Below are 72,089 nucleotides of genomic sequence, written 5' to 3' on the forward strand. Positions count from 1 at the left end.
TTGGGACCTGTTTGAAGTTGCAAAAGGATTAATTTTATTAGAAAAAAGAGAATTCTTGATCAATTGCCTCTCAGTTCTTGCCCATGTTCAGCCCCATGTTGTGTAAATCCTACTGTGTTGTTCTACTGCAGAGATTTTTCTCCCGTTGTCTGAATACAGTAATTACTCAGCTTATGATCAAGGATTTCTATAATAAATTTTTAGAATATAATTTAACCATATGATTTTTCAGTTTTGCTTCATTGCCTCGATTGCATATTGCTTTCACTTAGTTCTCTCATTTCAGTTTATTTGAAGATCTGGGCTTTTAGATCAAATTCTGATGCTTCCAAAGTGACTGACTTCTGCAGAGTCAGGATTTTGACAGAAAATAGCTCTTTATATTTATCAGTGAGTCTAAAGCAGAACTTACTACTCAGAACTATGCAAGATCACCTCCAAACTTCCAGTACTCAGTGGCAAGTTTCTAAAATAAACAGGTAAAAACCAGCACACTCAAACCAATAGCCTTGTATATTGTATGCAGTATATTTCTTTAAGACATTATACGCTCCCAGATAAACTAAGAAGCATATGGGCAATAATTTGGCATATGTATAATTTTTAAATTATATTTCACACTTGCATAGTCTTTAAATTCAAGAATAACTTTGGTAAGATAATATGCATGTATTGTGATAAAACAAAACCAAGTAAGTTCACTGTGACATTTTCTTATCTTTTCCTTTGAAATATTTGTTTGCGATTAATAAACAGACTAAACCGTGAGCAGTAAGTCATGCAGACTTATCAGCTAATCAGCTGCTGCATATTGACATAGCTCAGCCAACCCTTGTATTGATGATTAATTTAGTATGTAACAGGTATTAGAATTTACAACATACATTGGCCTCAGATATGTTTCTATTGGAGCCATGGTTTCAATAGTTACAAGATTATATGCTAGTGCTCAACTCAGTGATGAAATTTCATTCATTTAAAGCCTCTAATAAAGTTAACCACTACAGCAAAGCTACCATCCTCTATTAAATTCTGTAAGATGGCTTAAAAAAATAGGTTAATTTTTCCTTTTCTGTTCCTTCCTATGGCAACTCTGGTTTTATTGCTGTTGAAAGGATTTTAATGTTGTGTTCCATTGACACTTAATAAAAACCTGTCTCTGCCTCAAAATAAGTTATCTTCTTACTCAACAAAACATCTAAGAGCAGGAGAAAAAGGAGAGAGAGGAAGGGAAACTTCTTGCTTAGGGTCAAGTAATGAGATCAGTGGTCAAAATTCAACACCAAGGCTTGGCTGAAGTTTTTTCATTATAGGACAATTATTTTTTTTTTATTTTATAAAATGCTGATCATAAATTGATTCAGTGAACTGATAAAAAAAACAGACAGAAAAGAAATAAAGTTGGTCAAGAAAAGGAATTTCAGCTCTGTGGAAAAGACTGTATCTCAACATTCACTTTTTTTGCAAATTGGGTCAGTCCCTCAAAGTATCAAAATATTTGAATGGCATAGGAGATTGAAAATTACTATTCAGAATGTTAAAATGAAACATTTCAATATTCTGTAAACAAAATATTTTGTTTCAGTTGCATTACCCAAACAAATTTTCATTCTCATTGAATCCATACTATTCTCTCTGCCAGCTTTATATTTTTAATCTAACTTCCCCAAAAGCTCTCAACCCATCACGATCTCTCCCAAACCAGATTCTGATAAGAAAAAAAAATCAGCTGAACTTTTTAAAATACCTTTAATCAGAAGCTCAGGGGCGATTACAAGTATTTTGGATAACTGCTAAGTAAGTGGAACTTTTGTTTTTGCCAGCTCCCTTCACAATACTTCCATTTTCTTCAACCTGTAGATTTACTTACCCCCAAACGAAGACATTTGCAATAGCCTTACCCTGTAGCATTACTCACTGAGCTCTTCCTGAAACTGCGTCTCACTATCGCTAATGACCAGTTCAACTTCACCAAGTTTACTTCAGGCAGCAGTTTTGACCTCAGCCACACAAACATGCCATGCTATTAAATCAGTTTGGCAATAAATGAATTAGCTTGGGTGTAAGTCTTTCTGTCTTGGGCAATAAGCTATCTTCCATCAAAACAACAACAAAATCCTAATTAAAAGGGATTTGTTACAACACCCTGGCAAGGGTTTTGTTTTTCCTTCTGTAACTAGTGACTTTAAAAAGCTTTCATTAGGAAGCATGCTGCATGTAAAATTCAAAAAGTCGTGTAAAAGCTTCTGTAACATTTTTACATTACTGTGTTTAAGTGTAATTCTCTTATCTGTGGAACAGTGATTAGGAAGAACTTATTCTCTGAAGCTGTGGTACTGAAGTTGATATGCCAGATAAGACAGATATGACTTCTCAGTTTGGAGAAACGCGTATTTGATTATGCTTCCCTTCATCACAGAGAAAACTGTGAGGGAAAGCAAAAGGAACACCTGGGAAATATCCTTTGAAAATAAACGTGAGATCTCTTCTGCATTGTTTTTTTTTGTCTTCGTACAAGTCAAAATTATCCAGAAGAGAGCAGATAGATTTTTTTGGTATTTGCTTGGCTACAGAAAGGATAAGGAAAGAATCTTTAGCATTAAAATTACTCATTTGCATATTACCTATGTAAAATGCTGAGTTTTCTTCTTTAGAAAAATCATCAATATATGAGAACCCCAGTGGCATAACTGGTGCTTCCCCAATTCCACGTAAAAGGTTCCCCATCAACACAAAGAGCCACAGATAGGAATTTGTTGTTTTCTCACATCCTGCAGGCCATAAACATTTACATTTCTGTGAACATAACTCTGACAATACTTTATTGCAACAGAAAAATAACATAAAATAGGGGAGGGGGTATTAAATCATTATAGCACGGGTTTGTATATATCACAGTTTCTAACAGGGGGTTTACTGCTTTCCAGTAAAAACAGGTGTATAAAATGGGGACGAGCAGAAGAAGGGAACCCAGCATCAGAGCTTTTGCTTACCAAAATTTTTCATTGCGTTGGGTCTTTCTGTTGCATCTGTGACTGGATGGCCCACAGACGATGCTGGGGAGCAAGCTGATACACTTGTAGAGGAGTTGTCCACAGTAACAGTTATCCTTTCATAATTATAACTGGAAAACAACTATGTAAAATACAACTGACACATGAAAGACTCTGCTTTGTGGGAAGTGTGTATGAGCCTTGTGTTTATACATGTTCATTTCTATTATGTGAAGGCAAAGTGGAGGGGCAACCCATTTCCAGTGCTTTCACTTGAAAATTGAGAGGTGCGTTCATACCCTTTTCAAAATGCTCTGACCATTCTAACACCAGTATTTTCTTAAGCTAAAGAGCAAAAAAGCTTAAGAGATCATTCTTTAGACTGAAGGACACAGGCAGAATCCATCCACGTCTGTCTACATACAGCACTGCTGATGTTTTTCCATAGTGGCAGCAGTTTCTTACCTATGCGACAGATGTGTAACAGAGATTTCTGTGTTACTTTAAAATTAGCTATCTAGGGATCTAGTAGTAGCCTTTCTGTTCCTATAAAGAGATTAATGCAGGCTGCAAAACACATGTGCCAGTTTTTCTGTATTTAGGCAGCCAGCTACTACAGCAAATCTGCCAAGTAAATTGAAGCTAGCTTGAGTACATTTATGCTACATTGGGATAAATGGAGAGCAGATATTCCCTCTGACTGCGCAATCAAGTAGTAACCTTTAATATTGTGATGGATGATGGTGAGGTCCCCATGGCCAGTGGATTTTGCTCAGTGTTGTGGAGAACGGGTAATCTTCAGAACTTAGCTGTGAGTTTGGGTTAAATCAGAGATTTCCATAGCTCTGCTTCTGGCTTGTGGTGTCACCTGCAGTGCAGATTCCCTGCTATTTCACAAACAGAGTAGTGACTGTGGCCGCTTTCCATACCATCATCCCCACACATAATTCTTTCCATAACCTCCTGATCACAGCTATTGGTCTTGGAACTAGAGAAGATGCACAAATAAATTTTAATTTTTGAGGGACAGAGGGGGTTTATTTTCAGCTACTATTCAGTAAGCGTGCCAAAGGATTGGAGAGGTATGAACTGCTTCCGACAGCTATGTAAGCACTAAAGTGTAGATGTGAAGCGTTATTTAGATATTTAACTCTCTCTGAGTTCAGTGGAGATAGATACACATCCTGAAAATTTTAAAGAGCTTAGCATGAATGCCACCATGGAGAAAGACACTTCTTCCATCAAGATCTCATTACAGCTCATCTAAGTATAAAAAAAGGAGAATGGCTAAAAAAATATGTGTGTGTGTGTGTATATATATATACACAAACATAGACCCACCATCAGAGAAGGAAGAGTTGGTATGCGAACTATTACAGAAGCTTGATCCCTACAAGTCAATGAACCCTGACGCTATCCACCCAAGGGTGTTAAGAAAGCTTGCTGATGTCATTGTGAGGCCGCTCTCCATAATCTCTGAGAAGTTGCAGAGATCGGACGACGTCTCAGAAGACTGGAAGAAGGCTAATATCACCCTCATTTACAAGAAGGGCTTAAAGGAGGATCCAGGAAATTATAGGCACATCAGTCTTACTTCAGTTCCTGGGAATGTTATGGAACAAATCCTCCTGGGGGCTATCACAAATCAAATGAAGCACAGAACTGGGAAAAGCCAGCACAGATTCACCAAGGGCAAATCATACTTGGTTGATGTGAGGCGAGCAGTGGACATTGTCTACCCGGATTTCTTCAAGGCTTTCAACATGGTTCCCCACAAACTTCTCCTAGAGAAATTGATGGGTTATGGTCAAGAGAAGTGGTCTGTGCGGTGGGTGGGGAACTGGCTGACAGGCTGCACTCAGAGAGTGATGGTAAATAGCCCTTTTTCAAACTGGCAACCTGTCACAAGTGGGGTCCCCCAGGGATCGATACTGAGCCTAACGCTGCTTAATGTCCTCATAAGTGATCTGTATGATGGGATCAGGTGTACCCTGACAAAGTTTGCTATGATATCAAACTGAGTGGGGAAATGGACACTTTGGAAGGGAGAGTTACCCCACAGGAAGACCTGGATAAGCTGGAAGAGTGGGCTAACAAGAACTTTATGAAGTTCAACAAGGATAAGAATAAGGTCTTGCACCTGGGAAAACATAATGCAGGAAATGCAGCACAGGCTGGGATCTATCCAGTTGGGGAGCAGCTCTGTGGAAAGGGACCCAGGGGTCCTGGTGGACAACAAGCTCGATATGAGTGAACAGTGTGCTGCAGCAGTAAAGAGAGCCAACAGGATGCTGGATTGCATCAACAAGGGCATTACCAGTAGAGATAAAGAAGTCATTATCCCACTCTACTTAGTGTTTGTCAGGCCATGCCTGGAATACTGTGGTCAGTTTTGATCCCCGCAATGCAAAGAAGACATGGACAGGCTGGAGAGGGGCCAGAGCAGGGCCACAAAGATGATCAAAGGACTGGAGAGCCTGCCATATGAGGAAAGGCTGAGAGAATTGGGTTTGTCCAGCCTTGAGTAAAGAAGGCTTAGGGGAGACCTTATGTTCCAGTATTTAAAGGGTGGCTACAAAGAAGATGGAGCCTCCCTTTTTAAAAGGAGTCACATGGAAATGACAGGGGGCAATGGGTACAAGTTACTCCTGGGAGATTCTGACTGGACACAAGAAGATAATTTTGCACAATGAGAACAATCAGCCACTGGAATATTCTCACCAGGGAAGTGGGAGATTCCCCAACACTAGACACTTTTGAGATTCAGCTGGACAGGGTGCTGGCCCATCTTGTCTAGACCATGCGTTTACCAAGAAGGTTAGACCAGAGGATACTTGAGGTTCCTTCCAACCTGGTATTCTATGATGTGATTCCATCCCAGGTGAAAAATTCAACCCACTTCATCCCTAATTATGTATAAGCTCTGTAGAAATCTTAGGTTTCTCTTTTACTTACCTGTAGAAAGAAGTAAGCTTTCAGAGAGGAAATAAGAAAGTCAATATTAAAAATCCACCTATTAAAACCTTGCTGTTATCTGGAAGAAACTATTACTGTCAAGTTTTTAACTCAGGTGTATGATTACAAACACTTCATATGGTCAAGTTTAATTAGTATATAATGTGAAAACTCTCCATATTTACCGTCCCATTAGGAACTGAGGCATCACTGACAAAAATGCTCCTAAGGACATGATGAGACATCCAACAGCAATTACTTTCGGTCGATGAACTCTTGGTCCAAGGTAGCTCACCAACACCATTACCATTAAGTTACCTGCATCAACAAGAGAGAGAATCAGTAAGATTACAAAAAGATTTGTTTTTAGGGGAAAAAAATGTATTAAAAGCAGTGTTTATCCACTTTCAAAGACAGCACACCTACCTATCTCAAAGCTGCCATCAATAATGCCAACAATTGATGATGAGATTTCAAATCGCCTTTCAATTTGACTGGACATGCTCTTCATGTAGCTTCCAGAAAATCCTTTGGCAAAAAAGGAAAAAGCTAGAGCTCCAAGAAATACCTGAAGAGAGAAAATAACTGAGTTTGTAAAGAAACAATTTTTTCTTCATGGCTGGATGCCTGAGCAACCTACTCAAGAAACACAAAAATTAAATGTTTTGCTTTCTAATTCTCTGTGAAAAGATTCTTCCTATTGCTTCCATTAAAACAGAAGGTTTTACTTTCTTTTTCAGGATGGCCCCCAAAGCCTCCTCTACTGCAAAAAAAAAGAAAGTTGACATTGACTCTGTGCACCTTCAACCTTTCTACCACATACTGTTTTAGCTGTTTCCTTCCTTAGGGAAAACTTGCAGCATAAAGTTGTTCGTTACTGGTACGATTATTATGGCATGTCTTATTACTCCTACTTCTCCTGTTCTCAAAAACATGGACAAAAAGATATAGCTGCAACTACCACTATGACTATAGCACACCCCTATATGTTTCATTAGTAAAATATGGCATCACTTTTTAACTGCTAAAGACATTTATTGACTTCTATGTGCTTGGAATCACAACCTCAAGCGTTGTTTCCAACACATGTAGTTTCAAAGAGTGTCATACAGAACTGAGTTTTGATAGAACTTCAAATGTTCATTTTCAGTAATCCCAAGAAAATGTGTGGTGAGGGCTCCTTTCCATACCTTTAGCTTTGAACAATTATGACAAACGCTTTTGGCAGGAACTGTGCTGCCATCATTGTCCTGGAAGAGTGACTTGTCTTTAAGTTGGCCAGCAGCAATTGGCTTTTCCATGGTTTTCCTCCTCCAGATCTGCTATGTAGGTCTTCCTGTTTGGAAAATATCACTATGATTAACTATTATTTGCATAAGAATAAAGGTTCTAATGTTTTTCAGACATACTAGATGGTGAGACACTACTTGAGATGTCTTCACATTGACACCTTTTCTCAGGAAAGATGTTAAAGAGTGTTCAAAGTGTTAGGACTGGTGCATCTTCATTGTGAAACCTGCTTTCTAAAACACTTCAGGACCTTCTTGGATAGATGAAAAATTTAGACGCAACTTGCTGACAGCTTTTAGAAATCTTTGGAGAGGACAGTCCCTAGGCAGCTGGAGTCTAGGAGAGAATCATCTTCACGATGTTTGAGCAATTCTTATATTCTTTTCTAGATATCCACTTTTGACCGCTGTTCCAGACTAAATGTACCTTTGGCATGATCCAGTAGGGTCCTGATATTATGTTAAATTTATGAGGATTTTTTCTAACTGTGTAATCTATGAATTTGCAGAAATACTGAACACTACTCGGTACCATTCTGTCAACGTTCCTATGAGTAACATTATTTATTGGATAAATGTTTGTAAAATCATATGACAACTGATGACTGAGGAGAAAACAGGGTTAGAGATATGGTAGGTTGTCGTGGTTTAATCTGGCAGGCAGCTAAACACCACACAGCCATTCAGTCATTCTCCTCCAAGTGGGATGAGGGAGAGAATCGGAAAAAAGGTAAAACTCATGGGTTGAGATAAAGACAGTTTAATAGGACAGAAAAGGAAGGGAAAATAATAATAATGATAAAAGACTACACAAAACAAGTGATGCACAATGCAATTGCTCACCATCTGCTGACCCAGCCAGTCCCTGAGCAGTTGCCACCACCTCCCGGCCAACTCCGCCTAGTTTTATTGTTCAGCATGACATCATATTGTATGGAATATCAATATTTTGTCCACTTTGGGTCAGCTGTCCTGAATGTGTCCTCTCCCAGCCTCTTGTGCACCCCCAGCCTGCTCGCTGGTAGGGCAGTATGAGAAGCTGAAAAGTGCTTGACTTAGCGTAAGCACTGCTTAGCAACAACTAAGATCAGTGTGTTGTCAATTTTATTCTCATCCTAAAGCCAAAACACAGCACTATACCAGCTACTAAGAAGAAAATTAGAAGGTAAAGGTGTATTAAGGAAAAAGAGGGCACTGATTAAAAGAAACTAATCAGGACTATCTTTAAGTTCACAAGTCTCCGCAAGTTCCTGCAAGACAGAAGATAAATATAGCTATTTTAACGAGACTGCAAAAGTTTTCTGTTTAAAAATTGGCTCTGATATAAGGAGTCACCTTAGCTACATTGTTTGATGTAGATTAAGCTGATCAGGGGAAACCAGCTAAGACAAAGAGAAGTGGAATAATAAAAAGTCAAAAAGAGCTATTGCCAAGTTCCTCTGTTGGAAAACTGGTGTATTGAAATCAATTAGTTAGCTCCAACATACATTGGCACATGTATTAGACGAACACAGAGAAATATAGGCCAAGAAATTGACCTGTACCATTCCCTGCCCCGGCTCCGCCAAGACAGTGGGATCTTAGATATCCCATTCTGTTTAATTCCTCTGGGAACTTCTCAAAAGTTGCCCTCCTGCAGGCCCCAGAGGACAGTTGACCCATGACCAGAGGCCATTCAAGTGTCATGAGGGATTTTTGACACCGGGGGCAGTAGGGCTCTGGCAGGGTCCTGGGCTAACCAGCAAAGGTCGCTCTGTTCCTCTGGAGAGTTCTGTTTTCCCAAGCAAGATGCCCAAGAGCAACCTGGACTCCCCGAGAAACGCCCATCCCTGCCCAGAAAGAACAACACTCTCTTAGCAACCCAGTAGCTCCCCAAAAGTTACTCCTAATGATTGCGGATAGGCACTAATGTCTAATAAAGAGATATAAAGCCTCAGAAGCGCTATAACTTAAATTTTGCAGGTTTTATTTCCAAATCCTATTCCAGTAGGATCCACCAAAAATGACTATGAAAAGTAAACACATGTATATTTCAGAGTGATTCCCATATGAAATTCCTAAAGGGACCTCACTTTTCTTAGGCCATCTTTAGCAGCTCACAAATCAAAAAACCTTGAAAAAATAAGTCATAGATAATTAAAGTGTGGTGAACTCAGATTGAGTTATCTAAAGCAAATACATTCTTTATTGATTTGTATTTTGCTGATGATTAACTTTGTGAAACATCTGACTCTGTTAAATAAACAGTATTTAAATCAGTGACAAGGTATTCTTTTCACAATGTTTAATGTTATGCTGCCAGGCTAATAATCTACCTTAAACTTATAGAAAATGTTAAACTTTATAAACACTTCTCTTATGCCTAATGAAAAAATAGCATTTTCCATAATGACTCTATAAAAAACTGAACTTTGGCAAACCAGTGATTCATTGACACCAGCGGTATTTAAAATCAGCTGAAGTAAGAAAAATAATACAAGATTTAATTTATGACAATTTTTAAAAATTAATTAATGGAAATGAATAGTTTTTGTACAGAGGTATAACACATCCCACTGTCCACAGTGCTTATCCTTTAAAAAAAATATCTAATTTGCAGAATTGCACCTTTGCACTTTACATAATCTCTTTCAAGTTTAGTGACACAGAGGTGTACAAAAAACTAGTCCGTCCTGCACTAGCACCTAACAATTTAACAAACAAACAAACAAACAAATGGAAAAAAGCAGGAAGGGAGGGTGGGGAGATAACAGCAAGAAGCAAAGAGAGGGAACTTACTTTGTGTCACTGCGGTGTCAGGCTGTTTCTTTCCCGTGCCCTAGGGCTTTCAGGCTTGAAGCCAGCGCAACGTCACAGCAAAAGCGCTGCCTACTCCAAGAAGTAGAGCACTCCACTGCATTTTTTTAAACCTTGGATTTCCTTCTTATGGCAATTGCAAAACTTTCCCACAACCACCGATACAAAAGCTTTGCAAAAGAAGGCAACTTTCTTGTGTTGTCATTACTTTGGCAGCCTACCTGCCAGCATGCTAGTGGTGCCAGGCTCTCCTGGGAGGAACAACTTGTTTTCTTAACCCTTTTTTTATTTTTTCTAAAGTCTAAACACTAAAGCTGCTTTAAGCACCTCTCCAAAGGGGACTTCCTACCATCCACCCAACAGCCATAGAGTGGCTCGGCTGATGTACAAGAGCACTGAGAGAGCAGGCTCAGTTTTAACAAGGGTCTTACCTGCACCCTCAGTAAATTACACTTCCTGGCGCCTTTGATGAGGGTCAGCAGAAATACTAAGGGGTGACTTAGCTCCTCAAAGGGCATGAATTACGTATTGACATCTGCCAGTTTTTGGCATGGGCCCTCTGCGTCACAACCCCAAAGCAGATGTGCAAGACGGCTACCCTTGTGGAGAGCTAAAAAGAAGCGGATGCCCTTAGGAAATCACAGCCTCCATCAGATCCCTGCCTATTATAAATCAGGATTATTTAACACAATCACAAGCAGTTCCTGCAGGTGCCAACAGGAGATGTGGGATGACACAGCTATCCCTCCAAACTGACTACAGACTGGCCAAACAAACAGAGTGAGCATATTACCCCCAGCTAGCCCAGCTTGTGCATCCCAACCAACCACAAGTAGAAAATCACCACTCACATCTAACAGGGCACATACAGAGTGCAAATCCACCTAATCTGTGTCTTCTCTAGAGAAGAACTCTCCAGTACAAGCTAAGATTCTGACCCAGAAGTCATTCCAGACGTTATCAACAGTCTCAAGACATGTTTTTTTGGTCATCTGGTTGCAGGTAACAGCACGGTGCTCACATTTGCAGAAACTTGAATTACAAAATTAGAGTCACATCTAATTAAAGGACCATTCTAGTGATTTCTGAATATAGAAAAAAAGAGTTTTATGACTCCAATAAATTCAGGAACCCTGGAAGGAAAGAGCATTGTCCCACCATCCCCTTTCTTTCCAGAGAAAGGTAAACTCCTGAAATAGGAAATTTACAAAGCTTGTATGAAAAACCTTGCTTAGCTTTTTTTGTATAAAAATACACCAAGAGATTTGCTAAAGAATAAATTAACTCAATTAAATACAAGGAAATGTATTATTTAGTCATGAAAGCTAAAAGAAATAAAAAAACTTGCTAACTTGGTGTTTAACGGCAGACAATCGTTGTATCTGCCATATTCACACTTGCTATTGGATTTTGCTTCATAGAATTTTACAAATTTTACTGTGATGATTATCTATTTATTGATTTATTAAGGGTCTTTATTTAGTTTCATTTTTTCTATTTTGCCAGCAGGACCCTATGCTGTTACCAGGTACACAGTGAGCAAATCAAAACACAGCTCATTTCTACCATTTAGTAAGAACATATGCAACACAGAAAAATGTGATTTTCCATAATGGTTTTAATTGCAATGTTCCTACACTAGTCTTTAAATGCTAACTTCTTTTTTAATTAATTTGTTTAAACACAAGGGATGAACGTACGTATTGAAATTCTCTTTCTCTTAAAAGCACTCAGAATACAGAAAATGCAATCAAACCTATTCTTCAGATAAAACGATCCATTCTCATATTTTTGTTTAGGTGAAGAAGTGGTATCTTTGCCTAGTTTTTAACACCTTAATTATTTAAAAACCAAATCTTTAAAAAGCTTAGATTACCAGACTGTCTCTAGAATACATCAGAATTTGCTTCATCCAATAATTTCAAATTTACATATATTACAACCTTCATTTGGACCACTTTTAACTATGATGATATTGGAAATTTTGAGGAAAAATATATCTGAATATTAGCAATGGGTCCCCTATTTATCATTGTTGTCAGTCTGCTCTGTTGGAAAGGTAACTGCAAGCCCATTGTCTATCAGGACAGGAGGCCCAGTTCTCAAAATGAGACACCTAGAAAAATCCCACCAGCACTTCGATACATGTATTTTAAAGTTGCATACAAAGAGGTTTGTCTATAGAGGGCATGACACTTTTTGTGATTGTCACACATAGATGGCAAGATCCACTTACGAGGCAGCACTGCATGGATTCAGTGCAGACACTTCCAGATGAGCCACTCAATCAGTTTCTCTTTATAGTCAGAGGAGAAAGAAGAAACATCTCCACAGGTGCGAGTTGTCTGGTCTATTTTACTTACTTTAGGTATAAGATGAAATGAACTCCAGATATGGCTGTGAAAGAAGGCTAGACAGCAAGATCCACTTTTGACAACGGAAAGTCAGGAGAGATGAATCCCACCATAAAAGACTTCAGTGCTCCCATAAAAATAGTCCTCCGTAGCTTTTGCAAACTGAGCTCTGGTGTCAGTGACAGCATTTGCCATACTGCCAGTCTGTGCAACTCACTGGTGATACGGCAGCTGATAACAGATGAGGAAAAGGGCCCTTGTTATGGAAGGGCAGCCCTGGGGAGGCAAGCCACGGCTGCTGGATCCTGGCCAGCCCACTAGCAGATGCTGGCAGAGAGCAGCATCAGCAGCACACATCAGTGCCTCTCCACGAGCCATGGCGTGGGCTGTTGTGTCAGCCACCAGTCTGACAACTGGCTGTACATCGGCCTTGCCCACTGGGAACCTGTTCCGCAAGGCCCGTGGTAGCACAGAAACTCAAAAACAGGAGAGCAGGTCACCAACAAGGAAATGTTTGTTGTTGCTGATCAAGTGTTGCTGCTTCCCGTGTGACCCAGTGCTGTCTGTCTGCAGCCGGCTGGCAGTGGCAAGGGCTCAGAGGTGGATGCAAAAGCCCCTCGTAAACGGCCCTGGGAACGGCTCTAGCAGAGGGAGCTGTCTCCTGAGTCTGGCTGGGTGCTGCGCTGCATAGCACCACCAGCCACGTTCCCAAAGCAGGACACAGTGTCCCTGATGTGATGCGCCTGGCTGGCTGCACATCAACGCCCTCGGTGTGTTATGAACCGCATCAAACGAGTGCAAGATATTCCGTGGCTGGGGACAAGTAAGGACATTCAGAGCAAGCGGGTGCACGTTCCCATGCTCAGCTGGCTCGTTTCTCCAGGAGGTTATTTTGTGTGGCAGTCACTTAAGAAACTGCAGAATTTTTAGGCTTGGCCTCCTGCCATGCAGAGGTAAACCAGATGGCAGCTCCCACTCAGCCCGTTCAGAGCTGCATCTTCTTCACCAGCAGAGGAAGTGTTGTGCAAGGGTAACACGCTTGTCACCACTTTAGTTGCGCTCGGTTGCACTGATTGAGCTGCCAAAGTGAGCCCCAGCCCGAAGCAGCATCATCCCAAGTGCCAAGCCAGCAGTTGAAAGATCACGTTGCGATGCCATGTTGGGGCTGACGTGGCTGCAAGACCAAGGCTTAGGGAGCTCAGTCTGCAGGTCGTATCGTGGGCTTCCTCAGGAGTAAGTCGTAGCAGAAGGAGAAAGAATGTGAATCCTGATAGATTGTTCTTTACTACTGCTGAAACATAGAAGGATGAGATGTGAAAGAGGAGTGGGGGAAAAAAGTTAATCCTCTGCTTCAAACAGAAAAAAGCTTTTAGAAGCATGATTTGTGCATAAGGTGTTCAGTCTTTTTCTTGACACCAGCTTTTTCACCTCCAGAAATGTGCACAGAGGATTTGGGGTTGCTATGCTAAGCTATCATGTGATCTTATTTTAGTAATTCCATCTTCTTTAGATCCCAAAGAGAATTAATAAAAGACAAAGATACAAGTGGTAAAATCATTTCAGAGTGCTCTTCTATGAGAATTTTCTCCTGTAAAAATTAATTTGGCAACTGTTCACAGGCCTCCTGCAAAATTGGTGTAATCTAACTCTGCAGTAAGGGAATTTTCTCCCCAAGGATGGGGCCCCACTGAGTACTCATATGTAAAACCTTAAATAATAATAGTAGAAGAGGAGGAATGTTACTGATCTTTTCAAACTGTAAGACAGATATTACATGTGTGCTCATATGGGAAACAATACTGTTAACCTTGGAGGAATAGACATAAAAAAATATTTCAAGTCATATCATTTCTTGGTAAAGGCTGCGTGTGCCTTTGAATTTAGGTATAATTTGTGCTTGAATTAATTAGTCTTCTGAAAAAGAAAAGGGCATCTCCAAAAAATCAAGTTTTTGTCAGTGTTAATGCATGACTTCCAGCCTGAATCTCCAGTACATGCTGGTTTACTGCTTTAACCTGAGTAAAGGAATTGTAGATGCACTCTACACTTACAAATAAAACATCACAGCATTTGGATAGCCCAAACAAATGTACTGGGGATGCTTTCAAATCTGCAAAGGAGAAGTCTAACTGCCACTGACAACCCCCAAAGGAGGAGTGCCCACCTTCAATGTATGCTATTAGAAATCGCCTTTTACAAGTATCTTGTGTACAAGTTGTATTAAACATGAACCTAATAAACTGACAGGGACATTTATCTTCTAAAAATCACAACCCTTTTTTGCTGCAGAAAGTTGGTATTAAAAGAAAATAAACAAGCAACTCTACAGTGGAATGCAACCCAAAAGAAGTCATCTTCAAATTTGTCAGTACTGATGTATTTCTCAGGCCAAGATCTCTGCTGATCTCTCTAAGCTCCAGCTCAGAGTGGGAGCTACCCACTGCCCGTGCTAAATCTGTGGCAGTGCAAAATGTGCCTGAGCCAGAGGGCAAGGATGAGCGAGGCTCCGCGCACCAGGGAGCAGGATCACAAAGTGAGGTTGTGCCTTCATGAGGAGAGCGCCAGTGGAGAGAAATCCTCTACTTGTAAATAGTTAACTCTGGGATCTTCCAGTAACATGTCCGCACAAGGAGTGCATTTTCAATCTCATCTCCCTGTGGATGATAACCTAAAAGCAGAGGAGAAATTTTCTTCTGGCAAAACTAGAGCAAATCCCCTGGATTCCAGTAAATTTGATCAAAGCCATAGGCAGAACTCTTGTGAGTGTTACGATGGACCTGCACCCCTTTTGCCTGTCAAAGTGGTTGTTGTTTAAGTGCTAGCTAGCTCTTGCATTCAGAAGTACAATAATAATCTATTGTACTGCTAAGTAATTCTCCAATAGTTTTCACTCTGTTCTTGGTGGGAAAAGTAGGAGGAACATCTCAGTATCAATTTGTTTGTACATTAGGATGTTATAAACTTACCTTCACTTTTTTTTTTGATATGAAGAAACATTAAAGTACTTTTATATGTAAGACACATTACTTATGCAATTTAGAGGGGACTTTTACCACTAAACGATGTTTTAAAAGTCATTAAACAAAACTTACAAACTTTGTACTTTCACTTACAAAGTGCTAGATGTGGGAAGCTTCAAGGAAAACATTTCCTAAATTTCTCCCCAGATCAGTATTTCTCCTTGCAGTTCCAAGGAAAGCTGCTTTTCTCACAGCTGCTTTTTGAAGCAATATTTTATGTAGAGCTTTAACGATGCATTTCATTAAAATCATGATGATTTTTCAAGCATTAGTTGCAGTAATTGGTTTTGAGGGCGTTTGGTTTTCACATGAGGAGTATCTAAAGCAAACATTAAGAACTATCACTAAAACTATTGTGCAGCATAATCTTAGGCAAACACCCAATGGGTATTTCTTTCTTCTGATAAGGAATGTAAGGATATCTTCCTCTACAATCTGTAAGAAAAGTCACAGGTAGCATCAGTAATACAGTTGTAAAAATTAAAAAGGCAGTATACTCACTATTTTGGTGTTCCACTCCAGGCAGCAGCATGATGACATATGTTTCTTTTTTTTTCATTGTTGGCTTTGAGGGTTCTGAAAAGCAAAAATAGGAGTCCTTGAAACAAGTTTCTGATATTCAGTTACACGGGGCCAATGACAACACAGTTTACAAAAAATGGTTCTTCACTTTTTTGTTTGTAAATGGCACAAATTATAGAAAAATCTCAAAGGTCAAAAATTAGTACGGTATCAAAATGCAGGAAGACCTTGGTTAAAGCAATACTGGAAGACCTTTTCAAAGCAATAAAGCAATATGCCAGTTAAGAACCAGTTTTCAGAACAAAAGGATGTTCATTAAATGAGCACCACACAATTTTTTTTCATTCTTGGGACAAATCATAAGGTGCTCAGTATATAGGGAAGGTACAAGCTTACTTCAGGGAGCTAGACACAAGTAAATATCTGAAGAACATAAAAACATCAAAGAAAAAAAATTAGTATTAAATTGGATGAGAAACTGTATATTAAAAGAAAAAATTAATACAACAGGGTGTTTGTGGCATACTGGGAAAAGTTTCAAGACAGTAAAATTAACAGAGTATAAAACAAGCTCCAGAGGAGTAATGGAAGTCATGTCATCTCTATTTTAAAATTAGACTTGACAAACTTTAACATATATGTGCCAATAAATAGTCTTTTATTGGCAGTAGAGAATGCAATTTATTTACTGTACTCAATTTATAAACTCAGAAGCGCTAAACCAACACAATTAGTACTAGAATTAGAGGCCTAAATTGTTCACATCTGTTTGTTACTGTCACTGCCCACGTTCTCCAGCATGAGCACTCTATAAACAGGCAGTAGTTTAAATCCCCTTTGATATCCCAGGGGTTCCCATTTGCAGCTTGCGGTGCAATTGTTACACCCAAGGATGCACCAGACACTCTTCCCCCTGTCGCGGTGGCAATGCCAGGGACATCAGCTGCAGCACCCTCTGCTTATTGCCCTCCCTGTCTAGTTACCACAAGCAACACTCTTTTATCAGAAAATTACCTGCCAGCCCGAAGCTCTTGGGAAGTCATTCTCCTCCTCAAGCAAAGCCCAGGTTGCACTGGAGCGATGGAGGATCCTGCTGGTGCACCAAATCCACGGGGATCGAGGCCAACTCATCTCACGGCAGGACACACTGGCATCTAGCAAAGTCTCTAGTGAGGAACAGAGGTACATACTTGATTACAAAACAAAAGGCTAAAAGAAAAAGGTCGCCAAGCACGTTATTATAATTTACATGATAGTCTAGGCTGATGCACCTTTTCTTTCCATAGAGTTGTCTGGATTATGGGATTATTCCAGCACACATTGCACTTGCTGAATGCTATGTGCAGGTAATACTCCTTGGCTCTTGCCTGGCCACCTAAGGTCTGATTCCCACAGCTACTACGATCTTCTGCCTGCCATCCTACAGCACACAAACACTAAGTAAAGATCACTTTGCATCCTGGAGTTACCTGGATCCCTTTCCATGCAAACAGAGGCTAAACAAACCCTCTTGCTACTTCTTCTCCTTCCTGTTTCATTCTTTAAACTAAAGGCACATGTCGACTAATCTTGGTGCTCTGTCTTCCTGTCACTTTATTTAAAGAAGATATTGTTTAGTGAGTTTGTGATAATAAACATGCAGATGAGCATTGACAGCTCAGCTGTCAGTTTGGGGCATTCAGGCCTTTAAATTTCGCAGAGTAAGTCCCTATTAATCATCCCTGCATCTGGAAGACTGACTGAACTGCACTCTGGTATAGGCTCCTCTTTCCTTGATATTACATACACTGAGAAAAGACATATATCAGAAAGCGGGGGGCAGGGCAGGGGGCGGTACCAGTCATACCAGCTACACTGAATGATTGCAACAGCTCATCTTCAGTGTTAAAGCCACCTAAATATATGGCAGAAGGGCTTTCTGTGTGATAGGGATTACTTTGGGATTTATCAGCACATGGTACTGAAGCAAAACAGTTCTCCCACACTTACCACACTCTTCATCTCTCCAGACATTTACTGAAGTCATAATTCTTTTTTAACAATATCACTGGCTGATGCCATGGAGGGGTATAGTAGCAAGTTCACAATGTTCCAAATAAGACTTGGAGAAATCTAAGCTCTTCGCTACATACTACTGCCTCTGCTGATTAGCACAGGAAAAAACTAAACTGGACCTAAAGGTCTCCGATTGGGAGGAAAGTTCATAACTATATCCAACCTCTATTGCTCATGCCTTGTTTGACCTGAAAACATAGCAAGATAAATTAACAGGGAAATTTGAAAACAATGAATAGTTTTGTGTTTGGTGTATTTAAATTTAGAAATAACTTCTCTAGCACTGAGCACAGGATTTCAGAAGCCAGACTCCTACATAAAAAGAATTAAAATGAAAAGAGAAGGCCCCTAGTAGACTCTGTCTGTTAAATTGTTATTCCTGAAAAATAAACGAGAGCATAATCAATACGAGTTGTCTCTCTATGTGTCTCTGTGCATGCATATATATATATATACACCTTTGATAGGAATATGCCTGCAAGCTCCTGGTCATAAGTAAGTCATAAAGCAGCAGCAGCAGTGTTGCAAATGCTGGTATCCTATTATTCAGATTCACCAGGAGGAATGTTCCCAGTTAAAATGCAGTATCAGGTAGAAAACTATGGAGCGGGGGGAAGAAAAATAAAGCAGGGCTCATGCCCTCTTGGAAATTTTTTGAAAATCTGGAAATTTCTGCAGAAACTTAAGCTTGTTTTATATATATATAATTCTTTCTTTATAACATCAAGTTTTCTTGAGGTTGGTTTACTACCTACAGAAGAAAGAAAAATCACGTGTGCCAGACAGCATACAGTTGCCTGCACTCTGGCCTTCCAGAGAGCTGCCTTGAAACAATAGTGACAGCAAAGGTACAGCATGAACCGGGCCGCTTGGTGTTTCATTAACCCCAAATGAGAAGTTTGGTTTTTTCAAAGCCTGTTTTGGAACCATTTAAATGATAACATTATAAAGCTAAGCAGCCTTTACACAAACACTGAGGGTCAAGGCCTTTTAAAAAGCAAAAGTTTTGTAATGAACTTTATCTGTTACACCAACATTTCCCACCTGTGATGGGCTTTCTGCCCTCCAAGTGAGGATGTTCCTCTTACTCTGCCCAGGCTATAACGATCCAGCAAGTTTCCACCTATGGTCACATGCATGTCTACCCTGCACAAATGGTGTTTGTATTCCCTAAGCACCTCTGTTGGAAATTAGCAGGCATATATCACGCTTATGTCATGGAGCTACCGAATGGCCTCTTCTTGAAGGGACATTAGACATTGCAATACCTAAGATTTCACCTTCTAAAGGGATCTACTGCTTTTTGTCCTGTGATTTAAGTCACCTGTGATTTAAGTCACCTGTGATTTGAGAAATCTATGCCTTTGACTCCCTGAACAAAGCAAGAGAGGGGCAATTACCTAGTAATTTTCCATGTTCTCAGAGAAAGTCCTAAACAATGAAAGTTCAAAATCCCAACCAGCATAACTGGGAACACTTAATGCCTTATTAAGAAATGAAAAGACTAACAACAATTCTGTAAAAAAAAGCAGCAGTAGCCAAGAACTTGTTGCTGGATACATCCAGTTTTTATCACAAGACCAGACTTACATAAACTAAAAAGTGATTTGGCTTTTTCGTGTGCCAAATTCCATGCCGGGTATGCTTGGGGTCTTCCTCTCTCCACATCCACAGGTTGAATTAACTCCTGGTACTCTGAGGCTTGCCTGGATGAGAAAAGTCTGTAGGGAGGAGTTACCTGCTAAAACTCAAGTTGAGATAGAAAGGATACAGAAACAGCCTATTGATCACTGTATTTGAAATGACTGAGAAAGAAAGTAAACTTGAATTGCCAATAATACTTGTCCAAAACTGTAATGCTCATGTATTCAGAAGCTATACATGTTAACATAATATGTTGGTATCGCAAACACAAAGCCAGCTTTCATATCATGAGTCAGTAATGCCCTCAGCCTAATTACTGTGTAATGATGCAGCTTTGGTCACCACACCTCCCTTATGCCCAGTAATTAAAATAAACTTGCCAGGTAACATTTTTTCCTCCCAAATGAATAACTTCATCTTAAAAAAAAAAAAAAAAAAATCATAGCTTGAACAATATGCGTAATCAGAATTTTTTAATTGTGCATCAAGAACAGGTTTCTATTCTTAAATGTTAGAAGCAGCAAGGAGACAATGGAATTTATACCAGACACGTAATTTTTTAGGATACATATAAAACTGTTAATAATGACTTGTAAAATACTGAGAGACTTGGCAATAAAATATCTGATGAAATTAAAAGCTGATACAGATAAAATAATGTAAATGGCAAAAAGCCCCATAGCCTTCACATGCTCAGATATATGCTTTTGACAACACGTTGTCCTTTTTCACTAAGATACTGAAGACTTTGATGAAGACTTTTGTAAATGATGGCTCAGCACCTGATCATGGTCAAAAAAACCCCAATGGAATGTCAGGGATCATTATAAAAAATATCGAGTACAAAATGTTAGATAAATATATGTGTGCACAGTTTGTGTACCATTGCCTTTAAAATATCTCCAAGATGGTTGCACTGGTCACATTGCCAGAAAAACATCAAGCGTCTGGCAGCATCCATATCCAGGCACCAACGCTAAGGCTTCCTCTTGGTAGGTTTAAGGATCAAAATTCGACTCATGGGCACCCTTTACTGAGTTGAAACTTCAGTGACTAAGAAATGTGATTGACTGTACTGTGAAAGCCATCTGCTCGGCTCTGAGGCACTCAGAAAATAAACCCACCATCCATTTTTATTAATTTGATATTGGACTTAACCAACTCAAATATTCATATGCTACTGCTTCATAAAAAACTTTACACCTACTGTTACTTCTATTGGCATTATTCCCATTTGTGGCTTGTGCTACCCACAGTGCTGATGCAAGTCTCGGTGCTTGAAACATCAGACCAGGATCAGCCCAAACTTTCAAGCATAGTGAATATCATCTGAGTACCTGCTGTAACCCACAGCAAGTAGCCTCTGTTCAAATGAGTGTCACAACAGCGGCAGTTTGGGGCTCAGTCTTGAAATGTCTGATGTCACCTACTTAAAAAAGCATCAATGAGGCAACTCATTTTTAAGTTAAGCACATGCTTAAATGCTTTACTGAATGAAGGTCAGCATGCTCAAAACTTGGAAGGATTGAGTCTAAAGTTTAGCTTTACATTTGAAGGAATAGCTCCAAGAGTATTTGACTAACCTCCCAACCTAATCCTAGGAATGGCTGTTGTACCAGACATAGCAAATCATAAAGGTCTTATGACGATTACTTTGGAATGACCTGAACTTCCATTTCCTGGTTTTGCTCTGGGGAAGTAATGTTCCCACCACAGGCTTGTGCCAAGAAGCTTCTCTACCATGCCATCACCCAGCCAGCTCTCCAGCCAGCACTGTCTAAGTTAAACAGACTGAGTAGCAGGCTATCAACTTCAAAGTGTCTGGTGAGGGTGGCCTGTTTCACTGCTTGCATCTCAAGCAGATGAACTGTAACAATTAGAAAGAAAGTTAATGTATGAAGTAAAATGCTAAATTTAAAACTTGGAAACTTTCCTATCTGCTTCCTTCCATTTCAAAACACTGTGTGTTAACTAGGCCTGACTCTTTGGCAGTGGTCCATTTAAATGGCAGAGATTTGCCTACCTAACAAAGCCCTTTTGTTTCCTACAGCTGTGAAATTTCAGTGCACTGTAACTGTTCACATTTCCCAGGTTACCTTGGCACCAAATTGTGGGTAAACGCCTGCAAAACACTTTTAATTCTAGCTTTGGAGGAATATAATATCCACAAGGAAGAATGATGGCTTTCAGCGAGTGCCCCATGGTAGCGAGAACAATGCTGAAAATCAGCTGGGCTTCAAACGTTCACGAAGCTTCTGGAAGATCTGCAGTTTAATAAAGAATTGCACACTCTGCTCTGCTCTGTTACGGGCTGTATCACGTTTGTTTTTTCTTCTGTCCCGCTTTCTCACGTTATACCTGTTCTGCTCTATCAACTGATGCAAAGGGAGGGACTGCGATATATCTTTTCAAAATAATTAATTTTAAAAACCTCTTATATTTGAGGAAATTTTAAATTTTAGAGCTGATTTCCTGCTTTGTGGGAAGAAATGGATCTTTTGTCATTGATTCCACAAGGGCAGGAAGCAATTCCAAGCACATACAGATATGGTGTTAATAAGACACCTTGAAGTTAAACAGAATATAACTTAACTAACGTAAGTACTTTGGAGATAAAGCCTTCCCATTTTTCTGTGGCTGCAAAAGGTCCCGGATGGATAAAATGAGAGTAAGTCTGTGTCATACAGGTTAAATGGGTAGGAAACACTTGGAAGTGCTGGAGCACTGGTCTATGGTAAAGTTTCAGAAGTTCCATCCATGCCTTATACAGTAGGGAACAATAATCAGGAGGGGTTTTTTTATTTCCAACAGCTGCAATAAAAAGGCTTGAGAAATTATTGCATGGCCACCTGCAGATAGACCTACATATGAGGCAGCTACAATCTAGAAGCTAAACATGGATGCACTATACTCAACCAAAGATACATCTGGTGTGACATATACCTTTATCAGCAGGGTTTTCTGTACTTTTTTTTCCTGAGACTTTCAGTGTCTTTTACCAAGATATTTAAGAGATCCTAGGGCAACAGCTCACTGTCAGTGAACACTAAATGGATACTACATTCATTGTTGCATCACATCTGAGAGAAATAAGAATTAGACAAAAACCAGGAAGAGCACATGGATGACTACAGATATGTACCAGTCAAAAAATAATTTGACAAGAAATAAGAATAGGATTTAGCAGACAGCAATATGATGGGCAAAATACTCATAAGTGTCATTCTATCACGCTTAATGTACGAGTTATTCCCCTCTAGAGTGAATGCCACTGAAGTAACAAATCCTGATAACTTTTCCTTGTCCGTGCTCTCTGTAAACCCTAAAATATCACCATAACTCTGGATTTTCTAAAAAATTCATTTTTCCTTTTTTTATTTGTTATTATTACCACAGGACCCAGGCCATATCATAAACCAGGTTCCCAATATATTAACCATCTACACTATGCAGAATGACACACAGTCCCTGCCTGAAAGGACTAACAGCGTAATTAAATAAATTTATGAAAAAGCCAGGCCCAAAGAAGATACAAATCCTGCCCACAGTCAATGAGAGAGGCTGTGTCAGAATCCATTGCAGAATTAAAGAATGAAATCTGGCATCACTGGAGTCATTTGCACAACTCCCACTATCTTCAGTGAAATCAGGACAGAAAACATATGTTTCTCCTCATAGCCCTTTGCTCAGGCAACTCAAACCTGGCATTTCATATGTTTTCTTGTTTCTACTCCTTGTTCTTTTGCACCAAATACATTTTTCCTGTAACTTCTGTTTATGAACTGATACTTTTATAATATAATTAGGATATGACTATGTGTAATTCTATTAATCTCTGTCCAAGTGTTCACTAGTTAAAGTATGAAATCTTTCACAAGGATATATCCAAAATTTACACTGCAAGGTTTTTCCACAATGCGTCCTGCTTTGAAATGCTATTTCAATGCTTCTTGAACTTTGTCCTGCATTTCTACTGGTGCATTTAATAAGACTTGGCTTTCAGATTTAAGTTTCTTCTTTAAAATAAGGAGAACTAGTGCACTTGGGACATAGGACACTCCACGTAATATTGCTGGCAGGCCAAGATAGAGCCACCTGAAATAAAAGAAGTGCTTCATTAAATATATCATTCATGAAAAAATAGCAAAACTATTCAGCGTATATTGTTTTGCAACAATTGCCTGCCACTCTAAAGCTTGTGCCCTGATCCTTTTGGATCTCACAGAAGATGAATCAATATGAGAAAAGAGAATATGCCAGTGTCAGCAAAATGGCTATTTACATCACCCAACATCAGGCAACTAATTTAACCATCGAAGTTAGCCACCTGGTACCCTTATGGCTTTCTCCACAAGGGGAAGAGAGAACCCTGAAAAGGGCAACTCAGACCACCTGAGTAAGACTTCTGGGTATTCATGAGCTAGCATTCTTCTTCCCAATCAACCTCAACACACTATTAAGAGGAATCATCCCTAAGACATTAGTTCAACCAAACTTTTCTTCAAAATTCCCACAGTGCTCCTTGAAGCATGAAGAGCAGTATGCTGGGCCAGTTTCCAATTTGGGTAACTATATCCTCTCTATAAACTTATCATATAGTTTAATTCAAGTACTATTTCAACCATTTTCTGTTCAAAGATATTGCATAGTCAGCCATTAAACATCTGACATTTTTCCTACAAAAGCTTACTGCTTTTACTTTTTTTTATCAGAATTCAGTGCTTTAAGGTCTGTTCTCATGAAAGGCCATTAGTGTACGTAATTATGGCACCAGAACATTTCTGTTCACAGGGTGTTTCAAGATCTGTGGCAAAGGTTGCACTTGAGAAATAAAACCAATGCCAAAGAAAGGTGTTGTGTCAAATCTCTAACACAGGAGGAGTTTGTCCACTAGGAAAAGATAAAGAGCATACCATTATATCTCTATGCATGTAACAATACAGTAAGAAGGAGAAATGAAAATAAAGTAGAAAATATACCTATACGTGACAATGTCGTACATCCTACATGCTCCTTCTCCACCACAAGTCACAGTACCCCACTTCAAGCAAGTGGTATCTATCAGAGCTCCAAAATAAATGGGAGATGGAATTCCAGCTAAAAAGGATATTAGCAATGTTTTTGTGAATAGAGTATTTTTTCTGATTAGCAGATACACTCTAGAACCTATGTTGTTTTTCACCTACTCCATCTGTCCTCCTCTCTTGCAGCATGAACCATGTTCTCTGTATTTCTTACATTCTCTCTTCTTCCTTGTCTACTCCCCCTCAACCAAAGATTGTCTTTCCTGTTGCCTGTTTAACAATATGTCTATGCTACAATATGGACTGTGATTCCTATTCAAAACTTGGTATTTTCACTCATCAGTGAGAGTATTGTGTTTGATAAACATATAACAAGAGCGATGGAATGTAAAATGGCTTTCAAATAACAGCAGATGTAGTCAGCCTCTTACGCCATATGAATAAATGCAAATTGAAAGCTGTTGTAATTTGTCATGCTGCCTAGATCTGTAACAAACCCTAAATTCTTTCTGACCAAAGGCACTCCATAGAAGTGCACTCCTGTGCCATGCCTATAGCCCCGATGTGATCCTTGTTTAACTCTAGATCAGACCTAACTGTGCTTCTGAATTGTGTTAGATCTTTTCTTACCAAATACTCTTGAAGCCAGTCCATGGATACCCACTCCAAATGACTTTTCTTCAGGCTTTAGAGACCTGTATGATAATTACATTGTACTCCAGTCAATAAAGGTGACATCAATAAGGAATGTTTACCTCATTGTTGTTTTTTTTTTTTAAATCCAAGTCTTCATCACATTAGGCCCAAACCTTTCTAATTAGAGCACTGGTTGAAAGAGTTCATTATACTCATCTGGTGATGTTTACTGAAGTTCTTTAACTGCCAAATCACAAAAGGAAAAGCTATTGTCCTGGTCTTGTCCACTTGGACTGAGGCCAGCACAAAGTGCAAAATAGTTGTGCCTTAATCAGCATCATGTTGAGATAATCAATAAACACATGGGTATCACACAGCTCTCAATATCTTGGTGCACTGGCTCAGCAGTCCTACATTATTAATTCAGGATACAGCTGATAGCCAGAAGCAAAAACAGGTTATAAAACTGACATGACACTAAACCTTAACACAGCACAGAAATTACATAAGATCTTTCTATTCTTCCTCCCCCAAACACAAACTAACACACTTTTAATTCCTTGGGGTGTTTGACTTCAAAATAAAAAGTCCAGTAGGTTCCTTAAGACAAGGACATTTTACTGTACCTTATTAAGACCATGTACCCAGGCATGGCTGCTAAGGAAAAAATGAAGCTGCAGACTAATGACAATATTAAAAAATAATGAAGCATCCTGTCACAGTTTTCTTCACCATCACACTGGCCCAGAATTGCAGAGATGTTTTGAGATGAAAACCCTGAGGCTGCAACACAGGTGCAGTTTTCAAACACCTGTCAAAAGAGAATTTTAGTCACACAGACTTGTCAAAACTCACACACCGAGTGTGAAACTTGCACAGTTGGCACCTAGCTCGCTCTCTCCTGCAATTGAGTATGTTACATATGTGCAGCATAGCACTGCAGCCTCTCTCCCAGGGTGCCAGGCACAGGTCTAACCATCACCTGTATATGGTGTATGGGGTTAGAGAGTGGGACGGAGCTATGGTCCTCTTATACAGCTGGGACCATGATTCCTCAAGGAGGCCATGATCAAGAGAGCCCTCATATTTCCCAGCACAGCCTGGTTATATGGTCCTGCCAGTGCCGATAGGTCTGACCCTCTTTTTCATAACATAATGTGTGTTCTTTCTTATGCCAAAACAGGGGAAACCAGAGATGTTTGATTGAGGCTGGGTTGCAATATTCTCACTCAAACACTTACTTCTACTGAAATCATTGAGACTACTGCAAGAATAAGGGCTCCCAAATGTCAGCCAAGGTGAGCAAGGGCATCAGTGTATGTCCCTTACTATCATCTAATACTTCTCTAAAATATTTGTAAAGTAAAGAGGCTTTCTAAAATCTATCTGATTTGGGGTTTTATTGAAGTCATTATTTTTGTTTTCAGTCTAATTAAAAAATTTTTAAATGGAAAATGTATTCTTAATTAAGATAATAAAAGTTCAATAATACCTGGTTACTTGTTCAGATCTACAGGGTAAAAAAAGAGTATTAAGTCCATGCTATAGAATTTCATTTTGGCTGAAATATTCTTGTTCACTCAGGTTTCCAACTGGCAATACCTTGAGAATAATTTCTCACTCCATTTTGAGCATTTGAGATTCCTTCAAGTATTAGAAGAAAAGGAGGATTCTTCATGATATTCTTTAATTTAAACTTAAGCTAATTTTCATATTCAGTTTGGAATTTCTGTTGCCACTCAATGAATTTGTCCAACTCTATTTATCACCTTATATATCCAATTAATTGTACATGTATGGTTATTTCCCACCCTATATTGATATTGATATTTCTCATCTACTATATTTCATAGTTCCAGCGCAATAAAATGTATGCTTTACCATGTTTTTTCCAGTTTCTCTTGAGGCTTTACACCCAGCAAGACAAGGTGACACATATGTGATTCCATTGTTCCCACAAACAGGGTCCCATATTTTAAGTGGGCAATCGCAATCCCTGTTGCAGCCAGCAAGTAGAGTATTTTCTGCGTATGAAACTTGCTCTATTCTGAAATACAATTAGAAGATGAATAAAAATTTCAGTAGCGAAATACCTACAGTAACCTTTTGTAATGATTAGGATTCTATTCTAGCTCAAGTGTTGATCCAGGACATGACCTTACATGCTCCTACCCTGGAGTCATGCCTTTCTATCTTTCTATAATATGTTATATTAAATGATATGATATAATATAATATTATATTACAGTACATTACATTATATTGATATTATCAATTCATAAATAGGTATACATACCCTACAGCATTTTTCTCATCTCATCTATTCTCATTTCATGTTCTTGATTTTCTGTAAGCATTACATATACCTACATGTGCATTTTACAGACACACAACCCCCCTCCAATGATTAATGGCAGGCTTCAAATCAAGAAACTGCAGATAAAATATCCTCTGATAACCAGATAGCAATCAAATTCCAATAAATGAGCGTAAGAAAGGGTTTTGTCCCTCTGTAATTCTAAAATTGCATTCATGTATGCCTAATTTGATCAACATTTCTTATTTTTACCTGCAGTTACATGACTTAAATGTATAATTATATTAGTAAAAGAATTAATATGGATGTGCAATTGCGTGAGTCTTGACGTGGATATCTTTTTTAACACACTTTATTGTTTAAAACAGCATAATGAAGATAGACCTATTGTCTCATGCAAACAAAAAGCCTTGAGAATTTAGATCACGAAACTAAAACGTTTCAAAGCTGTGGAGTCCCTGGCTGATTCTTGACAAGAAAAATCATTCCAGTGTCTTAAGATTTATGTCCTCTTGTGTCTTAAAGAACATACCCTTCATAGGAAACTGTTAGGCCAGCAACTGGTGAGGTATCACAGACAGTCCAATAGGCAGCAAAGTAGAGAAGGTATTCCAGTAAAGATACCCAAAATGCTATGTTCGCAGCCTGATAAATATTTATCTTGAATTTCTTCATGAATAAGCCTCCAAAAAAATACCCAACGCATATAACTGGTAAGTTGTAAACACCTATTTAAACAAGTGAAACTTCCATGTTAAAATAAAGAAAGAGACCATCAAAGCTACTCATAAGGGAAGACTACTTGGCAAAAACTTATATAGTACCTGTGGCTGAATAATCTAACTACATTCAGAAATGGGTCCCTACTAATTCCCCTGTACACCCAAACCATCTGCCAAACTCAACAGCAGTTGGGAACAGCTTAGAGAGCGAGCTAGAAGGTAGGACTGAAATGATTCATTGGAAAATTGCATTCTACAATTGCAATCTGGTTCCAACACACACATGCACCGAAAAAAAAAAAAAAAAAGCAGGGTTTCAATACAGTCTCCCTAGCTGAGAGAAAAATTCAAGAAGAAGATAAGCTAGTGGAACACATCTTGGTGCACACTGAGCATCACAGAAAAGAGGAACTGACTTTCAGTTTTGATAAGAGATTACTGAACGTGTTCTCACGCTTCTTTGCTGTTTGGTACTTTAATGAAGCAAAGACTGACTGAAAGACATTTAGGAAGTAGCTGTCGGAAAAACAACCTAGCAGTGCAATGTCAACGACGCAACGCTGGTAAGATGTATGGTAGCTACATGCCTTTGGATGCACAGCTTCAAAACACTGGTAACAAAGGGCAACAGTAATACTCCTAAGTTCTGGGACGTTCTGTGTGGCAGATTTTAAAGAAAATGGTGCAGCTACTGTGAAAGTTGAGCACTGAGTTAAGGAACAGAAGTATGGCTAGGTGTATTTTAAGATTTTTCTTCCATAATGATGAGATAAATTCTAGTCTAATTAAGTCATTGCAGTTAAACAAGGGAACCAAAAAATTAAGACATTATAAATTGGAACCATATAAAGGCTCCTATAGTTTCATGATATTTGATTTGTGCTACAACTACTTGCCATAACCATTTCCCAATGCATGAAACCTTGTCCTCACTCACAAAAAAAGACAAGCTATAAAGAAGGGACAAAAAAAAATACAGCTATTTGGTCAGTGGTTTCCTTCCATGGAGCTCTGCATGTGAAAGAGGATCTGAGGCTTTCAGAAGGCCCAAAGCTAATACCTGAGGAGTGGAGATGATGGAAAGTGTCAGAGATCACTGACAATTTTAGCTGTGCACACGTTCAACCCATCTTTCTTAAGAGTTCTAGCAATGTCACTTTCATGAACATGAAATCTACCCTCTATAGTATACTTTTTAATCAATATAATATAGTCAAGATAATTTCGGCCATGCTCTCTTGATGAAAATCATATTGTCTTTGAGATCAGTGGTACATGTTTTACATCAGCTGAACTCTCTGGGCCAATTCAAAATATGGGAAGTAGATTATTAAATTCTGCACAGAAAATCAGGAGATACTTAGCAGAAAATGCATGATTATTCAGAAAAGCTTTCTAGTGTGGAATTCCTCATTTGTAGAAGCATTTGACCTTAGTATATATATGTATACATGTACACATGAATATATATAAATAATAATATATATAATAATATATATGTATAAGTAGAGTTTACATAGAGACATTACTACCTGAAAGAATACAGCAAAGCAAAATGCAAACATACCAATTAAAAAGATGGCATCCGATGCAGATTTTCCAAACTGTTGTTCCAAATATTTGGGCATGAAGGATATCATGCCATTGAAGGCACTGAACTGTAACACGGTTATGCATATAAATAACATATAAACTGGGTTGTGAAACAGAGCCTTGAGGAATGGGATGAAATCTGGAATGAAATAATGTAACAACTTAGTGTGATGCTTTATGAAGTGAATCACCCATTGCTCAGTGTAGCTGAGGGGAGAAGAGGGAAACAGAAATGGTCCTTAACTTGATCGGGTTAATCCTTGTGCTTTGCCAGACACCACAGTCCAAAGATTACTTGCTTAGCCCAGGCTACCCCAACATGTCTTCTACACACAGATAACTGCACACACACACACGCACACTAATGCATGCTGCTGCTTAAAAAAATCACAGGATTAATCTTATCATAAAAGTTCCCTGAAACTTTTTAGTTGTAGAGTGACCGAACTTTTCACCTACAGATTTGCAGCAGCAGCTACTCCCCAACTATCCCTTTTCTCTCATCCCACGCCCTCAGAGCATTCACCGAAACCCCTTTCCTGCACCTGGGCATGCAAAGGGAGTACAAGGGGGAAGGGGTGCAAACACACTATATAGCTGTGACAACCTGCCCCTAGAGACCTGATCACTGATTTTGGATATTGCTACTGTCAGTGATGGGGCAGAAGAGGCCTCAATAGGGAGGTGACCACAGTTATTCCCATCATACTGTCAAAGGCTGTATCTGCCACTCTTCAGCTAAGTAAGCACCTGAGAAACTAATTTACCCAGGTCTTTTCTCTGCATAATGCCTATTAAATCAGGATCTGAACCATAAAAAAACCCCACAATTTCTCTTTGTCTAATGTTCTCTATTAATTACTGTGCCGAGCTATTGTCAAGAAATTCTGCAGAAAAACATAAACTGTAAAATAATGACCATGCTTCACTGAAAGTGGGCACCACTTAGGAAGTGTATATAACTTTAAGAGGTAGGCAAGTATCTTACTGAAAGAGGATCTGTATGCAAGTCTTGCAAAAATTAATCAAATATCTGAATAGGCTGTATTATTTGTATATGTCATGCAGTTTACAATCAGAGCTTTCTGAGGAAGATTCATTTTAACTACAAATACTTCCATTTTCAACTTGAGATCCTCGGGGATATTAAAAAGCTGTCTTAACATGTCCTGGTAAACTGGCTGTAAGTGGCCCTGCTTGAGTAGGGGTTGAACCAAGTGACCTCCAGAGGTCCCTTCCAAACTCAACCATTCCATGAAATGAAAAAAATCAGGATATTCCAGGACAGTGGACATTCGCACCAACACAGGGAGGGAATGATTATGAAAACATAGCTCTGAAGGAACTCTGGAGTACTGGGACCACAGTCTGAGCTAGGAACCTTTCCTCACCAGAGCAGTACTTTATTCATTAATACATTTAAGGCTATATGACAGCAGAGAAAGATGCTGTGTTTATCAAAATGAAGTTACAATATCAGCCAAGATCTGAGTACTCACTCTGTATGGTGAATTCGCTGGACTCAGCTTGAAACACCATGGAGAGGTAGCTGGCACTTGGCATTTACTTTCTGAAAATGAGGATCCCTGTCCTGAGCTTGGTATACAGAATCCTGAGACTACTCTGAAGATCATAACCTTTGATGTATTTTATTCACTCACATTTCCAACTAGCACAAAAAAAATGGAAGGAAAAAATCGCTTCCTACAGATATATAGATCTGAAATACCACAGGTGTGAATGTTGCCAACGGTAACATGAATAAATGTAGGTCAAATAGATCCTTGTTCAATAGCCATTACATGTTTATAAGACACTTAAGCACCTGTCAATTCCCCTTTATGGCTTTAAGTTGGACTCAAGGAATGCACAAGACTTGTGCTGGCTTTCTGCTCTTCTGCACAGTGATTGTAGGGTACAAGCAACTAATATCTGCAACTTGTCCACAGCTCACAGAGGGGTAATATTCTTAACCAGATTTCAGTGCATTAATCCTCTACCAGGAAGAAAAGATCGAGATCTACACACACTTGAAATGAAGAAGGGGAAAAGGAGTGAATACAGATCCTGGATATATGAAATTAGCTTTTTCCCTCTGCAAGAACCCATTCTAAATCTCTGCGCAAATCCTTTGTACTACAGAGACATGAAAAATGGAGTATGTAATTCATACCTTGGACCCATCTTTACTTAAAAAATACACAGACATATTTTCCATCTTTAGGACTAAACAAAGAAGGAAATAAAATACAATATAACTTGCCTTTAGCAATTTCATACATGGTCTGTTTGGCTGCAATTTTATCATTTTCTTGCAATAGTACTACACTTTTTTTACTAGTCTCCTCAGGTTCATTGGTTTCTCCTTCCTTCAGAAGTGATTTGGGTAAAAACCAAAAAGGTATTCCTGCGAGAAGATTCAGTAATGCACAAATCAAAATGCCAAGCCACCATGCTCCAACCCAGCGGGCATCAGTAGTTGTTATAGTTATGTCCTCTATAAAAAACAAACGAACGAACAAACAAACAAACAACAAACTCACACATCTGATATTAGATCAGAAATACTATTTGCTGTCATTGTGTGTTTTCCTAGTCCTCTCTGACATGGGATGTATTAAAAGAATGTTAAAGGTTTTTAAAATGAGGCTGGTGAAAGACAGTAGTCTCCAGTATTCTTTTCTAATGTTGCTAATTTTCTGGCAAATTTCAGTGTCTCGTATTAAATTAATTCTAGTCCTTTTCTATGTTAAGCCAGATGACACACTTGTTCATCAAATAATTTATATGCAGATTCATTTGTGTATGTATGAATTCAGACCTTGTATTGAATTGAATGTTATACACAGATTTTCCATTCTAAAAGAAACACCAGCAAACTCAGATAAAATTAAGGCACCTCATATTAGGAAATAAACATCTTTTAATGCTGATAAATACACCATCGTGCCTACTGATTTATACGTAAGATTTAATATATTAATCCATTACCTGCATCTACTGATCCCACATCAACAAACAGTTCTGCACAGAATGATGCCAACAAGAAACCAAGGAAGGGGCCAATAACAGTTGCTGTTTGTAGACATCCTACAGTACGAAAAGGAGAAAACATACTAAATTAGAACCCGAACATAGCTATTTACTTGGAATTGTTATATATGTTTAGGACAGCTATACTGAATAGACATTTGCGCCTAAAAATGGCCTCATTTCAACAAGTTCATCTCTAGTTAAATCACAAGCTCGACAGTATTATTATTTTGATAAGACAGTAATGTCTGTCTTCTCTCTTCCTTTATTGGACTGAAGGGAGTCATAATAACCCACTCGTTTGCTTTTGTTTATGTGTGTGTTTGTTTGGGGGAGGGGAGTTATCACAATAGGGTAGATTTACCCAGGTAGAAAGGTGAATTCTCTGCTTTGGCAAAATCCTCCAAATATGAAATGCCTAAAGGCATGATGGGAGTTTCACCCATTCCTCGTACTATGTTTCCAACCATCACAAATATCCACAGCAAGGACCCAGGCTCTTTTACACATTCTGTGAATAAAATAAGAAGCAAGAATTATTTTTTTATTTCTAACTATTAATTAAATTCTAGACACAAAGACAAAGAATTGACTAGCAGCTTAAACTTTGGTGGGTAGGTCTGTCCTGTAACACAGGGAAATAAGTAGTTGTGATACTTGAAAGGCTCCAGAACTGGAAGAAGTTGTTGTACTTGCTGGAGTAGAGTTTAGATCCCTTCTCTCTCCATGCCATAACTTGTCCAACCAACTGGCAGTCCGACCACTGCATAACCTAGGCCCTTCCCTTTACTTGCGTCCCTCACCAAAACTGTCATTTTCATGTCGGTGAAGAGAAGACAGCACCTGAACACCAGTGATGAAGGGGTGAAAAATCCTGCCTGCCTAACCTGATCACCTTCTACAACAAAGTAATACTTTCTGTCAACATGGGGAGGGCAATGGGTGTTTTTTACCTGGACTTCAGCAAAGCATTTGCCACTGTTTCCCATAGCATCCTCCTAGGCAAACAGGCAAGATACAGACTGGATGGACAGCATGCAAGATGGGTGGGAAATTGGCTCATAGGCCATGCTCAGAGGGTGGTGATCAAAGACTTTTACTCAGGCTGGCAGCCTGTAACAAGTGGGGTCCCCCAGGGACCGATACTGCTCCTCACGCTGTTCAACATCTTCATAAATGATCTGGATGATGGGATTGAAAGCAGTCTCACCAAGTTTGCTGATGACACCAAACTAGTTGGTAAGGTGGACACATCAGGAGGGAGAGCTATCTTACAGAGAGACCTGGATGGCCTGAAACAGTGGGCTAGCAAGAACAGTATGACTATCTCTCTGAAATTCAGGAGTCCTTTGCAATGATTCAGGTAATTGCTGCATAAGGCCCATACACTGTCATTTGATTATAAGAACATTTTCTGAAATAAACCAGAAGAGTTCCTGATTTCACAGTGAGGTGCCACCATCTGCTTACAAGAAAGCCATGCCAGTGCAGAAGATGTGGTGTTCTACCTTTGCACGGAGTGAGATTTCTCAGCTTTCCAGCTTCTTTGCCTTGATCCAGACTGCTAGCTTCTGGTTTACTAATGTTCATAAGCCCCCAGAAAAGCAAATGGAGAGTAAATTTGTCTGTGTCTAAATCATTGGCTGTTCGCTGGTAACTTAAACCAGCACTCCGTACAACAGTCCTCACCACCTGGAAACCCCAGCTTAGACCCTTACCTCAAAGCTGTGTTCTAGCACTACAGATTTTTACTTTGCATATCAATGACCTCCCTATCCAGAAATTTCATCTGTCCTAGTGATATCTGTTCGGGTATTGAATTTCAGATTTGAGACATATTAAGGACAATGCAAATTCTGATTTGGCAAATCATATCCAAATCCTACCATAATTGGTGCATGTCACCAAATGTTACAGAAAGTTTTTCTACCCCCATCGTATCACTGCAACTCAGAACATCAGTGTTTCCCTGAGCAGGCACCCACTGGAACATAGCCTGCAACCTGCCCATCTGGGCACTGCTCTGAGGAAGTCTCTGACTCACTGTGACCTTTATACAACTGTTGATCAAAATCAAGATCCATAACAATATGGCCAGCCTGCTGAATCTATCTGGGGATCAAGCTCTCATTTATTCACATCTGTCCTCCTACATAACTCAGCAGAAGAATGCTCTGCAGCAGCAGAATCCTTTTTGTCCCACACCAGGACAGTTATATCAGGAACTATTATGACCTTTAGTACTTTCTTTCATTCCCTGACCTTGGATTTCTTCATCTCATACAGTCTGCTTCAGATTCCACTGTTCTCTGTGGCCCATTGTGTCATGCTGAGACTTCTCAGTGCCAATTTGTTAACAAATAAAAACCGGCTTTGTTAGCAGCAACTGATGACTTTCTAAATGAAAGCATTACTGTTCAGAGATCAAGCGTGGGTCTCCTGTATCAATGTCAGATTGCTGTCAGCAAACACGGGTGAAGCAATCCACACGCAGATGTGGTCAAATTCAAACCTGTTTTTGCATCACACAGGAGATGGACTCATATGTATGAACGTCACAGTTTTGCTTGTCCATAAACTAGCAGGGAAACAATCACCTTACCCAAGTATAGTCAGAGGCTAGAGGACCTACGGGTTCTAGTGTCTACGTTGAATGGCTGTATAATTTAGAAGAAAATGCTTTACCTATCTATACCTTAATTTGTGCATTTATAAAATGAAGGAAAACAGTATCTCAAATCTTCAAATTAAAGATTAATACCAAGTGCTATTAAGTACACATTTTTCTCAACTTTTCATTGTGAAGATGGAAAAATTAATGCTTTAAGTGACACACAGCCTTGGAAAGCTTGGAAGCCACATCTGTTACTAAATGGAGACACAGAAAACTACAGTACAAATGTCACTGTGTACATACAATATTACAGCAGCGGGATTCAGCTTTCGCACACATCAATGGAACACCATCACAAAATATAACAATTAATTGTGGAATTCATCTCACCTAACTTTTGCCGTTCACCAATCATCTAAGTTTTCAATAGTCAGTAGGCGCATCCAGGAGGTAATCTGACCCACCCTAAAGTAAAGAGCATGACTGTCCTTAGAGCAGACAGGCTCCTTTGACCCTCTCCTTTGACCAACTATCAAGGGAGCCTAAAGAGATGGCTCAGACTAAATGCTTCCCTTCGAGGTAGCCAAACACTCAGGAGATTAATCCCATCCTCAGTGTAAGGATTTTGTCAGTGATCATTTAATAGTTGCCTCTGAGCCTTTTGGCTTTATAGTAGTTACTTTATATGCATGTTGCTAGTGCATATACATGTTTCAGTCTCCCAGATAAGTTTCAGCCTAGGTTAAACTCTTTTCTCTAAAAGGAAGCAGGATCTACTTTTTTGTTCTATCTCTATTTCTCATTCCTTTATTTCTTGTGTGGTAAAATGAAAAAGCATCCTGATGCCTTTTACTCTTTGTCCAAATACTTTTCCCACCTCCTCACAGTATCATAGTATTTCAGGTCAAAAAGAGGAAAGTTTGTGAGAACAGCCTGGTGTTATATTTCCCCAAAGTGGACTGACAGGGATGTTAACTAAGCTGTTTGGATACTGTAAAACTGCATGAATAAAGCTACAGCTCTGGAATCACAGACCAAAGAAACAAGAAGGCTAGGAAATTTCCTGCCCTCTAGTTTTTATGCCTGGAAAAAATACTGATGAAAAGCAGGAGCCTGAAATAATTGCTAATAAAAAAAATCCTATTTACTTAAACACTATAAAAACTGAAGAAAAAGTATTAGTAGACATAGGAAGAGTCATACCTGTTGATGGCTCCTCTGTAGGTAAAGAGAACAAGCTTTGATTAACAAGGCACAGAGGTGTGACTGAAAAATTCTCCTGTGGTGAAATGCTGCTTTCAATATGATACCTGATTGAATCAAAGGAAGGTATGTAGAGGTTAAGAAGAAATACATCAGAACTGCCTCATAAAGCTGTACTTCAGTAATGAAGCTACCTATAAGAAGATTGTATAGCTATAGGAAGAAGGAAATCCACATCAAAAGTTAACTGAGCCTCAGTAACAAATCAGGCTAGGAACAAAAGAACTGTAGCAGGGAACCAACCCAGTGTTTTATCCAGGCTGTTATTTAGCCTCTAACATAATCTTGTAAAAGGTGCTTCAGAAGTCAATGAAATGCCCTAATGAAATCCCTCATATCATCTTCTCTCCTACTCTTTTTACATTCTAATCCAATTTACGCCCTAAGCAGATGGTGCCACCAAGGCTGTCAGAGCCATACTACATTGGACATAACAAGATTTAGAGGATCTTCTTTTCTCAAAAGATATCTCACTGTTTAAAATATAGACAAGCCTAAATTTTTATTTTTATTTTTTTTTAAGACAAGCAAAAATAGTGAAAAAGTGGTTAAAGGATCATTAAGGTCTGTAAAGGGCATGCCAACACAGTGATCAGGTATGATCTGCCATCCAGGCTCCAGAGCAAAGACATCTTTAAAAATTATCTTGTGTTGCCCATCCAAGCAGATAAGAGCTTGAAGTGTAATGTGACAGTATCACAGGCCACTGTTTCTTCGGAAAGTCCACACAAGAGATAGCACAAGGAGGAAGACAAGGCAAGGTGGTCAGCAGAGGGGTCACTCTCTTCAGGAAGTGATGATTGACCTTTGAAGCCATCTCAGAAACAAAACGAAACAAGCTGTTCTACAATTATCATACCGTACCCATGCTCGGCAATGCATCTCTCAATAAACAATACTATTTCAGTGGGAGAAGTCACGGATTAAGGCAGGTAAGGATCGCAGAAGCTGCTATGAGCTAAGCAAAATACTCACCTTCCAAATAGGAAATGAGGAAGTGATATCAAAAGACATCCAAATGACAGAACTGTGCAGCCCAAAGCAATTATTCTGGGTCTGTGAAGCTTTGCCCCAAAGTAGCTCACAAATGCTATCAGCAGCAAGTTGCCTGCAAAAAGAACCTGTTTCATATTTACAAAGAAAGGCATCCTTCAAAAGAGATAAATTGCAACACAAATTTGAATACATCTTGTTAACCCAATATCTGGTACTTCTCTTGTCTTGTAAAAACTGTAACTAGACAGGGAACTGCCTAAATGATGCAGTAATTCCCTCCTACACCATGTGGAAAGAACATGACAGTAGAAGGCAGAATGGAAAAGAGATCATGGTGAAAAAGATTTTTGACTGCATCTATGTAGAGAAGAAGTTTCCCGCTACTTTACGTAGAGACCAGGCCCACAGGCTGCAGAGTAATAGCTGTTTTAGGAAGTCATTATCCTAGGCTACTCTATTTTACAATGTGTGGGAAAATACAGAAGTATATACGCATGTATTTTTGTACTGAAAATAATAAACACAAGATGACATTCAGAGAAAAAAGGAATAATAAATTAATATTTATTTCAGTAATAGTTTGAGAGGAATAAAAAAAATACAGATTTTTGCACCTAGTACCATTTAAAAATACAAATGTGCTAAAAATCATTCTCTTCTCTAGTCTCACTTCAGAATGAGTTGATTTTCTCTACTCTTCATTTATTGCTATGCAACTAGGAAAAGAATCAAGCATCATGTTATGAATCAGGCCCCATAAATAACAATTTAGTAATCATACACCTACTGATTTTGTGATCTTTTTGTCAAAAGAACAAAGCCACGTCTCTGAATGACGAGCATCATGCTCTGAAAGAAGATAACATCTTTTTTATATATCATTGCTAGACAGACTGTATTGAACCAGTGGCTCGAACAACACTTAAAGATGTACATTTACACAGTCCTAATAAATCACTTATAAGACACACTAAGTGTGTCTACCACATACACTGACTCTTGATCATTTCAAATATTAATATGATTATTCACAGCTATTTTACATTTTTGGACATAAGAATGGCATGACTTGTGACAGAAAAGTGCATATGAGAAGATAATTTATTTAAAATAATATGCCTTTTACATACCACTTCACTAATCTTGGCCATTTCATGTTTCTTAAAGTCTCCTCCTTGTCAAAAAGAAGAACATATTCTGGGTATTCCTTCTCTACAATAACTCTGAGCTGCCCCATCAGACTACTTTGCAGACAGCAGGATGGTGTTGCCAGCAATTTCTTCTTCTTGCACATGAAGATATAGGACACCAAGAAAAGGGGGAGAAGGAGCCTTGTCTCCTCTCCCCATCAGTGTATATGAGCCTGTGCAGACCATTTCCTCAGCTGAGGCAGCAATAATAAAGATCCACATTGAGACTTGAAGAGTATAAAACACATCCTTTGAGGATCTCTATTTAGATGGGTTTGAAGCTATCAAGCCTTTTTTTTGGCTTTTTTGACAATAGCAAGACATAAGCTTGTCACTGGGCAATAAAACTCACTGATAGGCAAGGTAAGGTTCATTAAAAGTAGAACTGGAAACTGTCTTTACAGTCATACAGGTACGAAATCTTGAAATACTATTGAGTTTGAGTAAGGAGACAATCCACTCCAAACAACTTTGAGGTCACTGATTAAAAGAACTGTAAAATGCTAAATATGACCTTAAATCCAAACAAAGTTTATAAAATCTTTCTGTTTGGTTCAGAAAGATTCAATACAAAGCTCATAAACTAGCTCTATTTTGTTAGTTGCTCTATCATATCTTATGATAGTGCAGAAATTAGCTGAAGCAGCTTTCAATCCTAAACTTCCTCATTTAAGCTGTCCTGTTAGTTTCCAAGACGGTAAATGTGTAAGTACCAGCTGAAATGGTAGGATAGAGTTGGTCACTACTGTCACATACAGTAATCGACAGATTGCTGTGGACATGAGAGTCACTAATATATGCTCAGCCAACATATTATATTTTCAAAGAATAAGATATATTAAAATAAGTGATTACCAATTTCAAAGCTTCCATTAATGATCCCCACTAAAGAAGCTGGAATATTAAACTGTTTCTCTATCTGTGTGTACATGCTGTTCATGTAAGCACCAGACATCGTTTTACCAACAAATGCAAGGGACAGTGCCAGCAGAAATACCTAGGAAGGAAAGAGAAAGATGTATAAAGAATTCAAGAAGACATATATTTGGGAATATTCCATGGTTATTTTCTCCATCAAAAATGTGCTTACAGATAAAACAAGTGAACAGTCCTGACTCACTGATACGTGTGTAAATACAAGTTCAAATCCCATCATCTATTCTTGTCCACAGTTATGGTTTCACTAAACCAAAAAAAAAAAAAAACCAAAAAAACCCACAAACAAACAAAAAAAACCCGAAGAAAGATCTGGTTCTTCACCTACTCCCATTCACCAAGACTGTCTTCAGAAACCTTAAGCTCCATTTCCCCAGCCAAGACAGGCACAACACAGTGTCTCCCACCGTGTGTCTGCTGCAAGGTTGCCATCTGCAGGACTCCATAACGTCTGCAGCCAGACCAGGGTGCAAAGACCTTCACGCCCTTTTCTCATCTGAATGATCAATTACTTGCAGAATTATTATCGTTTCCTTTGATCGAATTACCTGATCGAGTATCTGCTCTCCCACCTCAGCAGAGGACACGAGCCCAGAACAAGTAATATCAAATAGAAGTAGTAAAGGGTGTGACCTTTTTACAAGAATCTAGTAGCAATTGACAGTAAAAAAATAAATACAAATATATGCAGTAGTATTCAAATAATTTTAACTTTAGCATTCTTAATAAACAGTATTTATGAAATAAAATCAATAGTATTTTAAAATGCATCTCCTGCAAATGCTAAAAAGCATACGTAATGTATTTGGGCTTTGAATTACTATCATAAACAAGCTGTTTTACAACCTTTTATAGAGCTTCTCGACAACTTGAATAGTTTAGGGTAGATCAACAGCCAATTTTTACTGCCATGTCACAATTGGTAAGGCTCATTTCACAGATTTAAGAAGAAATGGTAAACATGTCAGACTAGGGGGATCACACAAATTCAGAGTTGGAGCTTCAAAGGAGCAACCAACCATATCTCCAACACATCACAGAGTGTAAAGTTCAGGGACATAGAAAGCAACACGATTGCTCACAAACTTGCTTGACCTTGGTTAAGCCATTAAGGATAAGGAAAGAAACAGCTTATTCATTCATTTAGTCTAGGTTGTAACTTCTACCAAATTCCTACCAGTGCAAGCAATTACAGTTGTGTGTTCATACAAAATTGCTAAAATATTTCTGTACCTTCAGCTTGGAAATGCAGCAGAATTTGTCTCCTGTGTGTGGCTTCTCAGTTTCTTTCATGTTGCCTTTTTTTAATTGATCCCAATGTCTGTTTCTGAGTCTGTCCAGTGATCCCATCACAGTGTTGAAAAAGACAAAAGAAAAAAGGAAACATTTTTGTCCCGTGTTTGTAAAAATCAGATTCCTTCTAAGTTATTTGATATTTGAGTGTCTTCGTTAAATAATTGCAAACTGGATTTCAACAAAACTAGATTCCAACAAAAGCTACAAGCCTTTCTAATCAAGAAAATTTGATATGTGAATGTCAAAAATGTAACAACTAACTATTTCTCATCCAATACTGAAAGCAGCATACAACCAGGAAGCAAAGAACAGAGCAAAGAGACTTTCTGAGGACAAGCTAGTTTGTCTGTAATACAGCTTTTCAGTCCTCTTCACAAGCATTTGGTACTGCCCGTTATGGGAGACAGGACTATGAAGACTTTTACGTTTGACTGATTTATACCTGTCTCCATGGTCTTTATTAACTGTGCCTGTCCTTGCTAGTCATAAAAAGGACATTTAGTTCTGCTCTGCATGTTCTCTTGAGCCCTCCCCTCTTCCACTGGCATCAATGTAAATTTGTTCATTTTAACAGAAACTGTACTGGACACTAATCTCTTGGCATTAAAATTAGGAGAAAAAATAAAACCAAAACCACCAGACCAACTTAAGTTCTAAATGGAAACAAACTAGTCTCCACTCTGCTTCTTCTCACAAGATATGCCAAAACACCCCTCTTTATTTGTCTGCCTACTCTTAGTCATCTCCATCTCAATTTGATGGTTAGAGCTTCTGGTAGCGCTAAACCACCTCCTTTCTTAGACATCTTACACATTTCCCAAAAATGTCTTGAAAGAAGGAGGAAGATATAAGCCTTGGAATATACTTGCCTGTAAAAGCCCCTACATGTCTGAAGGTTAGCACAATGAGTTAAACAGGGAGAAAAACAGTTTAAAGAAGATTTATCTCTAAAGACTGCCACAAAGGCTTGATTAAATCACGTTTTTCAACAGAGTTCCCTGCTGCCTGACAAAGTAAGCTGAAGAAAACAAGTGCAAGTCAGAGCCGTACCTTACAATCAGGATAGATATAGGTTAATTTCTTCTTTTTTGTCTGGGATACACTTTCCAAGGTCGATCTTGTGGCACCTGCTCTTCTCTGTTTCCCACTTCATGAAGCCATGGCTAGGAAACAAGCTGTACTTGACAAGCCCACCAATAGAACTGAGTTGCCTTTCACATTCTTCAACCCAACACCCTCCCAATCAATCTCTTCAAACACTAATTTCTACAACAATGTTAATCCTCTCAAATGTATTTCTTAACTAACTTGATTCCTGGCAAATTCATGGGCATTAACTCTTCTACAGTTACCTCCTCATTTTCAGTCTCTAAAAGTGTATCACATTATTATAGCATTCCTGGAAATACTTAATTTACAATTAAGTGTAGGTGGTCAGCAACTCATAAAATTAACTATAATATATAAATAGTTTGCATTTCTGCTTTGCTTAAAGATACTTACACAAACTGTTCAATCACCATTACCAAACTGCGCTTATACAGCTTTGCATTGCCTTTGCAATTTGGCATAAAAGTTTATATCCCAAGGAATCTTTTATGCCTTATCTTAATACTGCTTTATTCAGACCATACTCCAGCTGTGATGCCAAAAGGTGAGCAACAGAACAAACATTACAGTCCCCTATGTCTGTCCTTTTCTGCTTCTAGGAGTCGTCCTCTTCTGCTCCTAGGAGTTGGCAGTAGGATTGTGTCCCTTACTGTACCAGTCCCTTCATTTCACTAACTGTATTGGGTCTGGCTGAGGTGTACCTAATTTTCCCCATAGCAGCCCTCATTGTGCTGTGCTTTGCATTGGTAGCTAGAAAGGTCCTGATAACACACCAGTGTTTTGGCTACTGCCGAGCAGTGCTTGCACAGCATCAAGGCTGTCGCTCCAACATTCCCCCCTCACCAGCAGGCTGGAGATGGGCAAGATCTTGGGAGGGGACATAGACAGGACAGTTGGCCCAAACTGACCAAAGGGATATTCCATACCATATGATGTCTGCTCAGCAATAAAAGCTAAAAGAAGGGAAAAGGAAGGGAACATTTGTTATCACGATGTTTGTCTTCCAGAGCAACCACTACGTGTACTGAAACCCTGCTTCCCAGGAAGCGGCTGGATATTGCCTGCTAATGGGAAGTAAAGAATAAATCTTTTGTTTTCTTTTGCTTCTGCCCATGGCTTTTGCCTTATTAAACTGCCTTTACCTTGACCCACAAGGTTTTTTCAATCTTATTTTCTCTCCCCCTGTCCTGCTGAGAAGGGGAGTGATAGAGCAGCTTGGTGGACACCTAGCATCCAGCTAAGGTCAACCCACCACACTAACATACACAGGGAACATCATCTGCCTAATTACAGGTTTTCTCTTCTGGTGCTAAAAGAAACCAGCCAGCCATCTCTGCTCAAGTTTCTCTTGGGGCACCAGAAACATCAGACTGCCCCTCATACAATTACAGATGACAAAATGGCTATGTTTGCCTTTACTTATTATCACTTTCCCTCAAGGCATAAATTATGGTAGAAAAAAATGCATTTCAATCCATTTTTAATAGGGAAGATTATTAAGATTATTAATTGAATAACAAAATAGACAGAATTATTATTTCCAGCTATGTTCCTGAGGTTGCTTTCACAGGCTTTAAAATATTTCTGTAGTCACATTGGGTCAAATGGAACTGAAGCCAAAGATCAACAGCCTAGATTATCAGAGAGATGTAGGTGCATAACTCAGATCAGGTGCATTTACACCACAATTTAAATCCAGGTTAGAACTCAGTCTACCATTTCTGTGCCTAGATAAACCAATACTGTTCCTACTCCCTTCTCCCATCTTCCTTCTCTCCCTTGTGCATTCCTGTTGCTTACCTCACTTCCACTCTTGGGCTCTCCAGACTCTTCTTGCAGACCTCTTTAGCAGGCAGAAATTTAATGCAGCAAAAAGATTGCATTGCAGGTAGCGAGCTGATTTGTCCTGCAGAGTGCCAGACCCACATAAACAAAAGAGTAGGAAAGTGGAGCCAAGATCATGAAAAGAGAGGAGAAAGTGGGGGTGAAACCAGAGTAGGAAAGAATGGAGAGTGAAACCTGTCCATCCAAGCACCAGCAAGGTCTTATGTCACCTCAAATATTGGTGGAACTACAGTCTCAAGCCTAGCCTAAGCTGCCCAGGCCAGCCCTGAACACAGCTGGCCTCCTAGGACCAGTACAGCTGTAAGCAAATTACCTCCTTCAGTGAACATCAGTCAGCATCTCTTTAGCCAACAGCAAGAGGAGAGGCAGCTTATGCTACCACAACACTTGTGTTGTGACTAAGTTTTCTAACAAACCACTTGAGGAATTTGCACAGGCTGGGTGAAACTATATATTTATGCAAAAAGTTTGCCCTCTGGTACTGATTGTCATGTAAACACCTACACTTGAATCCTACTCTTAAGCCTCCAGTTTCCACTGAAATTTCAGGGAAGAGCTCAATAAAATCCCTCCTTACAGGATCTTACTCCTTCTACTTCAGCACTGAGCTTGGAACCTATTTACGGCAGGCTAGGAAGTTAATTAGCTGTAACATCACAACTGCCTTTCCCAGCCATCTCCACTACTGGACTAAATTTCCACAGGCAACCAGAAAGGCAGACAAGTAATCAGAAGACTCGTCTCTAGAAAACACCCACTTTACATAGTGCACAAAGAACTGAAGGGCACACTGTGGACAGGTTTCGTACAGCCTACAGCTACAAAGCAGGTGCATGAAGTACAGCATCTGATGTAACTTGGGCTGAACAATGTTGGCTTAAAAACAAAGCAGATACATTCTATGTGGATCAAAGCAGGCTTATTCAGTGTAGCTGACAACAGCAGGCAGGCTAGCACTGAGAGACGTGAGTTTGGACACATTTGTCCTACACAAACCCATAAATACATTTTACAGTTTTAAACCATATTTCACCTTTGCTAACCAATAAAAAGGAGAACAAAAGCACACAAATATCTGGATTTAAATGTCTACGAAGCAATATTCCATAAGTTGTCTTGCCTATTTTCAATGCATCTTCCATTTGGCTCAGCTTAGTCATATGGATAAACTGATAAGTCTCTGCTTTGTTTACTAACAGGATTAAAAATCTCATGAGGAAACCAATCAGAGGGCAATTGTAGTGTCAGAATTTTTAACTAGTTTATTTTTCCAGTTGCAAAAAGCATTTTGAAATCTTGTTTTACTAGGCACAGTTCAAACTGTTACTCAAATGCACTTGCATTAACGTTAGACTGAGACAAAAGAAAATATTCTCAGAGCAAACCAATTAGGTACTTACAATTTTGAAAATGTTTTCAGAAGAAATGACTGATACTGTATGCCTAAACTTTGTCTTTTATTCTAAATTGTTAAAAATTAACCCAAGCATGCTTACTGCAGAATCTGTGGTTTTGCCAAATGGTTTCAGCTGTGCATTTTAGAGTACTCACTCAGATGTGAAAGACATGGGCTGAGTACTTCACTAGAAAAAAATGTAAGCCTATCTCTTTCTCTTCCCCCCCCAAAAAGGCCCAAGAGCTACAGCTGTGTCAGATCACTGGCCATGAGGTGCCGACACTCCTGCCTACTGAAAACATGCAGAAAGCATTCACAAGCAAGAAAAGAACTTTAAGAGTGCACATAACTCTGTAGATTTACAGGCTAGGTGTCTTAGCAAAGGGTGACACAAGGTCAAACTGGAAGAGGGAAATGAGTTTGTGTTTCTCATGTCTTGAGAGAGTGTTTAAGCCCCAAGTTAGTGGATGGAAAGCAGCACAGGCATAATCATTGGCCTCTTCTTGCCGTCTTGGAATGATTTGGAATAAAGTGTAGCCCTTCCCAGTTGGTATAAAAGCACTTGGATGCTCAACTGTAGGGCAGAACTAAGTCTGAACCAAAAGTAGAGAAAATGACCTCAGCCTCTCCAGCTACTGGTCTTCAGTGTGTCTTAGTGTAACAGCCTTTCTGGATCTATTTTTGAAGTATCCCGGTTTAACCACTTACTATATAACTGGGGAGTTGTTAATTTGAGAAGGGGGCAAAGATCCTAATTAGGCACTGCAACATTCGCTAGGAGCACCCTTTCCTTTGAGACTTTTGTTGAATGATGACAGTGCACCATGCAAATGGAACTGAAGCCAAAGATCAACAGCCTAGATTATCAGAGAGATGTAGGTGCATAACTCAGCTCAGGTGCATTTACACCACAATTTAAATCCAGGTTAGAACTCAGTCTACCATTTCTGTGCCTAGATAAACCAATACTGTTCCTACTCCCTTCTCCCATCTTCCTTCTCTCCCTTGTGCATTCCTGTTGCTTACCTCACTTCCACTCTTGGGCTCTCCAGACTCTTCTTGCTAAAGAGGGCAGGCAGAAATTTAATGCAGCAAAAAGATTGCATTGCAGGTAGTGAGCTGATTTGTCCTGCAGAGTGCCAGACCCACATAAACAAAAGAGTAGGAAAGTGGAGCCAAGATCATGAAAAGAGAGGAGAAAGTGGGGGTGAAACCAGAGTAGGAAAGAATGGAGAGTGAAACCTGTCCATCCAAGCACCAGCAAGGTCTTATGTCACCTCAAATATTGGTGGAACTACAGTCTCAAGCCTAGCCTAAGCTGCCCAGGCCAGCCCTGAACACAGCTGGCCTCCTAGGACCAGTACAGCTGTAAGCAAATTACCTCCTTCAGTGAACATCAGTCAGCATCTCTTTAGCCAACAGCAAGAGGAGAGGCAGCTTATGCTACCACAACACTTGTGTTGTGACTAAGTTTTCTAACAAACCACTTGAGGAATTTACACAGGCTGGGTGAAACTATATATTTATGCAAAAAGTTTGCCCTCTGGTACTGATTGTCATGTAAACACCTACACTTGAATCCTACTCTTAAGCCTCCAGTTTCCACTGAAATTTCAGGGAAGAGCTCAATAAAATCCCTCCTTACAGGATCTTACTCCTTCTACTTCAGCACTGAGCTTGGAACCTATTTACGGCAGGCTAGGAAGTTAATTAGCTGTAACATCACAACTGCCTTTCCCAGCCATCTCCACTACTGGACTAAATTTCCACAGGCAACCAGAAAGGCAGACAAGTAATCAGAAGACTCGTCTCTAGAAAACACCCACTTTACATAGTGCACAAAGAACTGAAGGGCACACTGTGGACAGGTTTCGTACAGCCTACAGCTACAAAGCAGGTGCATGAAGTACAGCATCTGATGTAACTTGGGCTGAACAATGTTGGCTTAAAAACAAAGCAGATACATTCTATGTGGATCAAAGCAGGCTTATTCAGTGTAGCTGACAACAGCAGGCAGGCTAGCACTGAGAGACGTGAGTTTGGACACATTTGTCCTACACAAACCCATAAATACATTTTACAGTTTTAAACCATATTTCACCTTTGCTAACCAATAAAAAGGAGAACAAAAGCACACAAATATCTGGATTTAAATGTCTACGAAGCAATATTCCATAAGTTGTCTTGCCTATTTTCAATGCATCTTCCATTTGGCTCAGCTTAGTCATATGGATAAACTGATAAGTCTCTGCTTTGTTTACTAACAGGATTAAAAATCTCATGAGGAAACCAATCAGAGGGCAATTGTAGTGTCAGAATTTTTAACTAGTTTATTTTTCCAGTTGCAAAAAGCATTTTGAAATCTTGTTTTACTAGGCACAGTTCAAACTGTTACTCAAATGCACTTGCATTAACGTTAGACTGAGACAAAAGAAAATATTCTCAGAGCAAACCAATTAGGTACTTACAATTTTGAAAATGTTTTCAGAAGAAATGACTGATACTGTATGCCTAAACTTTGTCTTTTATTCTAAATTGTTAAAAATTAACCCAAGCATGCTTACTGCAGAATCTGTGGTTTTGCCAAATGGTTTCAGCTGTGCATTTTAGAGTACTCACTCAGATGTGAAAGACATGGGCTGAGTACTTCACTAGAAAAAAATGTAAGCCTATCTCTTTCTCTTCCCCCCCCAAAAAGGCCCAAGAGCTACAGCTGTGTCAGATCACTGGCCATGAGGTGCCGACACTCCTGCCTACTGAAAACATGCAGAAAGCATTCACAAGCAAGAAAAGAACTTTAAGAGTGCACATAACTCTGTAGATTTACAGGCTAGGTGTCTTAGCAAAGGGTGACACAAGGTCAAACTGGAAGAGGGAAATGAGTTTGTGTTTCTCATGTCTTGAGAGAGTGTTTAAGCCCCAAGTTAGTGGATGGAAAGCAGCACAGGCATAATCATTGGCCTCTTCTTGCCGTCTTGGAATGATTTGGAATAAAGTGTAGCCCTTCCCAGTTGGTATAAAAGCACTTGGATGCTCAACTGTAGGGCAGAACTAAGTCTGAACCAAAAGTAGAGAAAATGACCTCAGCCTCTCCAGCTACTGGTCTTCAGTGTGTCTTAGTGTAACAGCCTTTCTGGATCTATTTTTGAAGTATCCCGGTTTAACCACTTACTATATAACTGGGGAGTTGTTAATTTGAGAAGGGGGCAAAGATCCTAATTAGGCACTGCAACATTCGCTAGGAGCACCCTTTCCTTTGAGACTTTTGTTGAATGATGACAGTGCACCATGCAAAAGTGACAGATAAAAAAAGCCACCCATTTTCACATAACTGCTGTGGCTGTCCTACAACTGATTGCTGCTAGTTACTGATTACTGGACGTTACAAAATCAGAGAGTAGTTTGACCAAGCACAAATAGTTCTAGCTAATGTGACAAGAAGAGATTATGTGACTTTAGTCACATCAGGTAGACATCAGATCTAAGAATCAGTTGATACACCTTCAAGTACTGTTGAAGCAGGTTTCATCTGTGACCTTAAGTCTCTTGATGACACTTGTATTTGTCTCCCTCACAGAAATAACTACTAATGCACATGAAAAGCCTAACGGCAAGGTTTAAAAGAGTTGTGAAGGTGGGACTGTGATTAATGAAAGCCTGGCTTTGAGCACAGCCTCCAGGGCAGTGTTTCTCAACTTTCTGAGGAAGCACCCAGCCTTACTGAAAAGTCTCCCTGGACTACCACATACCCTATATGGTTACACTGCTGGGAGGGCTAAATAACATACAGGCAAGACACTTGGCTTTTGTGTTACACCAGTACATTTTTGTCTCAAAAATTTACAAATCTGTTGCTGTAATGAAAAACATTCTGTAGGGCCTCTGCGGATGCCTTACAGACCCCTGGTGGCTGAGGAACATGGCCTGGTCAGTGCTGCAGCAGAGCATGAGGTAAGACATTTTTCCCTGTTATTTCTTAGAATAAAAGTACCTAATTGTAAATTTCTGAGAGCGTATTTTCTCAATTTTCAGACACTAGAAAATTTCTCAAGTTAAAATCTATTAACGTGCTTCCAATACGTGAAAAGCTTCATTCTCCCTTAGAAAATATGCATTTCCTAAGAGCTACAAGCACTACTTTCTGGTCTTGCTTCACTAGGGTCTCCAAAGAACACCTAATGGCTGTCTGTACTGAGATTTTGCTCATCCAGTTTAACTAGAAATAGAAATTCTGTTTCCACCTTTAATTTACTTTACCTAAAATCTGAGGTAAAGTCTTATTTCCCACTAAGGTATTTCGGAAGTTTTCTTGCATTTTATATTTTCTGCACTTACCCATTGCCACTTATGGAAAATTAAAAAATGCTCTGACAAAATAAGAAGAACTATAAAGACAGTGGTCCAAGTTCCGCCACATACTGCTTTGTGTTCACAGAAGACAGTACAATGAAAAAGCAATAGTGAACAGAGGTAGAAAATGGCTGAGTACAAAGCTGCCTTAACTCCATGTGGCCATCCTTGCTTCCTTTAAAAAAACAGCTAAAGGTGATGAGGGAAGAGGATACTGCCCACCAAAACAGCAGTTGCTCAACAGTGTATGTCAATAGCAATGCAGTATTCATTCAGATTGAAAGTGACTTCTCTCCTGTACTCATACAATGTGCAACAGCTCTCTGTGTATGATTAAGCTTCGTTCTATGTAGGAGAGAAGTCTTGGTGTCATTAGACCATTACCCTTGCTTTTGCATTAAAAATATCTCATCATCAGTATTCTTATTGTAATAGTTAGGTATGGAAATCTGACTACAAGCACCAAAAGTCAAGAGACTTGCCTAGGAGAATGCATAGGGAACTTGGTCCATGATATTTATCTTGAATGATTAGAAACTAGGACTGTAGATCTCAGTTGAGTTGTTTTTTACCCCGTGTTTAGCTATTACAATGATTTACCAGTCCTTTCTTCTTTCTCTCTCACCCTAACCATTTTTTTTTAATATTTCATCCCATAACTATTTGTAGAATATATTCTACATATATATTATATTTTAATCCATGGAGGCAGGAGACAAAATGATTTTGTCTACAGAGATCCCTATTTTCAAATGTCCTTATCCATCATAATTATCTAAAAGTGAGTTTCTGAGATGCATGCAAGTATTTTCAGTATCTACAGGAAATAAACAAATCAGTGAAATAAAAGCCATTGCCTGGTGTTTTAATCAATTATTAAATAAGTAACCATTAACTAAACTTTCATGAAATAGAAAGTCATAGTAACATGACATACCGGACTGTAATGCTACAATCTCAGTAGGCTTATTTTGTTCAGCAATAATTTCTGCTCAGAGTGAGTAAGGTTAAAGATTCAGACCCAGCAAAGGAATTACAAGAAATGGAAAGCAAAAATTCCAGTCAAATAAACACCTCCTTATGGCAGGCACTTAACAATTTGCTTTAAATACTTATTTCCATACCAGAAAAAAATAACCCCGGTGGAAGTTTTAGTGATTTATAATTTGTGCCTACTATCTTATGATTTTCTAGCTCCACTTTAGAGAACTTCACTTTTAAAATTTCCCCTAGAATTTGTCATCAATAATGTGCATTTTAGAAACTGAAAACAAATAAGCGCCCTCTCTCCTCTTGAAAAGAAAAAATAATAAAGGGAAAGAAAAAGAAGGAAAAAAAAGCATTATCCTTTTAAAAGCTGAAGTACCTCTTCAGGATGATGGCTTTAATTACTGCATGCATCGGCTTATCTCAGCTGACTTCTGAGGTTTAAATGCCTTTTTCCAAATATTCACATTGCCCATTATGAAAGATTTACTCCTATACATAGCACTCAATTTTGGTCAATTCATATTAGTATACTTGCAAAGTGCCTTGAAGTAGGAACCTATATGTTGAACATTCAGAGATATCAAAAGAATTTCACTTACTGATGTGCATAATTATGAATTGAGTTTGTCAACTCAAGGAAAACAGAGAGATAGATGTTTTAAGGGCGTGTTCCTTTGGACACAGGCATGCACACACAGACAAACACACACTAATAAGAGTTTTCCCAAGGATTGCCTATGTTCAAACCTTCCCTCTGGTGTTCTTTTTATCTGTAGCACTATGAGAAAGGAAGTACTATTGGAATTATATCAATCTTCATGGAGAAAGTGTCTTAGAGACTTTTGATTACAAATGAACAAGGGCTAGTGTCCATACATTTGGCTCCACAGTCCTGGAGGAAGGAAAAAAAGCATTTTACAGGGTCAATGAAAGAAACCGTTCCTATGAAAATAGTGTTTTCCCAGAAAAAAGGGAGACTGAAAATAGATTTATTTTAAATTTTAGCTGCCTGAGACTGCTGGAGAGCTTTTATATTTTTTCAGGCTTTTTGGAAGCTGAAGGCTGTTGGGGGAACATTTTTTGGGGTAAGCATGTGTTCTTAATCTTAAAATATGTAACTGTAGCCTATTTGTGTGGTCTGTATGCATAAAAAAGTGCCTGAAGGAATACACCCATGAGGCCCATACCTGGGCACTTCAGTGACTTCTGTGAATTTTCAGTGTTTGGATGTATTTAGGTGACACTGGGAAGCACCTACTGTGCAGATCTTGACCTTTATAACCTGCTTTTGTTTCAGCACACGGCCTTCAGCAGTGGTACTGGGGTACTGAATGAATGCAAGGAATCACTCCGAGCCATTTGCCAGTGATCAGCAACTTGTATAAATAAAACACCTCTCCAAAAAAATAGGAGTTGAGATACAAAATTATGATATGTTCACAAATTTACAGTTTGATACTCAGGAAATTTATGTAAAATTCAGTATGTATGGAAATTGGTATTTTTTCTCTACTGTGATTAATTCGTGGATAATACAGCACTACAGAGAGTCCATAATGTCTTAGCATATTGAATTCCCATCCTCTTCATAGGATTTCTCCTAAAGGCCATATTTGCACCAAGTTCACCATTTCCTGTTTCGCTTAAGAAACTGAGACTACAAATATTTTTTTCTGTCTGGATAGATTTGTTTTGAGGGGGCGCTCTAATCACTCTAATGCTTCAATACAAGGAAAATACCTTGAGAGAGTCAGGTATTTGTATAGAATCAGGTATACCCTATTCTTAGCAAGTAGTTTTGTTGAAGATCCTCATCTAGAGTCTCACAATAGGCATTAGAGAGAGAGTCAGATATTTCCAGAGAGTAATTTATCCCATCTTAAGACAGCTGTCTAAAATAAGTGGGAGGAAACGGTCTCTGGAGGTGCTTCTTTCTTCCCTTTGATTTGAAAGTCTAGAGAGCTAGCATAGTCTCAGTAACTAACTTTTAGACAGATGAAAAACAGGTCAGATAACACCTGTCCTGGTTATCTCTCCCTGTCATTCTAGATCTACTCATCTTAGCCAAGGAACAAAAAGACCCGCCATCCAGCAGCTCCCAGCCTAAGGTCAGGACCCCTTTACAATTGCTTATGTAAGCTCACAGGAAATTCAAATGGATAAACAGTGTTCTTATGGAAATCAGCAGAAGTTCTCAGTAAAAAATGCAGAGTTGATGTACAATTATGGGTCCTAGTCTAAATGTTATATGTAATGATGAGTTACCTATCAAAAATACACAAGTCACTTCTGGCCTTACTCTAAATACAATACGTGATTTTGGAAACACCGAGGACTAAGTAGCTGTTTCCCAGCACTAAGGCTGTAAACAACCACAAATGTAACTAATTCAGGAAAAGCTGGAAACGTGAGCTGGAAACTACAGCAATCATGGGTTGCACATCCCATAGGATTTCTGCACAGAACTGAGTACTAGAGCAATCATGGGTTGCACATCCCATAGGACATAGCATGGCAACCCAGATAAGGATGTTGTGACACAGATTATGTTCACTGTCATTTCCCCCATCAGTTCAGAGCCGGACCACAATTCAAGCCTCGTTTAAAACCTTTTTTACCAGTTGTATCTCCTGAGATCTGCTTCTCTACTGCAGGAAACACAAAGGAGCTGAAAATTTTACCCCTCACTAGTACTGATCAGAACAGTGACCTTGAAGAGCTGTGACAGTTGAATAGCCATGCAACTCCCAGTCAAATGGAGGCTAACGGAGATAATTTGGAATAACAACAACAAAAATTTTTCTTCTCAAGGTTATGCCCTGGTCTGGGTATACACTCCAAAAACTTCCCTGCAAAGTTAAACCTTTGAACAGACCAGCAAAACTGAGTCTGGAAACCTCATGAGACAGGCTCTTTCGCAACATTCTCTCTCTCTCCTTTCAGCTGCTCCTAGAGGTCACAAAACCTGCACAAAGCAAAAAACCCTTCTCAAGATATTTTGGTAGCCTGCTTGCTCAGAAGACAGAGAGGAAGGAGGCAAAATAAAGAAAAATGTAATAATTTATCTGATCCTCCTTTAATCAAAAATGTATTTATTCTGGCAGTGGTTATGCTAGACTGAAGTAAATGGTGGGGAGTCACCAGGTTTCATTGTACTGGCCAGTGAAAAGACTAATAGGTAAGAGCTTGATCTACTCAAGCCAGGTAGGGAAGCATCCATCTGCATTTAACACAGAAAGTGGGGTGGTGTTTATCCCTGTATATGCAGAAACACAGAGAGGCACAAGACCTTCTGCTCATTTTGAGCCTGAATTCAGATTTAGTTTGGCTATCCAGTAACATTTCCTTTACTCTCACCTCAACAGAGCACATCTCAGCACAGACTAGATGAAGATTCAGATCTGTCTTCCATCCTCAACTCTGCCATTGACTCTGTGCATCCCCCTTAACTCAGCATCATCTCAAGTTTTTCCCCTGTAACACAAGAACAATAAATACTATTTTATAGCAAGCATTCAGATCCGTACATTGGAGGTAATATTGTCTGTGTGCAAAACATTAATTGTCATCTGTTTTCATTACTATTTATTTATTTAAAATAGCAAGACTATAACAGTTTCTCTTTTAAGAAAGCACTTCAGCACTTGTATGGATTTGGGGGTTCTGCTTTTGTTTTAGCAAAACAGGTTCATGTCTTCTAGCCTTGCGGCAAACAATAAATTCTCTATCCTTCATAAAACTTGCCACAAGGCTGGAAGACATTCTGTTACACAAACTTCTATTTTTAAATGTTAGAAAACATAAATGTTCCAACTGTCAAAACAGCTTTTCAGAATAAATTATCTATGTTAAAAAAAAGTTCAAAACCTAATTATATACTTTTGGGCAGTACCTCCTTTTAAAATTACAAAGGGATTTGTTGTGTGCTCAGGTCGTCAGCTTTCCACTAACAAGGCATATTGTCTCATGAACATACTTTAAGAAAAGTTAAAGGAACAAATGTACTGTAGGTTGACTGGCAGTTCAAAGGCTTCAGAGTCTCTCTGGAGTCTTTTCCTCTAAAAAAATGACATTAACTATGATTCATCAATCAGTGGTTTATGTAACCTGATAGCATTTCACTTTTGTTATCCATCAAGTCCCCAGGTTTTTTGGTGTGTGATAATACGCTTTGTGTGCAGAGATATCATCATGCTAGATACTGGTTACTAGAAAAGTGTTACTCCTGGCCTTTCTAGGTATGCTTTACATAGGGACCTTTTCTAAGACAGCTCAATCCTAAAAGGTGTGAAACATCCAAGCGGAAGCTTCAGGAACACGAGCGAAATTTTTGGAATCAGGCACACAGCCATGCATCTACCTGTGAGCATGGCTTTCTAACTACAAACACCTCATTTTTAAAAGATGGGAAATTTTTATAGGATCCCCCAAAACAGGTATTCTTACTCAGAAAGGTTTAAGTTGCATGAAACACATATCCCCTTTTGACAATGGAAATTAAAGAACTGACTTAAAATAACAGTGTACATTCAAGACATTTTAATAAAAAATATCTTACCTCTATGATGACAATGTTTATGGTGCTTTTAACAGTTGTTTATTCCACTGCTACAGACTATTATAAGTATTATAAAAGGCAACAGGATGACATGTGACCTAGAGCAGTGGGCTGTAATGATCCATAACACCATGGAGAAGACTATGACTGTTTATGACAACTGCTTATAAAATAATTTAAGACTCTGTTAACCCTTCATTGACTTAAATGATATGAAATGTTATGTTGATGTGAAATTACATATGACATTGCCAATATTCTTCATTTTTTAACACAATACCATTAATTATTAAGAGTTTGGTGATGTGCTTGTTCTCTAAACTGAAACTTGCCATTTACAGCCTGTGAGAATGCATCAGGAAGGGGTACAGGGCCTATTTGAAGAGTAACGAAATCAAGCCTACAATTACTAGAATCATAGTCACTAGCCAGAGGTCTACCCCTCCAGCTGGAAATGTACAGGAATCCTGTAAATCAAGGGAAAAAAAAAAAAAAAAAAAAGACGACCACCAATCTAGACAGTAGTTTACCCACCGTAAATAAACACTTAGTACATACACAACACCCACAGATTTTAAAGACACTTGTCCTGCAGTATATGCTTCTCTGCTGCTCTGCAGAAGGTTCTTTTCTGAATAAAATGCTATGATAAGATGACTTTTCAGCTTTGTCCCATTGAAACTGTAGCATTCATTGGCAGAATATGTGTTAATATGAAATTATTTTAATATGTTAATGACTGAAAGTTTCCAGAGCCTCATATTTTTTTGTCTTGCAATAATGCAATGCCTTCAATTTTCCACTGGATAATTGGTTCAATAACAATTTACTGCAAAAAACACCACCTTTTGAAGCAGCCATGTCACTTGTAGCTCCTAAAGTATTTGAGAGAGCTCACATTTAAATATGGACTTTTCCATACCATTCATGTTTTCTGTTATCAAGGATGTTCTCAGCCAAAAGAGGAGTGGTTGCTAAACAGAGAGTAATAGCAATATTTGGTCTAAAAGACACCACTGTAACAGAGAAAAAATCCACTAAATTTTTCCAGATACATATGCTGAAGTCCTAATGAATTTATAATTATTTCTGACAGTAGAGAGACAATTTCATGTACTGATTCACGTTTCCTGTGCTTATCAAAATCTTTTCTCATGTCCAGGTAGAATGAAAAGGTACAGCCTTGCACTCACACATACAATAATCCAAGCATACAGGAAATGCAGGCCTATCACACTTCTCTTTAAATAAGGGCTATCTTATTTTGCAGTCATATGTGCCAATATACCATAAATAAGTTCATTTATGTTTCATGGTATTGTCAACGTAAACCCTCCTACGTAAGCTAGTACACTGCATTTGCCCTTAGTGAAAAATTATTACTAACATGACTGATTCTCAGTTCAGCACAACTCTCCTTTTTAAAAAGCAGAGAAAATGCCACTATTAATAGCAGAGCTGTCAAGACAGCATCATCTAAAAGACTCAGAGTGTTTCAAGACAAAGCCAGATTGACATTTTCTTGCTGCAGTTTGCAGAGGGGAAAAAAAAAAAAAAAAAAAAAGACTGATTATTGAAAGTGAGACAGTTTAAAAGAAAACTTAGTTAAAACTTATGCACTGGATCAGGTAGGAAGGGCTGACATGATTCTGTGTAGATTTATTTTGAAAACCAGCAGTTTCTCTTACTGGTGAATGGTTCCATTTGCTCTGTACTTACTAGCAATTCACCTCCACTGAAATAAGTCTGGGGAGCATGGAGGATGGTTCCTGGTCTCACTGTATCTTCTACAGATAACTGTGCTCTTTATAAAATGCCGGAGTGGGGAAGAGCGGGTGGAAAGTTCTCACAGTTACACTTAGTAAATTATAAAACAGCACTTCTACACATATCTAATCCCTTAATCTCTTTTTTCCATTCAGGGAGACCTCATTCTGCACATTCAGCAGCAGGTCTCTCCAGGGAGACCTTATAGCAATCTTTCAGTACTTAAAGCGGCCAATAGAAAAGGTGGAGGTGGACTCTGTCAGGAAGTGTAGAGATAGGACAAGGGGTAATCATTTTAAACTAGAAGAGGTAGAGTTAGATCATATATTTGGAAGGAATTCTTTACTCTGAGGGTGGTGAGACACTGGAACAGGTTGCCCAGGTAAGTTGTGGATACCCCATCCCTGGAAGTGTTCAAGGCGGGGGTTGGAACTAGATGATCTTCAAGGTCCCTTCCTATTCTAACCATTCTATGATTCCATGGTAATATAGTCTCTCTGGACTCTTCTGTAAGGAGAGACCTATGCAGTGAGCCAGGATGCAAATTTACAGTGCACTGACTCTGTAAAGAGGTACTCCAAGTAAGCACCATAGCCTTCCCTTTTAGCAAAATTATTTGTTCTGCTTTGAAGTACATATATGAGTCCACATGTTATAGGACTCCATATATTAGTGTAGTAGTGGTATGTATACATTACAACAATATATTTGAAAGCTGACTACCTTTTTATAGATTAATTCTTATAGACAGTGACTTTAGATAATTATCGTAGCAGGAAGCAATGGATGACTTAGGTTACCAGAAAGAAAGAGTAGTAGTACTATTTCATATTACTTTCTTATCACTAGCACTGTCTAGAGCCCTTGTAAGTGATATTGATAACCAAAGGAGAGTACTGCATTTGGTTGCAGAAGCAGATGGACTTCTGGAAGCAGGTTGCAGAACAGACAGAGGAAAAGGAAATCAAGAATTTAAATCTTCTGTTGTATTCAAAGGTAAACTGTTGGATCCTGCAAGCCAGTAGAAGCCATGCAATTAAAACTCTATAAACTGTAAGTAGGAATGGCATTAGGAACTATAATTCATCAATCATTATGCTGTCAGTCCTGACTTGTCTGATCCAAACATGGCGTTTATTCCTCTTGCTTGGGAGATTCCCAGCTATAGGAACTGATTCAGCACAAACTCTACTGAGCTCATTCTCAGAGCAATCATTAGCAATAGGCCTTTGAGGCTATGTCATTGTTCTGTCAATGGTGTGACCTGAGTAGCATAATACATGAGAAAAGCTAGATTTAAGATATAGCTAACTATTCAAATTACTTCTTTCCATTTGCTCATCAATTGCATGGATGACCAGCCTTCATTTCTGAATTACCTGTTTTGTCCACTGGGGAAGAAATTATTAACTTTGCTCCTATTATCTCTTCAGCTGCTTCTTCCACATTTCTTCGACAAGTTTAACATCAGTTTGGGAATCAGCAAGATCCCAACAAGATCAACAAGTAGAGTTCTTTGACTTTTTATCAGTGCTGAAATGGCCCACACCAAATAGGAGTAACAAAGAAAGTTGTTCTAGCAAAAGTATATTTTATAAAATAGTATTTGAACAACGCCGATACACATATCTTAAGTGCTAACAGTACAACTCCACACACTGGAAAGTACAAACGTTGTAATATTCATCAAGATAGTGCCAAGCAAGAAATACTGGGAAGAGAGTATCATAGCCAAAATTTTCAGGCTTTGGCATCCAAATGTAAAAATTCAGGGAACAATCCAGGCTCCTAATCATAGGTGTCCAGTGTAATTTTAGACTCCCTCTGATCTTCCACCTAGTCTGCGGTTGCTACGACAGTGTCCAGGTTCATGTATGTGAGTCCTGGATATCCTAGGATGAACTGAGCCAGGTTCATGAATGTCAGTCCTCAATATCCTAGGACATCTAAAATGATAGCAGAAAACTATGTTTAGGCACCTGATTTACTCCTCTAATTTCAGATCTGGCCATTTGCACACAAGGCATTTAGTCTTTTTCAGAGGTGCTGACACTATCAATGAAATCTTTTTTTTATACTTTTGTTTCAAAGCTTGATTCAGACTCATTTAAAAGAAATCAAAAGCTAATAAAATTGTTATAAAAATGAAACAATTTTGTCAGATCATATGAAACATTGTGCTCAACTCATATAACAGCTACAAGCACTGACACATGCACCATTCTGTTTCATTACTGGTAATATTTACACTGATGCATATTAACGCTGCTGTTATGATTTCTGTTTTATTCAAAAAATTGAAATAAGCTGATTTCAGGTTAATGCCTAAAGCCTTTCCTTTTCTGTTTTGATACAACAGGCAAACTAAACCCTGAGTTATTCACACACTTCTAGTTCCTGGTAACTCAGCAACGATGTAATTTACTGGAGACATCTGCCTTACAGAGCAGAACAGTATCTGGTAAAGTGCATGCAACAGGTAAAATGTCTTTTTGTCACTCTCACAAATGGGAAAGAGACATCCATTACCAAAAGTCTTAATGTGTGTTATTAATGTTATTAAGCAAATGTGGAACTCAGAAATTGAAAAGCAGCCATTAAAAGTGGGAAACAGCTGTCCAGCAGGTGTCAAGAATAGCCTAAGAAAAAGGTAAATATGAGAAAAAGAGGGAGGCAAACTTAAATGTTAGGAACTGAGCACATAAGAAATTTAAAGCACCCTGAAATAATTCATTTTGCATTCATTGAGACAACTACAGTGTAAACATCTATATCTGACCAAGTCATCCAAGGCTGTTTTTATAGTCAAAAAGGAGAAACAGGCAGAAACCATCTGAGCTATTTTAGACTTACATATGAGAAATTGGCACTAGAATGGTCTCTCTATTCATCTCACATTTAGTCAGATAAATCCCCCTCCCCAGTGTATAAAAGCCACAGACACTTGAGATGAGGCTTGTTCCCTGTTCCTCAGCTACCATGTATTACAGTGCAGAGCATGTTCATCACCTTGCAACTCAAGACTTTTATGTAGGTAGTTTCCAGAAGGAACCGGGACATTGTCATAGCATACCTTCTGGATTCTTTGTAAACCTCAGCTCAGGTGTCCCCTAACCCTTATATAGGCACAATACTTCAGACAAATCTTTTCATGCAGGCTTAAACACCAGTATATGTAAATACTCAGGATAGAATTTGTTATAGGTTTCTTTACTGAGAATACTTGATTTTTTTCCTTAGGCTGATAAAATTTGTTATTCACAGTAATAAAATATTTTTTCTAAGATCAAGGTTAAGGAACTTTGTCAGTGATAAAAATAACCAATCACTAAATATAACAACCCACTTCACTGAATGGTACTAACTACACAGTACTTAGTGCCAGGTTCTTGAAATCTGAGTTATGAATAGTTCTGCTGCCAAAGAGATTCCACAGTTTCATATTCCACTCTTGTTTGTGTGGGAAAACACTACTCCTGGTTAAGACAACTTGTAACTGAAGCCACAATACCTTAATTTTTTTAACATTACGTCTGACTAATAGCTGGATTGACTTATGGTGACTCTGCCAAAATGCCCAGGAGGTAGGCAATGGTCCTGGGACACCTCTGAGCCCAGTTTCATTTCTACTGTGCATTCAAGAATCAGCCTTTCTCTTCTTCCCTCAAAGAAGAGAAAGAGTGGTTTCCCAAGGCCACTTGCAGAACAGCTGGAATTAGGACTTGGGACCAATATTTCTTAGAGAAGCCTGTTTCACTTTTGTTATGTCAACCCATACCTTGATTCAAGCTTGACACAACAACCATTCACTTAGATGCCTTAAAACATAGCAGATTCTGAATATTCAGTCCAATTTTTAAAATCTTAGATGCAAACTGCATCTGATCTATCCATTGCTTTTCAGGAGCTGAAACAACTTGAGCTTGCCATTTCACAAGAGCTGAGCATACACACCAGTGCTGAATATCAGTGGGATCCGGACCTCTTCCCAGCCCAGAAGTGCACCAAGGTATTCTCAAGCTCAATATTCAAGCAGTGAATATTGCCTGGTGTAAATCAGCAGCCAGATTATTTTCATAATTGTTTTTTTAGCAGAATTCTATCTCTGTAAAATGGGTCTAGACATGCCTTCATTTCAGAGGAGTGAAATTGCTACAGTGAAAATAACACCAGAATGTTATTTCATTGTAGTCAAACACTACAGTGAAAATAAAAACAGAAGACTCTTTGGAGAGATAAATTTGTTTCAGATGTTGCACAGAACATACTGTCATGGTGGAGACAAAAAACACTATACTTACTTCTGTCACACTGGGACTGTCCATCCAGGGAAAGATGACAGGAACCTGGGGACAAAAAAGTATGTGACCTTATCATTAAAAACAGAGAGCAAAATATCCAGAAGCAGCATCCCTTTTTTTTTAAAAAAAAAAAAACACAAAAGACAAACCCAAAAACAAACAAACAAAAAAACCCAAAACAAAGAAAGCCCAAACACTTTGTTACTTGCTAGAATCTCATTTGCAGACTAGCTCTTGTATCAGGCTAAGAGGCTACTATCCCAGCTAAATATTCCTTCTGTATTCAACTCAAATAGCACAGATGCCTGAAGAAAGCCAACACTGGAACTTTAGCCATTTCAATGAAAATCTGGTGTTACAGACTAAACTGACAAAGACAGAGGCTTCCATTTAAGGCAATGTACTCTGCATTGAAGCAGTTATGAATTAATTCAGGTTCTGTGGGATATGGAAGATGCATATGATAACTTCTTATCACAGAAAACTTTGCCTGAGCTTTTGTACCAGCATCTTAACCTCCATAAATAATTGGAAGTCCTGTTTTCCAAAGGCATTTGGGCACCTAAAGGCAACTAATGAGACAAGAAAAAAAAAAAAACTTAATTTGCCTAATTCCCACTGACATCAGGAAAAAATGGTTCTAAACTATTCCTTGGAAATCTGCAATCAGGTAATTCATTAACACGGAATTTAGTGTATTAAGAGCTGTATATTTTCTCCCAAACACACTAAAGCACACTAGTGCACACAGGAGAAATACATTTGTACAGGCAGCCTTTATTCTGGCATTTCCTAGCTTTTTAATCCTAGTCTTTGCCTTCTTAGGGATATTAATTGACACAATTTTCATGCATGACATAGGCAATCTACCAGTGTTAGTAAAACATAAGATTTTACATTAATAATGAGAGTTTTCATTCATATTCATACTTTACTGAAAAATGTACGATTTCTACCCTGTTGCCCTGAATGATCACCATATCTGTCAATTAAAATAAATTGCACACTTTTCTTATTCCTCATACAGCTTTTATCCCTTCAAACACTTTTTCTGTTTTGAGCATTATATGCTTCTACAACAAACTTCCACAACTTTAACTATTCTATCTTTTCTAAGATCTCTGTTTTCTTATATTTCAATTACTGGTGATCTGGTGTTTCATTTACTCTGGCTTTCTTTATAACTTTTGTTACCTTATTTAGCCCTTGAAAACACCCACGGGGAATATTACCTCAGCATCTTATCAGAACTGTAAAACTGAGGCTACAGTTCTGATGTGCAATACGCTGTTAGAGTATCTTCACAAGGGCATCCTGCATATACCAGGTTAATATTTACTGATGTGCTAATGTAATAATGACCTATCTGCCTCTGCTCCTCTCTGGGGTGCTTTCTATCTATAGGGATGGGAATTAATGACAGTGTCTCTGTGCTGCCTGATGTCAGAGCTGAGAAAGGTGTGAAGGGTATATAAGAGCCGTACTACTTGTCAGCAAGGAAGGGGGAAAAGGGATACTCCAGAGCTAGTCGCAAGCGTGGAATTGTTGCGTGCATCCTTCTTGCTAACACAGGCGTGCTTCTTCAGTTAGCTCCCTGACCACTAAAAGGTAAACAATTTCCCTTTTTTTCTTACTTAAGATACAGTGCAACAGATGTGCTTTCGGGAAAGCACAATGTTTCTCATTATTAATCAACAGCATTTTTCAGGAAAAGGCTAAGATAACTTCAAGGTAAATTGCATCGGGGACCGGAATTTGAAACTGGGACATGTCAGGAAATGTAAACTGGAGATAAGGGAAAGGACTTAAACTACTAGATGGAAAATGAACTTTTACTGTTGAGAGCTATCTGTCTGAATCTGCGCTGTGCCATTAAACTCAGGGTGATAAATTTTTTACTCTAGCGTGTGAAAAAGAATAGCTGCTGTTGATTTAGGACAGAATGGGCATCAGTAATAGGATATGCTGAAAAGTATTTGAGTTTGTTTTCAGTTTTGAATCATTATCCTTTTCAGAAAGTTTGGAAGCAATGATGTGCAACCTAAAGCTGTCAGTTTTCTTCATTGCACTTTCTGTCACTCTGAGCTGCTTGGAAGCTACACCTATCGAGAAGTAAGTAATAAATAATCATATTTATTTCTTTTTAGGGGAAAAGATGTTCAGTTTATTGCATGAATCACTTTTGCTTTCATATCTCAAATAATATGAGCAAAAATAGAGCTATTCAATTTCACAGGGTATTTTATTGTTGTTTAAAGATTGCTATCTGTGGCTGATGATCTAGCTGATGGTACTTCCAAGAGACAAGGATGGATATTGCCAGTAATGTCACAGAATACACTTTCAGGACTTAGTGGGGAAATGCCAGAACAACCATCAGCAAAGACAAAAAGGTATTGGTTTTCCTTGTTTCTTCTAGTCATATCAGTTAGGATTAAATTATGAAGTAAACTTCCTGTCAGTGATAGTCTGTTACTTGAGGCTCTTTGTGTCTGTTCTTTATTGTCAAAAAGAGTCTAAAATACCCTCCTTCTTGTAATTAGAGCAATTCTGTAAGCATAAAGATCAAAGCATTCAGGGTAGAAAGTGAAATCCAGAGACAAAACTTGCAGATCAGTTAACCACTTTACAATTATAATGCTTTCATAAATGAAAAAGGCTACAAATACACATTACCTTGAGAAGAAAGGTGTATTTTGAAAGGTATTTCTTATGTAAGTTTGTCACATTTCCAAGCCTAATGGAAAAAAAAAAAAAAAGAAAATATACCCTTCTTAATACTACTAATGCTCTGCTAGAATGGAATTATTTTATAACATAACTATTTCCTGTAAGTAAATAATATTTCAGTACAGATTCAGAGTTAAATATCAATTTAATCATGGGCAGAAGGAAAAGCAGCAATTGACTCTGATTGATAGAATTTAACTAGTCTGAAATGCATTCATGCTTATAAATCCATAAATCAAATTTCAGGTAACTTTTTTATGAATAGAATAGTATTTAAAAAATAATAAAGTAGCATTTCAAAAAGTATTTGCAATTTGTACTAAAAGATAAACAGCACTGGATTATTCTAATTGTTCTTCAGGCTTCTGAGTGAATTTATTTCAATGACAAATCTGTTCTGGATAAATTCAGTAAATACATGTGACTGTATAGTTGCCCGTTCCTTTCTCTCTGAATTTAAAAAAAAAAAGTCATTATTATATGACAATTTGGTTATCTTCCAAAATATTTTGATAACGGAGGCTAAGCGCCCACATTTTTACAGCTATTACTTTAAAAAAAATAGAATAATAATTGTAATATTCAAACACGAGGTATGACTTTTATGAGTGTGGTATGCCTCATCTGCTTTTCTGGGGCCTTGGTTTACAATGAGACTGGGAGAACTGTCTCATTGAAGCACATATTCAATTAAAGGTTATGGATCAGAGAGCTAACAGGTATAATGGGTTCAGTCAGGCTGGACATCAGCTAGAAATCTAGTAGCTCCCTGTAAGGACTGGAATTTTAAACTTGGAATGTCAGGGCCTGATTTTGTACTTTTAACAAAAAAGAGAATTCTGCCTTCACAAACAAATCAGGATTTCCATGAGAACCAGTTGCTTTTTGAACCTCATATGTTAAGGGCTTAATTAAACTTTTTTTAAATCAATAGAAATACCCATGGAAACTTAAGAGAAGCTATATCAAGACCTATCCAACCATTTCCTTTAAATATAATTACATATTTAAAATATTAATTGCTTAGAAAATGCTGCCTATTTGCTGATGAAGAACCACTATGATACAGACATTTCTCTCACAACTGCTACTCCATTTTTTATTCTTAGATTAATACAAATAACTCTAAAACAATAGATGAAATTTTAGAGAACAGATTTAGTCAATCAATAGGAAAATGTACTCCTGGGTAATTGCTCAGAGTTTGAAAGCGGGAAAATGTCACTCTTCACAGTAAATTTTTGGTGCAAACTGTTGTCTACCTCATGCCACATCAACATTAAGAAACACAAGAAAATGAACAATAACTCAATAAGCAATCTCAGCAAGCAAGCATTTCTGTCTGATGGAACAACATAGTGGTCTAAGAAATAAGTTCAAAAAAGCTCTCTCAAGCTAAGCATTGCATTGTGATTAAAAAAAGAATAAATAAATCTCAAGCCACATAAGTTCTACATGGACTTCTGTAAAAAATATTCTTTTTAGATATGGATTCTTCCATGGACACTCTTTAAAGTCTCATCCAGCAAATTATTATCTCCTAGCACAACAGCACTTTCAAGTTGCTGGGTTTCAACAAAGATGTGGCTGCTTTTCGGCAGTGAAGAAATCTCTGTTTAGACAGCAAAATCTTATAGTGGTACTGAAGTCAGCGGAAGTTGGCAATGGCTGCCACCTCTCATGACATGTGGAGCAGTTGGGAGAAAGAGTCTCTGGGCTCAATCCACTTGATGTGGACTGGAAGATTATGGTTCACTGCAGTGAGAGCAGGATATGATTCTGTGGGAACAAGAGAACTAAATAAATGTTAGTGATTGTCATTGTGTTAGTAATCCTCATGATATCAGCAAGAGCTCTAAATAGATTTAGAAGTTCAGCTGAAAGCTAAACATTTAGTCATTGTTTTCACTTACTGTCTTAACTATACTATCATTACAGGTTTTCTAGATGTCACAAACTGCTATGCGGAATATCAATAAAAATGACATATGACTGTTAAGGTCTTTGCATTTAAATAACCCCCATCATTAAAACTGATAATAGCATACAGCCAAGACTTTTTTTCAGGCGCAAAGTAGGTGGTAGGAAGATTGTCATGTTCCTGTATTTGTGCACATGTTAAAAGAACTCCCACATTAGCACAGCTCAAATGCCTATCAGAAGTGGCACACTTGATTGCTCATCATTTGACTTAATCTTGGCTCTTTTTGTTTTACCTTAGTAGTCACCACCTGGAGAAACGGAAATGCAACACTGCTACATGTGTGACACAACGCTTGGCTGACTTTTTAGTTCGTTCCAGCAACAACATTGGAGCAATTTATTCACCTACGAATGTGGGGTCCAACACATATGGAAAAAGGGACACAGCTGGGCTTTTAAGCTGAGAACCCCAAAACAATGCACAGCTTTAGGGTGTTAAAATGACTACTGATACAGTTTTCATTAGAAGCTCAGTTTTTAATGTGTAATTAACCTCTTGGTCATTTATTACTTGTACAGTCTCAACAGTGCCTTGTTTTCTGTGTGTGTGTGTGTGTGTGGTTACGTGATTTATGTTCATCATTTCACTATGCATGTACAATGACATGCATAGGCTATTGTTTCAACTCCATTAAGAACTCCAGAAATCTGCTTGTCAAGTTCCTTTGTAAAAAAATAAATATATATCACAATAATAAATGGAAAAGTAATTGCAACAGGTTTTTTACTATTATTGTTATTAAAAGGATTAAAAAGATAACCATGATGTGTATGTCTTTATAGTCACAGTTTGGTAAGAGAAAGAAATAATCTTAATTAAGACCAACAAAACTCAGAATGCTAACAGAAGGTAGGTCCTAATGACAGTGAAACAGAAGAATCTTTGGGTTTTGAAACGTCTACAGTGTCTTTTTTTGCACAGCTGAGGGAACAACTAGATGAGACAAGATGGCTGCACTGTGCATATGATTATAGCAGTTAACTGACTGGTCTCTTTCCACCTTAACATGCATTAAGCAAGTAAAAGTGTTCTTGTGGCACAGATTTCCATATGTACCAAGCATAGGATTTTAAGAATTTAGGGTCCTGACTTTAAGATAGTATCAGTAAAATGTAAGCACAGTGAGCATAAGTGCTTTTAAATATGAATAAAAGAAAACTCAGTTAACAAGCTAGCAGAAACACCTGTCCTTGAGCATTCCTTTCCTTGAACTAGAGTAACAAAGGGAAGAGGCAAAACCAATGAGCAGTTCAAACATCAAAACATATCATAGCAACAGGGTAAATTTGCCCACTGCCATATTTACATTGCAACCAAAATCTGAGAAAACTAGTTTAGAGTTGGGTGAACCTTAATGGAATTTTGACAGTGTTGTTTTCTCCTACCTCAGCCTAGTAGCAGTGCAGGCTTAATACACGTTTGTTCCTTTAAATTGTTAAGCAAACCTTCAGAGAGATGACATCCTATATCACAGCAGTGGTTGTTTTGTCCATCGTTTTCTCAGTGAAGGCTTCACTATCATCTGAAAAACATTATTGTCCAATTATGAAAAACATTCAGGAGAAGCTTAGTGCTGGAGAAGTAAATGAAATCTTAACAATTGCTTTTTGTTGATTTGTTTCTGTTGTAAACCATGCCTCGAAATATAAACATTCTTGCTAAGTTTAATGTTAAATTGCATATTCCCTTCATTTCACAAATAGTACATGGGAATAAATCTACTGCACAGAATTTCTGCTGTAAAAGTGTTACTTATTACTCTGTTGAGAAAAGTTTCAACCTTCATTAATGTTCTAATGGATATTTATTCTGAATTTTATTGAGAAAACCATACAGATGGTGTTAAACTTGTCTAATATTTCTGCCAGCCTGAAATGCTTTCCATTCAAGTTACTTTTGAGATGTATTATACATCCATTGTGTGCTTAATTTGTTTTTCAGCTAGAATATTTACTTTTCAGAAAAGAAACAAGAAAGTGACAGGATAGCTCTGAAGTGTCACTGTGATGTTTTTTGTACAGAGGAGTAACCAAGTGGAGTTGTCCCTGTGGGTGGATGCTGATTTCCAGGCTGATCTCAACCTGAAATTTGTATGATGGTTTATGCATCAGGTTTTGCTCTTTAAGCTATCATTTGACAAATCAAAATGAAGCACAGACTGTCTATGCACAGGTTCAGTGGAACTGTATACATTATCTTCTGCCTTATGTACTCATCAACCTGATGGATTTGATACTAACATCTATTTAACATGCTTGCCCTATTTGGCAAATAGTGAAAAATGTTACTCATCTCCCAAATCAGTGAAACAACAGAGAGGGATAAGAGATATATCAATGGCTCAGAGGGGGACCATCTCACCTATCTTCAGCTGCTTTTTGTCTAACCAATTGGCAGCGCTCTCCTGACATTTGGTGGAGAAAGACAGCTACTTCCAATTCATCCCAGCTTAGACATCTAATTTAGGACGGGATGAATCACACTCTTGAAGTGCCTTTATTTCTTCATTGACGATAGAGTGTGTCTAGACAATTAGCTGAAAATGGGCACTTAACTTTAAGATTAGTTATTTAAGGTGACATGAATTGCACCTGCAGTTGGTATGAACTGTTCAACCTAAAAAAAAAAAAAAGTTTGGTACAAAAAAACCCAAGACAACACCTCAGGCTCAAAATCATCACAGTGATCAACTTCCACATTCTGAACTACATTAGTTAATTCATCAGCTGGAGCATCTTGAGAAAATGCCTACACTGAGACTTGTTTCCTCTTATATACCCTTGAGAACACGATTCTGCTACCCTTCCTCCTGCTGTGTAGTCACCACTGACTGCACTTAGACCTCTTAGAGAAGAAGGACCTAGTCATGGTAAGCCTGGGTACAAACACAATCCTGAGAGAATGAGCCAGGAAAAGAGTGGATTTAAAAATAAAAATAAAAATAAAAATAAAAATAAAAATAAAAATAAAAATAAAAATAAAAGGAAAAACCAAGCATTTAAACATGAATTCATTAGAACCCCAAACAGCATAACTTCAGACATTTGAGAATATGAAGACTTCTAAAAATTAAGTGCTTTTATACATTTTTAAAAATCCCAATATGTATTTATCTGCATCTTTAGGGACGTAAATATTTTTTGATAGTCATAGAAGGGTTTAGGTTGGAAGGGATCTTAAAGATCATCTAGTTCCAACCTCCCTGCCATGGGCAGGGACATCTTCCACTAGACCAGGTTGCTCAAAGCCCCATCCAGCCTGGCCTTAAATCACGTCTTACATAGCTTTAGTTCTTTTTCAATTCATCTGGATGCCCACCACTTTTCAGAGAATATGCAAGAAAACAAAAGAAAACAAAAAATACAAAAGAGGAAAATAAAGAAAGTAGACAATGTGATAAATACAGCTATATTCCCTTGAAAAATAAAAATATTAAATCTCTGCTTTTTATTATTTTCTATTAAGTTGTCTTTAAAAGGAACAGAATAGGGACATAATATTGAATTTCACTAAATGAGAGGGAAAAGAATAAAAGTCATCAAATAAGCAAAAGGAATGTTAAAAAAAAAAAGATTATATGAACAAGTAGAATGCTTTAAATGGAGTACTGGGCCCTAGGGTCTAATATTTCGCAGGAACTATGACAGCTTCACAAAAGACAGAAATTATATTTTTTCTTGATTAATAGAGTTGAGGTAAGAAATTGATTTCACTTTTAAAAGCCTGGGCTAAAACTAAGAAAGCACACAATATTCATGCAACATAAAACGTACTTTTCTTGAATAGTAAATTTTGAATGAATAGCTGCAATTTCTATTAAGAAAATATAAATATTTTTCAAATAAATAAGATTCTTGGTGAGAGCTTTAAACACTAGGTTGGCAAAGCTTCCATTTACTTTCAACCAGATAATGTTATTAGCAAGTCTGGATTTTGCTGAATGGTTTTCTAAAACTATTTGAAAGTTAATACATTGATACTATGAATAAAACCCATTTCCTGTAATGCACTATTGAACGACTTCAGTAGCTGCCATCTTCACTTTCTAGAATGGTGCTGGGTTTGAGTCAATTAGCTCACTTACAAATATAGTTTGACAGGTATGGTACACTCTTTTTTTTCAGAGTTACAAGGTTAAGTAATTTTGTTGTCTAGCTTCATTATCATATAGAAAAGGGACTGCTCTACATTGCTTTTGCAATGCAACTAGCAAAAAGCTGTGTTTGGGTATGACACATCTCCTTGCTGTATACAGAATATAAAAATAATGATTGAAATAACATGAAATAGAATCTTTCCATGGGATATGACAATTTCTGTTTCAATCATCTTACTGTTATCTCTATTTTTTCACACTCAAAAAAAAATCCTATATGGAAAAAAAACTGTATTTTTGTGAAGCTGTGCAATCTTCAATAACCAAACTCAAGCTCAGACCTGAAACCCACCATTTAAACTAAGCTTCAGTTTAGGAACAAAGACCCAAAAAATCTGGATTCTCTACTGATCAGTTTTTCTGAACATGTTAGACAAAATGGTTTCCAGCTTCATTTGCTATGAAAACTACATATTCTTAATTAGATCTAGTCAAGAAGTGTTTCTCTAACTAAAACCTATCTCCATATCAAAATGTTAAAAAAATCTCAAGCTAGGAATCATATATGCCATCAAAAGTTGAAAGTCATGACATCAGAAGCTCGCTAAAGAATGAGACAATGGTGATAAGACAATAGTTAAAACTGCTGTTCATTATGCAACAAATTTTCTTCTTTCATGGTAAAACATCTGAACAAAAAGAACACATTCATATTCATTTTTATCCTAACAATAGGGCTGATGTGAGTAACAATCATGCCATAATGTCACTATTTCCTAGAAATGCTTTTATAAATACAAAACCAGCTTAATTATTCAAATTAAGAATCTTAGACCTCCCCCTACGTTAATACATTAAAAGACTCTTTTTGATCCAGCATTAGAGCCAGTGAAACTGTTTCTTACAGGCTATTTTACAACATACTTAATATAGATCCTGTGCAAATCTCACGAAGTTCAACAAGGCCAAGTGCAAGGTCCTGCACATGGGCCAGGGCAATCCCATGCACAAATACAGGCTCAGCGGAGAACGGATCGAGAGCAGCCCTGAGGAGAAGGACATGGGGGTGTAGGTTGATGAGGAACTCAACACAAGCCAGCAATGTGCACTCGCAGCTCAGAAGTCTGACCGTATCCTGGGCTGCATCAAAAGAAGCATTGCCAGCAGGTCAAGGGAGGTGATTCTGCCCCTCTACTATGCTCTTGTGAGACCACACCTGGAATACTGCATCCAGCTCTGGAGCCCTCAAGATAAGAAGGACATGGACCTTTTGGAGCGGGTCCAGAGGAGGGCCATGAAGATGATCAGAGGGTTGGAGCACCCCTCCTATGAAGACAGGCTGAGAGAGTTGGGGTTGTTCAGCCTGGAGAAGAGAGACCTTATAGCAGCCTTCCAGTATCTGAAGGGGGCCTATAAGAAGGCTGGAGAGGCACTTTTTTTACTTTACTTTACCCTTCATTATATCTGTAGTGATAGAACGAGGGGTAATGGTTTCAAACTGGAAGAGGGTAGATTTAGAATAGATATTAGGAAAAAAAAAAAATCACTATGAGGGTGGTGAGGCTCTGGAACAAATTGCCCAGGAAAGTGGTGGATGCACCATCCATGGAAGTGTTCAAGGCCAGGCTGGATGGGGCTTTGAGCAACCTGGTCTAGTGGGAAGTGTGCCTGCGTACGGCAGGGGGTTGGAACTAGATGATCTTCAAGGTCCCTT

The 72,089-nt window shown here is 38.4% G+C and overlaps 3 protein-coding genes across 3 annotated transcripts in view; 1 reads left to right on the plus strand and 2 right to left on the minus strand.

Moving 5' to 3' along the window:
- Positions 1–7,249, minus strand: part of LOC104281720 (solute carrier organic anion transporter family member 1C1-like) — a 20,113-nt gene extending 12,864 nt beyond the window's left edge. Inside the window, exons 1-5 of the mRNA XM_009879764.1 lie at positions 7,139–7,249; positions 6,375–6,516; positions 6,134–6,266; positions 2,994–3,124; positions 2,625–2,771 (exon numbers count right to left, since the gene is read on the minus strand). Of these exons, the coding sequence (XP_009878066.1) occupies positions 2,625–2,771; positions 2,994–3,124; positions 6,134–6,266; positions 6,375–6,516; positions 7,139–7,249 (664 nt within the window). The remainder of the gene's footprint in view (positions 1–2,624; positions 2,772–2,993; positions 3,125–6,133; positions 6,267–6,374; positions 6,517–7,138) is intronic.
- A 16,147-nt stretch (positions 7,250–23,396) lies between these two features.
- Positions 23,397–41,245, minus strand: SLCO1A2 (solute carrier organic anion transporter family, member 1A2). The gene is made up of 14 exons (XM_009879664.1): positions 41,186–41,245; positions 39,872–40,013; positions 37,806–37,938; positions 36,771–36,877; positions 33,318–33,464; positions 32,912–33,010; positions 32,184–32,417; positions 29,895–30,059; positions 28,138–28,333; positions 27,170–27,335; positions 25,915–26,099; positions 25,283–25,347; positions 24,608–24,725; positions 23,397–23,723 (listed from the first exon to the last, which is right to left on the minus strand). The coding sequence occupies exons 1-14, from the start codon at positions 41,243–41,245 to the stop codon at positions 23,564–23,566; spliced, it is 1,977 nt and encodes a 658-aa protein (XP_009877966.1). The 3' UTR covers positions 23,397–23,563.
- A 22,352-nt stretch (positions 41,246–63,597) lies between these two features.
- Positions 63,598–66,682, plus strand: IAPP (islet amyloid polypeptide). The gene is made up of 2 exons (XM_009879765.1): positions 63,598–63,677; positions 66,520–66,682. Exons 1-2 carry the CDS (start codon positions 63,598–63,600, stop codon positions 66,680–66,682), a joined length of 243 nt encoding a protein of 80 aa, XP_009878067.1.
- The last annotated feature ends 5,407 nt before the right edge of the window (positions 66,683–72,089 follow it).

The sequence above is a fragment of the Charadrius vociferus genome, unplaced genomic scaffold, assembly GCF_000708025.1.
Source record: "Charadrius vociferus isolate BGI_N301 unplaced genomic scaffold, ASM70802v2 scaffold90, whole genome shotgun sequence".
NCBI lineage: Eukaryota > Metazoa > Chordata > Aves > Charadriiformes > Charadriidae > Charadrius > Charadrius vociferus.

Coding starts and splice junctions, on each gene's coding strand:
- SLCO1A2 (XM_009879664.1), bottom strand. CDS start 41,245: ATGAAAGAAACTGAGAAGCCACACACAGGAGACAAATTCTGCTGCATT. Junction 27,336..28,137: donor CTAACAGTTTCCTATGAAGG/GTATGTTCTTTA, acceptor ATTGTATTTCAG/AATAGAGCAAGTTTCATACG. Junction 26,100..27,169: donor GAGAAACTGGAAAAAACATG/GTAAAGCATACA, acceptor CTCTTTTGACAG/GTGTTTGAAAACTGCACCTG.
- IAPP (XM_009879765.1), top strand. CDS start 63,598: ATGTGCAACCTAAAGCTGTCAGTTTTCTTCATTGCACTTTCTGTCACT. Junction 63,678..66,519: donor GAAGCTACACCTATCGAGAA/GTAAGTAATAAA, acceptor TTACCTTAGTAG/TCACCACCTGGAGAAACGGA.